This window comes from Macaca mulatta, chromosome 12 (genome assembly GCF_049350105.2).
Source record: "Macaca mulatta isolate MMU2019108-1 chromosome 12, T2T-MMU8v2.0, whole genome shotgun sequence".
NCBI lineage: Eukaryota > Metazoa > Chordata > Mammalia > Primates > Cercopithecidae > Macaca > Macaca mulatta.
The window spans coordinates 87,771,764-87,843,852 of record NC_133417.1 but is presented as its reverse complement, the minus strand read 5'-3'; the positions used below and the strand labels follow the sequence as shown (position 1 = coordinate 87,843,852).

At 38.4% G+C, this 72,089-nt stretch overlaps 1 protein-coding gene across 1 annotated transcript; it reads left to right on the top strand.

Moving 5' to 3' along the window:
* The first annotated feature begins 40,701 nt into the window (after window positions 1–40,701).
* FRZB (frizzled related protein) lies at window positions 40,702–71,586 on the top strand. Its single transcript, NM_001257416.2, is given in 6 exon segments — window positions 40,702–41,276; window positions 48,761–48,808; window positions 63,039–63,104; window positions 66,990–67,194; window positions 67,586–67,649; window positions 70,636–71,586. Coding segments are annotated over 6 exon segments (978 nt in total). The 5' UTR covers window positions 40,702–40,798; the 3' UTR covers window positions 70,753–71,586.
* The last annotated feature ends 503 nt before the right edge of the window (window positions 71,587–72,089 follow it).

Sequence of the window (72,089 nt, the reverse complement as noted above, 5' to 3'; positions counted from 1 at the left end):
ACTTGCTCCCAACATTACACAAAGTGCATCTCTACCAATGGAACTCTGCAGTGTCGGTCTAGCCATCAGGCTTTCCCACCTCTAAGCATATTTTCTGTGGGGATAATTTATTAGAGGGGAATTTGTTCCCTTGCTTTTTACTCTTCAAATTAGTAATAGAACCCCTTATGTCATTCTAAGTGACTTAAGTTTTAAAGGGAATCAGAAAAGGAGAGAATATGCTATTGTGGCACTTCTAAAATGCAGAGTGTCCTCAAAAATGGTTATAGTGGGCAATGGATTCCATATAAATTATATACTAGCGTATCTCCATTTCCTCTTTTAATTGTTTAAATTGGTTATTTTTAAAGCTTGATATGCTAAGAGTTAGTTTTCATTTTAAAACAATGCTTGAGTAGGAAAGTTAAAGAAATATAAATTGCCAGGTTTAAATCTATTCATCCTGGCAGAGGTATGTATTATATCTGTCCAGAGTCCAAAACACCAGCCTCTCCACTTGCCTTCCCCATTTCACATAAACTATAAAAGTTAGAAATAATATATTATGTTATATCCTAGCATCAGTTCAATGAATATAGTTTTAAAAATACCTACTATGTGCGAAATACTGAGGACAGAATGATAAAATACAAAACAAAGCTAACTAAAAACACAGTTTAACTAGTCTTGTCTACAATTACCTGCCCTACCTATAACTTCATTTAAGGGGAGATATTGCTAATGGGAGTTCCTTCTGTGACTGCACACTCTGATCCCAATATGACTTCTCCCTAGCTACAACTGATTAAATGAGGGAAGAAAACTGATCCAAGGGGAGTTAGTCCAATGGCTTGTAAATGGTGGATTCTTACCAGACTTTTCTCACTAAGTTAGAATCAAGAGGCTGAGAGTTGTGATGGCTACTTAAGCAGAAAGTTTCATGGAGTATGGACTATGCACCATTGTGAAGTTTCCTGTATTTCCACAGGCTATGGGGACAGAGCATCAGAGAGTGCTGATCAGGAAAAAAGACTGGGGCAGATGCACACAGAGAAGCAAAGAAGCACGAGAGGATGAGAATTAAGAAACAGACTCTTTTTCATTTTAATTAATTTGACTAGATTATATTTCTTGCAATCAAAAGGGCCCTGTGCAGAGAAGGTCCTTGTCTTTGTTCATTTTCTGTTGCTATAGCTGAATGCCTGAGACTGGGTAATTTATAAAGAAAAGAAATTTATTGCTTACCATTTTAGATGCTGGGAAGTACAAGGTCAAGGGTTCTCATCTAGTGAGGGCCTTCTTGCTAGTGGGGTCTCTGTAGAGTCCTGAGGTAACATGGTGTGGGGGTGGGATTCACCAGAGAGAGCCAAACTGACTTTTATAACAGACTCACTTTTGTGGTAACTAACCCACTCCCTCCATAGCCCATCAATCCATTAATCTAGAAGTAGATTCATTCACTCATGAGGGCAGAGCTCTTGTGAACCAATCACCTCCCAGAAGTCCCACCTCTCAACACTGCTGCACTGGGGACCAAATTTCCAACATATGAACTTTTGGGGGACACATTCAAGCCACAACAGTCCTCAATAAATATTTGTTGAATCAATGAATACACAGGACATAGTGTCCTAAATGCTTGGCATGTACATGAACCAGATTTGGTCCTTGATGTCACAGAGCTTATAATATAGTGGAGGAGACAGACTTTACACATTGGATCTTGACTGTAAAACTAGGGTCACTATTCATCATCTGAGGAAGGAGCCAGACAGTAAAACAAATAATGACTATTCAGCATGGTAATGTCAAAACTGAACAGAGGCTCAAGTGAAAGTTTCAATGATAGTAACCATGGTCAATGGATAGGTGAATGCATTGGAAAATTAGTATGATATCATTAGCAAAAAAAGAAATTGCACTTACGTTCATCTGACCGTATTCCTTCCTTCCTTCCTTCCTTCCTTCCTTCCTTCCTTCCTTCCTTCCTCCCTCCCTCCCTCCCTCCCTCCCTCCCTCCCTCCCTCCCTCCCTCCCTCCTTCCTTCCTTCCTTCCTTCCTTCCTTCCTTCCTTCCTTCCTTCCTTCCTTCCTTCCTTCCTCTGTCTTTCTTTGGTTTTAAGATCTGGCTATAGTATTGTGCTAGTGCACATATTTTAATTTGGTGCAAGGCATGCATAACAAAGTAAGTGAAAAGCAATAAAGGTTAGAACATGTATTTATTTCAATGACTAAGGAGTAATACATCATTTTGTCAGGTTGTACTCTAACATTCAGATTCCATTTTTTTTATGGCTAACTAGCCAAGCATTTGTAATTCTGAACTCCACAGAATGGGGGAAAAGCTGTATTAACTTATAATAGATCATTGAGCTTGTTAAATGTACCTTTCCTAATTCATACTTTTTCCCTTTAGCTAAGAAAAATGCCTTTCTGAATATATAATTTTTACAGGTCATTGGAAAGGAGTACCACACAACAGGATTATTATAATGTGCTAAAAGATGGCACTTGTATCTCATTGCCACGTAGAGAGCTCATGTGAAAACTCTTTGATCTTTGCTGGCTTTTTAGCTGAAAGGATTTGGAAATCTTTTTGGCACTGGCAAAAACAGAACTGTGGTGACTGTTTATAGTTGGTTGATTTTTAGCAATGGGTAAGAAAGTCTTTGTTGAATCCAGTTTATTAATACGTAATGGGCAACATGTTGCCTTAAAGGCAAAAGCATATTTTTCTCATATCAAAAAGCTCCCTAAATTTTTGCCAACATCCAAAGATATTTTAAGATGGTCTTCATTTTCTTTTTCAGTCCTATGCTGAGAAAAAAAAATTACAACCCTCTGAACTTCAGCAGTTTTTTTGAGTAAAAGGAGTTTTTCATGATGTGATTGATATCATAACTACTCAGCTGGACATAAGCTTTCAAGGGCTAAGTCCATTTGCCAATTTGTTTGCATTTCCTACTTCAACTAAAAGAATTCAAAGACATGAAGTGTCTATTGTGGAAAATGCATGAATAATGCAAAAGTCATTCTCAAGTGACCTATCAGAAAGGCCTATCAGAGATGCAGTTACTGCTTTCTAATAAAATCATGAAAAACTTTTTTTTAAAAAAGTATAACCATCTTGAATTTGTTGAGGCAATTATAAGAGAGTATATAAGGGCAAGTTTCTCCTAAAAACCGTTTTGTTTGTTTTGTTTTTTTAAATAATTACCATCAACAGCAATCTGTTTTCTCATTGTAGTAGTATAGGTGTTAACATAAAAGCTCAAACAGCTTGGGAGAACAAAAAGGATGTAGCAAACCTAACTGATGACTTTGCTAGCTTCAAATCAATATGATGGCCATTCATAAAAATATTTAACATTTGAAGTAACAGAATATTGACTTATGTTTTCATGGTTTAAGAGTTCATATTTCAAATTTTTTTCACATAGTGCGTTTATAACTATAAAAAACATGTGTTAGTTATATAAGTTAATAAAGTGACGAACTGATGGCCATTTTTTGGTCTTGTTTATATAGTATAGGCTGTCTTGTGAATTAACCCCCTTCCCATGTGTTTGAATTCTCCACTATGTAAGGCTTGGTGGTATTAGCATGATCTGAGGGTGGGGTTTTCAGCCCTCTGACATCAAAAGGTGAAGCAGGGGACACAAAAACCCTCACTGTGTCCTCCCTAGACTGGCCAGAACCACTCCATGGTCAGTGGACTCCCTTAACAGGAAGGAATGCTGGTCAGTTGTCAAAGAGCAAAAAGGGAGGGGTGGTCATGAGGTTGGTTGTAATCAGAGGTGCAACAGGTCTTTCCAAAGGGCTGGTTTCTGTTTAACTCTTAGGAAAGAACACCTAATGGCAGTTAGTGAGGAGGGGATATAATGAGATGTGCCCAACCTCCCATCCCATCATGGCCAGGAACTCAGTTTTTAAGGTTTCCCTTAAGTCCCCTTGGCCAGGAGAGGGTCTATTCAGTCAGATGGGGGGCTTAGGATTTTATTTTTATTTCCAAGTTATAATGTTGGACCATCAGAGCATGAATACAGGTTCAGTCTTTCCTCTCTAAATACTTAGCAATCACCTTCTTCTCAGTAACTTTCTCTGAAGGTTGCTGACAAGCCAATGTTCTTGATGTCTGCCCACTTACCCCTCAAGATGAGGAGTGAAGAAATTAGATTACATTGCCAGAAATTTCCTAGAAAAAAAGGTTTTGAGGATGCATGACCTGTGAGGGTGCTGAGGACCCCTTTCCACCCAACATGGACTAACTTCAGGGTTGCTCTTTCACACCCATTGTCTCGTTCGATGTACACAGAAGCACAGAGCACAGCCGCAGCCCTCACAGCATCACCTGCCTGGGTTCTGAATCCTGAATGATCTCTCCTAGAGGCTCTCCTACAGCTGAGATTCCCCTTTGCAGGTCCAGTGGAGAAAAGCACTTTCTTTGCCAAGGAAGTGTAACTTCCTTGTTCCCAAGGCTCCAAGTGTTGTGGGCACATATGAGGATACATTAACATTCATGCCCAATGTATAATCACTGTTTTCCCCACATGTGTACTCAGACCTCCAAGCTTCTGAAAAATATTTCCTCTCATCCCTCAAAGAATTTTAGTACATTTGCCTGGATATAGAAACACAAATCATGCTGGCTTTCCTACTCAATCAAAAAACTGTAGCTTGAGTGGGGTGGCAACGGTTGTCCCCCAGCAGGTTTATTTGGACCCCAAAATGATGTAGTTTACTAAGGCAGCTCTTTGAGTTTGAATTCAGAGCCCCTTTGGCTTCCAGGACATCTGCAGGCCTCCAAGATAACAGAAGCTGAACCAGTTAAAGAGCCAGCTACCACAGCTTTGCAGAAACCACTGTTTCTCCTTAACTCCAGGGCTCAGCATTTGAACTCCTTAGAATAAAACTTTCTGTCGGCGACCCTATCATTTCCTTTTGTATTTTGGCCTTCACTGAATTCCTACCCCATCCATTCCAACAGACTTGGTTATACGTGTCTGAACACCAAATGTGACAGAATTTGTGGCTTTGGATCAGGAGGCTATTTGGCCCTTATCTAAACCAGTGGCTGAGAATGGACTCCAGGGAAGGGCTTTTCTTAGGGGTACCCAAGAAACTCATTTTGAACCTCAGCTCGAGTTGGGCATCCTGTTCTATTCTGAGAACTACAAATCAAATTCAGAATGGAGCACAGAAAATTCTCATTTCTAGTTGACTTATTTGTCTTTTGGTGTCCTGTGCCCTAAATATCTTCTCAAGGAAACCTTGGCTTTAAAAGTGATTTTTCACTTAAATAAAACAACATACAAGAAAAGGCAGTAAATCCAAGCATCCATCAACAAATGAATCAATAAACAAATGAGATATATATGTACAGTGGCATATTATTCAGCCTTAAAAAGGAAAGAAATTTTGACACATGAGACAACATGGATAAACCTTGAAGACATGCTGAGTGAAATAAGCCAGCCACAAAAGAACGGATATTGTACAATTCCTCTTAGGTACCTAAAGTAGTGAAATTGATAGAAAGTAGAATGGTGGTTGCTAGGGGCTGGCAAGGAGAGGGAAATGAAGAGAAGGTATATGATAGGAACAGAGTTTCAGTTGGGGAAGATGAAAAATTTCTGAAAGTGGACGATGGTGGTTGTTGCACAGCAATATGAATGTACTTAATGCCACAGAACTGTATGCTTAAAAATGGCTAAAACGGTAAATTTTATATAATGTGTATTGAACCTATTTCCAGATCAAAACACAGAGATCTACTACATTCCTTTTGGTGGTGTCAAAATAAACCATTATCTTGAGATAGCCTAAATGTGTTATGTGTCCTATTGAACAGTCTGATTACATTCTTAAAATACGGTAGTGAACATCTAAATATATATATCTGGGCACTTGGATAAATATATATGCTTGAAAAAGTCTCAGAAATATGGTCTTTAGGTGAAAGAGTGTATGTTTTAATAATATGACATTGTTAAATAGCAGTTGTATCAGTTGACACTCCCATCTGCAATTTATGATCCCTGTGTCCTCATGGTCCAGCAATGGATATTATCCAATTTTTTAAGCTCTGTCAATTGGATGGATGAAAAATATTCTCTAAGGTTGAACACCTTTTTTGTGTGTTTATTGACTTGTAAGAAGTCACATATTAACAAAAATGTACACATATTAATGAAATTGTTTTTGTCTATCATATATTTGGCAAATGTTTTCTAAACTTATCATTTGCCTTTTTTTAGCCATACAGAACTTTTAAATAGTTAGGTAGATGAACGGTATCCAGTTTTTCAAGATTAAAATTCCCCACGTTGGCCGGGTGTGGTGGTTCACGCCTGTAATCTCAGCACTTTGGGAGGCCGAGGCAGGTGGACCACAAGGTCAGGAGATCGAGACCATCCTGGCTATCAAGGTGAAACCCCGTGTCTACTAAAAATACAAAAAATTAGCCGAGCGTGGTGGCGGGTGCCTGTAGTCCCAGCTACTCGGGAGGCTGAGGCAGGAGAATGGCATGAACCCAGGAGGCGGAGCTTGCAGTGAGCTGAGATGGCGCCACTGCACTCCAGCCTGGGCGACAGAGCGAGACTCCATCTCAAAACAAAACAAAACAAAAAATTCTCCATGTCAATTCAACTTTTATGGTTTTACTCTTTTTTTTTTTTTTTTTCCTGAGAAAGGTTCTTTCTCTGTCCCCAGGCTGGAGTGCATGTCATGGTCTTGGCTCACTGCAGCCTTGACTTCTTGGGCTCAAGTGATCTTCCCCCCTCAACCCCCCAAGTAGGCCTTACTATAGGCATACACCACCAACAATTAATTTTTATTTTTTTATTTTTTATTTGTAGAGATGGGGTCTCGCCATGTTGCCTCATCTGGTCTTGTGCTCCTGGGTGCAAGTGATCTGCCCACCTGGGCCTCCCAAAGTGCTGGGATTACAGACATGAGCCACTGCACCAGGCCTAGGTCTTATATTTATATACATGTGTGCGTTTTCCTGGGGAAATAGTTTCTATTGTTTATCAGATTGTCAAATGGAAGAGAAAAGATTAAAAATAATTGCATTGCATGACGTGTAAAATATTTGTTGAATGAATGCTTGCAGGAGACTGTATTTCCTCTTTAAAGATTTCTTTCAATCTCTACATACCATCTCTTCTTGAAAGATTTTTCCATTAGTAACTTCCAATTAACAAAGATTAGAATCTGTTGTTTTATTGTCAGATGTGTGAACATTTTAAAAATTGTTTCTTAGAGCCTCCTGTTCCCTTTTTTTTTTTTTTTTTTTTTTTTTTTTTGAATCTTTCAAGTTTGAGAGACGAAAGTACTCCTCAAGGCTGGAGAAGCTACTTGGTTGGGTTGTGGCCTACTGTGGTGACATTGATTTCCCTAAACATTAAGTCCTTGCTGAGCATCAGCCAAAATCAACATCTGTCATGTCTTCAATTACCTTGGGGCCGAGGCTGCCACGGGGAAACGGGTCACAATCAGCCTTGGTTGGCTCCTTAAGCAGCAGTACTATCTGCAACTAAGCAAGTGACTGGTGCGGTGTGGGAGGAGGGATGCAGTGGTGGAGCTGTGAAAACTTGCAAGTGTCATAACCAAACTTTTAATCAATCTAGAAGGAAGCTTCTTTTTTTTCTCCCTAAGAATTTGAAGTGCTCACTGGTGTCTTTGAGGTTGGGGAATTAACATAACTTCCTTCTCTCACAGTCTTGTCTTCCAGTCTCCCGGTGGGGTTTCTCTTTGAAATAAGAGTTGTGTGTGGAAAGGATTCAGAAACAAGGCTTGGAAGCCAAGAAGAAAGGCAACCGGCCTCCCTCTCCGAAGAGTAACCAAATACAGCTGTAACTTTAGACGAAGGTGCTTGGGAAAAGGATTTTTATTTTTATTTTTTTAAAGTAAGTGTACATTGCTGAGAAAAGAATCTAAAATGTAGCTTAGGAAATCTAGCTTTGATGCTATAGTTCAATATATTATGCAAAATTTAATAAGGTAGCTGATTTTTTTTCCTTGGGTAAAGAAAGCTCACAATTAACAACTGAAAAAAAAAAATCTGAAGGATACAATACCAACTTAGAAATACAAACCAGAGACTCCCAACCATCCAGAAGATACAATATAGCTACAAGCAAAAAGAAAAGAAAAAAACAAAAAAGCAAATTTTTTCAGGTCCAAGCATATTTTTGAAAACCTGTTTCCATTTCCTTCTATATTAGCTAAAGTCAGTTTGAGCAATTATTAAAGGAAGTTAAAATTCTCTTGTGTTTTGTCTACCTGTGGGAACTATAACCAGACCTCAGTGGAAACAGGAAATGTACAATAAATCCCCCCTTTATGACTGTAAGTGAATATATTTTATAGTGTTTGCAAGAGCCTCTTGTGGGAGAAACAAGTAAATTGAATTTTGTTACGTATTTCTAAATAGCCTCTGCTGAATAATAACCTGTTTTGTATATTTAGCACCTCTTCGTAAAAACAGCTTGTGTCTGCACTGTAGGTAGCAGTTAATCAAATGTGATATTGAAATGAAGAGAAAAGCAGCATTTGACACTGAGCATGTGAAAGGTTATATACAATGGGGTTTCCCATTGAGCAAAGTAGACAACAAAGATTTATCGTATTTTATTAGTTTGAAGAGAAAAAAATAGATGGCTCAAAAACTAGATCTTTCAGGAATATGTTTCATTAGCTGAACTTTTTTTTTTTTTTAAAGGCGTCTCTAATTTCTGAGGCTGGAGATTAGGGAGAGATACCCAATGCTCTGAATGATGTGTTTCTTTCAGCTAATTTAAGAGAAATTTGATAGAGTTATTCTTTAATCATTGTTACCAGAAAGCTAACTTTTAAATCAGAAAGCAAAGAAGAAACAATCTATTTTTCCATGCCACAAACCAGATTCAAGAAAATTTAAAAATATGAATCTTCCCCTGTGAGAACTCTGCACTGAACCTTTTAGCATATGTATGTGTCTATTCCATGTGCTCTTTTCTAAAGAGACCCTACTGTAGCTTAAATAAGAACGGAAAGATACTAGTAATTGTTCATTTCTGTATTTTTTTGTGCACAACATCTAGGCCTTCTGTCATGTCTTAGGTTGAATACCAATCTTCTAAAGCCAAAAAAGAAAATTTCCGTATTTATTTCTTTAAAGCATTTTACTTAAGAGCCAGCATTCTACAGAGAGGATATTATACAAGAAATATTTGACTCTAAGGTGATATTCCCTGGTGGAGGTGACCACATTTCCTTCTTTGTTATTAAACTGGGGAGGGAGTCCCAGATGGATAAAACAAGAAGGAGTTGGATGCCAGAATAAATTTTCCTGTTCCTCGTGCTACCCCACTATTACTACTTTGGCTAATAAATTGGATCCCATTTTGTTTGCTATATAAAGGTTCAGTGTGGAATTACTTTCCTCTTTACTTTGAAAATCTGAATATAGTTCCCAAATGAATTTAGAGTACATTCAAGCAACCATTAAATGGCTTATCATGTTTCAGATGATGGGTAACCTAGTGACCTAGAATTTGTGTGAAAATTCAGCTACACCTCAAGAAGCCCTAGATCAAAGCTGCTGGTGCAGTTGTCTCTGAGTAATTTTGAGGCTGTGGCCTGGGATGGTGGCTGTGATGCACTTCCCATATCACCTGGCGATATGGCTCAGGAAAGACAGCTCCTTCCTGCAATAAAGACCACAGGGCAAAAGTTGACATCTGTAGAATCTGACCTTGAAAAGTATGAGTACATAAAAATGTGCGTAATGATTTGCTTGTTTCTTTTCAAGTAAGTATGGTATAGTCTAGTAATTGGTTTATGTTATTTTTTCCTAGTGCCATTCACTTAAATGATTTTTTATGTTATAAAATAGTTCTTCAAAATATTTATTGAAGAAAACTTACATGTTTATTGAAGAAAATCCATGTTTATTCAGAAAAAATAGAGATAAGCAAAAAAAAGTAAAAATCACCCCAAATCTCATACCTTAGAAAGTCTTTATTAACATTTTAGCATCATATTTATATCTATATGTAAAAGTATGCAATATGGAATACTATGCATTAAACCATTGAAATCCATATGTGTATCTATATATGGGTATACATGCATACATATATATGTTCTAGAGCTATATGTATTTCTGTGGCTATATCTGCATCTATATCTACAACTACATCTATCTTTATATATACATCTAGCTCTCTAATTTTCCTTCCTCTCTCAGTATTTATATTATATATACATTTACATGCCATCATGCCATACCCACTGTTTGATAACTTTTAAAAACTTGACATATCATGAATATTTTTCCATGCCATTTTCTTCTTCTATTGTACAGTCTACTAAATCATTCTTAAAGGTTTAGTGTACAGTATTCCACATAGCATAATTTTGTCAATACCCTATTATTTATTAGAATAAATTTGGAGAAGGAGAAGTAGAATTACGAGTCAAAAGGGTTCTGCCGTTCAGTGACACTTTGTCTTCCAGACAGTCTGTTCCTGTTTCTACTTCCACCCATAGGATTTGACAGGGCCTGCTTTCTTGCCTCACACCAAACATTACTTAAGTTTTTCCAGGCAGCTTTTTTAATCTGACCGGCTCAAAGTGCCACACAGACATCCACTTAACAATGTTTTCTATATTAGGCAGGAGAGTGAAAAGGGTTGTTATGCTTGGTGTATTGTAAAATACTAAATATTTGGCTAAAGTAAGAAACTAAGATTGGGTCAAGCAAAGACCAAGAATTGATTCCTGGTCAGCTGATTTTCCAGTTATGTTTATTTTAGCTATATTGCCAAAACTTCCTTTAATTATATAATAAGATAAGTGTCATTTTAGTTAACAGTGGCCTGGTTAGTTTTGTCACGCTGCTCAGAAATTTCTTCAGTTCAGGGTTTCAAACAAATTCTAATCTACTAGAGTTCAGTGCTGCCCGGGCAATTTCCTGTCACCAGGAGAAAATAAGTTTTAAAAGAGACCTGCAAAAAGAAACTGAAATAAATTCCTTGATATCAAAATCTCCTTCAAAATGGAATTGGTAAGTAAAACATACATTAATTTGTAAAATATGGATTAAATTTTCTGATAATACTCATTGACTTCAAGGAATTGTACTGGTTGCAAAATGCATTCTGGTAAACGCAAAACATTGGGAAAAATGGCCTAAAGTTTCTGCCGAGTCTACAATATTCCAGAATTTACTCATCCCCAAGTTTTGCTACATTATCACATAATAATGTCGCTTAATAAAATTACATATTTGATATTTGACCCCAGTTCCTGACACAGAACTCCTAAGTCACTTGGAAGTTCCTGGGTGATGGGGAGCATCTTTTGTTCTAATGAGGCAAGACTTGGTGGGCTCCTCCTGCACGTTCACCAGAAATACCAAGCCGAGATTAGAAGCTCGGAACTTTCAGCCCCGAGCCTCTGGGGAAGGAAGAGGGGCTCCAGATTGAGTTAATAACCATGCCTACATAAGGAAGCCTTCATAAAAGTCCCAAGGCCAGGCGTGGTGGCTCACACCTGTAATCCCAGCACTTTGGGAGGCTGAGGTGGGCGGATCACTTGAGGTCAGGAGTTAGAGACCAGCCTGGCCAATGTGGTGAAACCCCATCTCTACTAAAAATACCAAAAATTAGCCGGATGTAGTGGTGGGCGCCTGTAATCCCAGCTACTCAGGAGGCTGAGGCAGGAGAATCACTTGAACCCAGAAGGCAGAGGTTGCAGTGAGCTGAGATTGTGCCACTGCACTCCAGCCCTGGTGACAGAGTGAGACTCCATCTCAAAAAAAAAAAAAAAAAAGTCCCCAAAGTATGGGGTTTGGAGAGTTTTCAACTCCACATCCATGAGCCAGGAGGGCAGTGTACCCCAACTGCACAGGACAGAAGCTTTTAAAGTATAAGGTTTGGAGATTTTCCAACTCACATCCATGAGCCAGGAAGGTGGTGTACCCCAACTTCATGGGACAGAAGTTCCTGAGCCTGCATCCCTTCCAAATCTCTTCCTATGTATAATACTTCTCCACCTGGCTGCCCATCTGTATTCTTTATTGTATCCTTTATTATGTAATAAGGCAGTAAATGTGTTCCCCTGAGTTCTGTGAGCATACTGAATAGATTCAGTTCCCAAGAAGAAAAGTCTCAAAAAAAAAAAAAAAAAAAAAGGGCAGGCAATCTTTGTGAGATAGTATGGAAGGTTTAATCACTCACTCCAACATAGAAGGGGTGGAAGATGTGAAGATGTGATGCCGGTCAGATGGAGAGACCGCTGTCTGCCCCAGCTGAGCCCACTGGCAGAGGGCCATTCTGGGAATGCCTCACGAAGGTTCAGTTCCCAGCAACCCAAATGCTGGAGACTTGCTGTTGGAGCAGGTAGTCTGGAAGGTGTGCCAGTGTACGCCTGTGTCTGCCTGTGCGAGTGTGTATGAGTGTGTGTCTATCTGCATAGGACGTGCACTTACACAGCAGCAGGAGGCCCTAGGTGTGCTGCAGAGGCAGGGCAGGTGGGGATTGGAGAGGAGGTGATGCTTTCCTTTTTTGTGTCTAGCTGAGCCTAGCCTTTGAGCTTTGGATGCGCTTGGCATTTTAAATAATCTTGTAGGTATCTTACTCGCCTCGGGATCAAAATAGTTTAGGACATTTTATATGAAAGACAACATTTAGGCTGGTCGCGGTGGTTCACACCAGTAGTAATCCCAGCACTTTGGGAGGCCAAGGTGGGTGAATCACCTGAAGTCAGGAGTTCGAGACCAGCCTGGCCAACATGGTGAAACCCTGTCTATACGAAAAATACAAAATTAGTCGGGTATGATGAGGATGCCTCTAATCCCAGCTACTCAGGAGGCTGAGGCAGGAGAATCACTTGAATCCAGGAGGCGGAGGGTGCAGTGAGCTGAGATCATGCCACTGCACTCCAGCCTGGGTGACAGAGTGAGATTCCATCTCAAAAAAAAAAAAAAAAAAGAAAACATTTATATAATCCTTAGCACTCAAAAACCAACCTCCACCATCTGCAAAACCCGTGGCTTTGACTACTCTCCTATTCTGAAACCTATTCTGATTTTCTTGATGTTGTCTGACTACTAAAATCTCCTTGTATTTTACCTTCCTTGAAAGAAAAAACAAAATGACAGGTATTTCTAAATGTAATAAGCTATAACCTATTAGTATTTGTTGAAGACCAGCATTTCTACCATGTAGTAAGGACAGCTCCACCCCTGCTGCTTAAATCCTACGTTAGCAGAGCTCATCAGTTCAGTTATTTAATACTAGAGCTAAGAAAGACTGATTCATTTAGAACTGGTTAGAAAAAAAGTAGATTGAGGGGGCAAATTATTAGGTGGTGTTAGTAAGATAGTAACAGAGTAATAAACAGTACTGAGGAGGAAAGTCAAGGAGAGAAGGTGGAAGGAAGGGAAGAAAGGAAGGAAGGAAGGAGAAAAAAAGATGGGGAAAAAGGAAGGGAGAGAGGTATGCCGTGTGGGAGAGACTAGGCCCTACTAAGAATTTATTCAATATTCACCGTTGAAGGAGTAGGGCCTGAAAATAGGGGGTGAATCACATATCCAGTAACTTTCTTTTTTTGAGACAGAGTCTCTGTCACCAGGCTAGAGTGCAGTGGCACCATCTCGGCTCACTGCAACCTCCACCTCTCAGGTTCAAGCAATTCCCCTGCCTCAGCCTCCCAAGTAGATGGGACTACAGATGCCCACCACCACGCCCGGCTAATTTTTTGTATTTTAGTAGATATGGGGTTTCACCATGTTGGCCAGGATGGTCTCGATCTCTTGACCTTGTGATCTGCCCACCTCAGCCTCCCAAAGTGCTAGGATTACAGGCGTGAACCACTGTGCCTGGCCATATCCAGTAAGTTTCTAATTATGGCATTGATTCATTGCATTCCAAGTACCACAGCATGATTCTCATGTGTGTTCTGTTCATTGCTATAAACCCAAGGCCTAGAACAGAGTAAATACTTTGTAAATATTTGTTGAACAAACAATTGTATTACTTTCACAAAGACGGGTCACATTATCTCTGTTGTCCATGTTTTAAAACAGATGCGGAACTCTCTTCATCTGTCATGGTAACATGTGACTGAAGGCCCACAGCAAGGGTAGAGCTGACCTGGCTTTTCAGGAATCTTGTACTGGGAAGGGTAGCTGAAAGCACCCAGAGCACGGCTCACAGGTCTGCCTACCCTTTGCAATTCAGGAGAAGCAAAGAGTAGACAGTCTTGGAGTGAGAATTTTCAACGTAGCTGTGCAAATTCCTCCACACACTCTTTGTAGAAACCAGGATGATGGTCTCCTTAGTTATGAAGCATGCTGTTGGTCAGACTGTCTCATCCAAAGGCAGAAATGGCCTCATTGACAGTCACCAGAACTATTACTGTGTGAAAAAGATCTGTAGCTAGTTCCCTAGATTTCCAGTGGAGGATGGGCAACTACTAATTACCCATTTCCTTTGATGAGAAAATATAAATAATGAGCTCATATAAGAATGGGGCAGATGAGGGAAATATTGGGTTGTGTCTGGCTGGAGCAGAGGCCCTATACATTGGATGCTATGAAACCTGGCATGCTTGGACAGGCAGCGTACACCCATGTGACAAAGAGATGCAGTACTTTTCTTTAGGGTAGGAAGAGATCCTTGCCAGGACAAATAATAATAATGATAGCTAACACTTACCAGGCTTTACTATGTGCCAGGCACTGTTGTAAGCGTGTACATGTATTAACACATTTAATCTTCACAACAACCTCATGGGGTCTAGTAGAGTTATCACTGTCATTTTATAGGGAAAAAAACTGAGACTGAGAAAGGGTAGACACTTGCTCGAGTCACACACAGAGCTGGTAGCCCTCTCTACTGATGGGGAAGGGAAATGGAACCAATTTATTGAGTACGAGCTCCAGAAAAAAAAATGGAGGTCTAAGATCCTAGCAGGCATCTGCTTCCATTCCAAAAGGAGTCAGAAGCTCACCCCTGGGAGTGTGACTTTGAGCAGTTTGCCAACTTTACAACCTCCCGTGTTGTCTATCCTTATCATTCTTCTCAATTTCCCTGTAAAAATGCTCTTTACCACATTTTAAGTGAAAAGAACTTGGGTGCTTATTTCTGGGGATAGTGAAGAGAATAGAACTTGGGACCAAGAAATAGGTCAGGGATGATGGCTGCGTCCCTAGGGTCCCACAGGGCACAGGTTTGGGTGTACATGGAGGTCTTGCAGATAAGCAGATAATTCCAGGAAAAGCAGACTATTTCAACTGTGGAACAGACCCTAGTCATTACTGAAGGAGGGTGTGGAACATTCTTTTCTGAAGATGTTCAGATTTTGGAAGCTCCTCGGCTACGTTTCCTAGATTTGTGTTTTTATGTTATCACTAAGAAGAAGGTGTGATTTCCTGTCTTGTGACCACAGCACCTCCAGGTCTCTGCCCACCCCTGCGGCCACTCCCAACCTGGGTAGTTTGGCCTAACAGAAGCAGCTGCTTCCCCTCAACTTGCTTCTGAAGTGTTGCTAAGTCTGGGTTTAATGAAAGATAATTTAATTTCTTCTATGATTTTTATGAATAAACATTAGTTGTGCAAAGCTATTGTCCGAAAACTGACAGAAAATAATTATAAAGATCAAAACCCTGCATTTTCTTCTGAAAATTATGGGTGAATTAGAGTGAGATAATTATCAAATAAGTCTGGTATATGTAATTAACTTGATGTAACTGTATGTCTGGTCTGCGCAGGGCTATAAAAACATAATGATCTTTCATTATATTTTCACTAGTCTTATGATGGTTTGAACACAGTGTTGCTTCAAAGCAAGATAATATGTAAGATTACAACCAGTTGATATTCTATTTCCATTATATTATAATTAATTATATAATTATAACATAATTATGTAACATTATAATGTTAATTATATATTGCTGTGTATCTCCAGTCTAAGTCCGTTGGACCTGAGTTCTGCAAGCCAATATTTATGAGCCACCTTCACCACAGCTCACTTTTCTAGGAATCTATGTAATAAGTTCACTTGACAAAAATGTAACAATGAAATGTGTATGAGAACCTATATAAAAGAGAAGTATAAAAATATATATCGTAAAATTCGTCCTTCAGAAATTTTACTATTACTATAAGAAGACAATAAAGGCAATAATAAAAATCTCATTTTAATGAACAAGCATGAAAAGTTGAAGGAGTAAACATAAATGAAATTAATGGAAATTTTATAGACTATTATGTGATAAAATGCTAAATAAGTCAGACAGACAATAAGTTCATAAAGAAATTCAGGAATTGAGTTGACTTATCCTTAAAATTGTATTATTAAAATTACTTGTTTGACATTGTTAAGGCTAGAACTTACCTAAGGTTTGTACTGTTTTCATCTTACCATTTATCGTATTTTACCCTCAAAACAGCCTTTTGATGTAGAATGGGAAAGGACTATTACGTCTCTTTTACAGATGAGGACACCGAGGGTCAGAGATTTACCCAAGGTCAAGATGTTATATATTTGGTGGAGTTTTGAGTAACTTCTAATGTTGCTGTCCCTTTACGTTACAGTGAGTGAAGACTGTATTATGACCTAATTAATGAATGACTCAGCCATTCATTCATTAATTCTTGCAACATATATTTTTTGAATGCCTATAGGGTGCCTGGCTCTTTCATAGGCACAAGAACAAAATGGATATATCACTGTCTTCATTGGAATTTACATTCTAGGGGAAGAAAGTAGACAATAAAATAAATACACGAATTATGTAGAAGGTGATGAGAGTTATGGAGAAAAGTAAATCAGTGGAAGAGAAGGGATAAAGAGGGCCATGGGGACTGGACATTTACCTTTTCAAATAGGGTAGTCAGGGTCGGTTCCATTGAGAAGTTAACATTTAAGTGAAAACATTAAAGAGGTATAGGGATGAGTCACATGGACATCTGGAGAAAGAGCACTGCAGACCGAGGGATCAGCAAGGGAAAAATCAATGACTCAGGAGCATTCTCCTTCCCAATGTGTTCAAAACACAGTCAGCAACATATGTGCTAAGGTGGAATGAATGAGGGGACGGGTAGTGGGGGCGAAGTCAGAGAACAGAGGGAAGAGGTGGATCATGTAGAGTCTTGTGGGCCACTGTAGACTTTGATGTTTGCTTTAAGTGAAAGTAAAGGACATTGAAGGAGTCACATTGATCTAATTCATGTTTTTAAAGTATCAATCTATAAATTACAGATTAGTCTGTAAGGAGCTGAAAATGGAAGCAGGGAGACTAGTTAGAAGACTACTGCAATAATCTAGACTTGAACCACTGGGCTAACATGGAGTACTGAGAGATGGAGAGATGGCCAGATGGCCAGAATTTTACATATTTTGAAGGTAGAGTTAAAAGGAAGAATGACTCCAAGGATTTCAGCCTGAACAACTGAAAGGAAGGAGCTACTGTAACTGAGATTGGAAAGATTGTTAGTGGGCCAGTTTTTAAATTTTTAATTATTTTGTTTTGGGGTGGAAGTGGTGGTGAAAGATCAGGAGCACAATTTAGGGCATGTAAAATTTAAGATGTTTATTAGATATCCAAGTGGAAATGTGGAGTAGAGTTCAGGGGCAAAATCTGGGCAAGAGACATAAATCTGGACGTTAACAGTTTTTAGATACAATATAAAGCTGTGAGATTGGATGAAATCACCAAGGGAGTGAGTATAGAGAAAAGAAGTGTATCAAAGACTGAACTCTGAGGCCTTCCAACATTAAGAAATTATGAAGATGAGGCTCTTGAGGGTCATCTCCTAGGGTATCCAAATGGCCTGCCATCACCACCACCACCATCATCATCACCTCCATGACCACATGACTGTTATGTGATGTTGATTATGTGAACCGGATTTGTTGTAATTGTGTTTTGCAGAGAAAATTTATACTTGACCTCCTTCATATCTATGAGAGTGGTGAATTTTCTGGGTGGAGAAATTACTTAGCTGACTCTTCCGCATAACAAGGAGGCAACCTCTTGTTCTACAACTATCACATATTGTTTCAGAAAGTCTTTGCTCTGAATTTACATGCCTCAAATACAAAAGATACAGAAGGCAGTTCCAGAGGAAAAGAATATATTCTCATTTCGATTACAGATACGAATAATCTACTACGAGAACAACACACTGCAAAGAATAGTGGGACATAAAGAGTTAGGGTATGGCCCTCAACCTTGAAGCACCAGAAGTTAATATATGCATTTACATTAAGGGTTAATATGATTAAGTGACATAGCTGTGACAAGTGAGTTACTGTAGGATGCCAGGGTTGGGGAAGAGTTCATGAAGATCATGCTTATTTATCAGCTTGGCTAGAGCAGAGAATGTGTGTTGTTAAAAGAAAATCTTTAGACAAATTAAATTTAGCAGAGTTTTTTTGAGCAATGATTCATGAATTGGACAGCATTCAGATCCAGGACTGAACCATGAGGCCCTTTGACATTAAGAAATCCTGGGCCAGGAGCAGTGGCTCATGCCTGTAATCCCCGCACTTTGGGAGGCCGAGGCAGGCAGATCACCTGAGATGGGGAGTTCGAGACCAGGCTGACCAACATGGAGAAACCCCGTCTCTACTAAGAATACAAAATTAGCTGGGTGTGGTGGTACATGCCTGTAATCCCAGCTACTTGGGAAGCTGAGGCAGGAGAATTCCTTGAACCCGGGTGGTGGAGGTTGCAGTGAGCTGAGATCATTCTGTTGCACTCCAGCCTGGGCAACAAGAGCAAAACTCCATCCCCCCCCCCCAAAAAAAAAAGTAGAAATCATGGAGATGAGGATTTCCAGGAGGTTCAGAGAGCTCTATCCAGCAATGTGGAACAACGTGGCAGGCAATATTTATAGCTAGAAAAGGGAAATAATGTACAGAAACAGCTTGATTGGTTACAGGTTGGCATTTGCCTTATTTGGGCATGGACTGATTAGTTGGCAGTAATTGGCTGAAGTTTGGCTACTATGATTTGCTAAGATTCAGCTACTTGCTACACAAGTGTTAGCCTGCATTTTGTTTATATGCTGTTATGTTGCAGTTTGCTACAGAGAAATAAAGTAAGGAGGCAGAAACAAAAGTAAGGAGGTGGCCTTGGCCAAATTTAGTTTAATTTAGCAGTATTGAGAAACAGCTGTGTGTTGGCTTGGAGAGAAGAATAGAATGGGTTCTATGGAAGGGGCATACAGTCCAAGAGCAGAAGGACCCTTGGTGTGGTGGTGGTGGTTGGGGAGCATGGGCTAAACAAGGGGAGAATGTTAGGGGTCTGCGGATCCTGAGTCAACTCTCTACAGGGCTTTGTAGAGAGTTAAAACTTCAAAGGATAAGTCTCAGTCCCATTTCTTATGCCTCTTTGAAGAAGCATGAGTTTGGGGAAGGCTAGACACCAAGACTCTGGGTACCTCCTAATGCTGGAGATTGGTTCTGAGCAGCCCCTCTGACCTTCTGGGTCCTCTCTGAAGCGCTATGAAGGGCACAGAGGGTGACTTCCAGGGGCTGCTTTATTTCTTCCCTTTACCTTGGATTTAACCTCACAAGGAAAATGTGTTGTGAAATTAAAATATATATATATTTTTTTATCTCAAAATATTCTGAAAGAACAAAAGTTACTAAACTTAAAAAAAAAAAAAGACACATGTTCTATTTTTTCATTCACTCACTAATTCTCATTCACATTACAATCTACACTTACTGAATATCCATAGTATTTAAGGTACCATACTGAAGAAACAAGACAGATGGAGCTCAGTCTCTCCTTTCTCTGGAGGTCCCTGACTTGTGCTCACATCATGTTATGTTATGGTTGGAACACTTCCTGGTATTACAGGATTCCTTCAGTGCCACTTCACCAGACAGAAATCTCTGCAGCTGCTGTGACCTCTGCTCAGGGCCTCACTCAGCCCCTGGGGCTCCCTCCACCCACTTGGCCCACAGGCTGTGCTCAGCTTGTGCCCCTGCCCAGATCCCACATCCAAACAGGGACTCTGCCCTCAACCCTTAGCTGGACCAGGTGTGCCATGTGTGGCTTTCCAATTGGGTGCCAGAGTCTAGATGAGGGGAATGTGGTGGCATCTGAAAACTCAGAGATGCCAGCAACTGCAGAGCCCCAGTGGGTGTCACACCTCTCGCTCAGGGAGTCTGAGGTCTGAGCCCCCAAGAAACGTGGTTTTGGTAGTTTGGCAAGCCAGCCAGGAGGGAATGGCGCCCAACTGCTTCGCTTCTTTATGCCTCAGCTAGGCAAACAGGGATTTGTTACAGCTCTCTCTGATGCCCACAGCTTGGCAGATGGGGGTGTGTTATAGCTCGTTTGTTCCTGCCACCCACTGCTTGGTGAACGGGGACGTGTGGTGCCCAGTGGTTTTTCCACTCCCTAGCTTGGGGAACAGGAATGCCTGTTACAGCTCTTTTTGCACCACTTACCATTTGGCAGTTCCAGGTTCTTGTCCCACAAACAAGAGGAATGAGGTGTGTGGACACCAGAGAGTGAGCAAGGCAGAGAAGAATTTTATTGAGCAACAGAAAAGCTCTTGACATGAGAGGGCACCTGAAGTGGGTAGCCCTCTGTGTGAGAGGAAACCTGAAAGCAGGTAGCCACCTGTGAGGCTGAGTCTAGGGTTTCTATGGGTTCAGAATGGGGGAGTGCGTGCTGATTGGTCCATGGGCAGGCCTGGAAAAAGACCATTCCACTGGCTAAAAGGCATGGAGGAAGTTCTCACTCTGGTGGTGGATGCCACCCGAAAGTGGCAGCTCAGTTTTCAGGTTTCAGGCTATCTTTAACTTGAATGTTAGATTTCACTGGGAACCTGTCCTTGCCTACCTAAGAATTTGTCTGTCTCCTGTCTCCTTCCTATCACTCAGAGGAAAATAAAAATCATTAGGATATGTGTCCCATCACATTCATTTTTCATAACCTCAAAGAGTGGGTTCAGTTTTATACAGCTACTCTCTGCTCCTGTGTGCCTGAAAGGAGAAAGTAATGACCAAACACTTTGTTAAATACGCCAAATTGTTATTTATTTATTTATTTATTTCGAGACAGAGTCTTACTGTGTCACCCAGGCTGGAGTGCAGTGGCGTGATCTCGGCTCACTGCAACTTCCGCCCCCTGGGTTCAAGTGATTCTTCTGCCTCAGCTTCCTGAGTAGCTGGGATTATAGGCATCTGCCACTGTGCCAGGCTAATTTTTGTATTTTTAGTAGAGACAGGGTTTCACCATCTTGGCCAGCCTGGTCTTGAACTCCTGACCTTGTGATCCACCCACCTCGGCCTCCCAAAGTGCTGGGATTACAGGCATGAGCCACCATGCCCGGCCCAAATTGTTCTTTTTATTGCAGTCAGTTACAGGGCTGAAACTGTCCATGTGCTCATCCTGAAGGATGATGATCTACAGAAAATCCTAGTGTTAAAGTTATTTAATTTTATTCCAATAACAAGTGATGTGTTCCACTGAGCAGGAAAGGAGCATAAGGCATTTGGTGGAATAGGTCGTTTTAAGACTCTTCTAGTCAAAGCATCTGATTTCATTATTAGCAGTGTTAGATTTTCTTCCAAAATCCTTTTTGTGGAAAGATTAAGTTGAACTTCACAACATATCTGAAGTGTCATAATTGCTCTCACAAAACAAAAGATAAACCCTATGACTATTTTCATAAATTTAACATTCACTTCATGTCTTTGCCACCCAACAAAACTAAAAGGAAATGAATGAGCTCCAGAACTTCTGGTATAATTAATCTAAGTTTTTGTTTGTTTGCTTCCTGAGTCTTCAGGGAGATAACCCCTACATTATCCCTTTAGGACTAGGCAAATTCAGCAATACTGACTGGCAAAAAGCTTATTTTTTCAGAGGTTGTAAATTCTGGAACATTTTCAAAACATTACACTAAATAACCTTTAATTGGTAGCAATCAGGTTTTACTTAAGTTTAGCCATTTGATATTTTATGTCTATGTGAAAAAAAACTGCATAATATGCATTGATGCATCCATCAAAGAGCATTCATTCCAAAAATATGCCATGTTAAACAAAACGGCAGTGTAGGAGAATTTTCAAGTCAACGTAATATTTAATGGGTTTTGGGGAAATACTTAATGTAAATAATTTATTACAGAATCTTAAATTTAGATTGGTAAATTAATCATACTGCAATGGGAAGTCTAAGTCTAAAGCTTTTCTTATTAAATTACTTTAAATCAATCAAATAGGTATAAAATTTGTTGCTGGATATCACAGAGTTTGAAGAGTTTTATAAATTAAACATTAAAATCTTTTTCTTTAGAATAGAATGTCTGTCTAAAGAGTTGCTTTGGTCATTTAATTCAATTTTAAGGCTCCTGTCTTCTCTTCCTATCAAGCTGTGCTTCATAAATAAAGGCTACAGGCAGATCTTAGCTATGGTTGATTGCATCATTCACAAGTATAGACTGACTTGCCTTTCCTAGAGGCCATAGTAATGAGACATGGAATCTAATCCTAACCTTATGACGATTAATTTGTCAAATCAGGACCATCTAATCAGAGTTAGAAAGAAGGAAGAAGGTAGTGTTGATAAATAGCTGATGAAACTGGCTGGGAAGGCTCTTTCCTTCTCCCTGTTTCTGCTGCAAACTAATTCCCAATCCCAGACAGTTTCTCTATGTCTCCATGATCTGCTTTTTTTCTCCTTCCTCTTTCAACCCTAAATTATCACCAGTGAAAAAATTAATATATACTTCTGATCAAATAGTGATTTAAGCTACAAAAATATCATCGAGAGTTGGTTTATCATTGAAAATAAATTTTTTAAATCCTGACACCATGTGCAAACAACCAGGTAGGTCAAAATTCAGTTATATTCAGCTTAGCTTTTTGTTAACTAGTCAAATTTCTTTATTAGTATATAGATTCAATCATAGAAATGGGTAAATTGTTTCTGTCTTTTAAGAACTTAAAGTGTAGATATAGTACTGATCTAAAAATAAGTAGAGACCATAGAAAGAACTGAGTATATAGATCTGTGTATATATATGTATGTATAGTGAGATAAAAAGAAGAAAGAGGAGAGAGAGAGAGAGAAACCTTAGGTTTGGTGAGCAAATGGGGTTCGAAGGTCACAAGGGTGGAGGGCTTTTGCAACCTCTGGAACATTTGCAAATGTAAATCATTTCCAGACCATGCCCACTCTCAAGAACAAAGATTCATTTTGAAGTTTTTAGTTTCAATTTTTCTCTACTCTTCTGGTATGTTCTCCTTTATTAGTTTAAGTTATGTGCTCTATTGTTTTTGTGGTGGCTACTTGAGACACATTTTGAAGGACATATTTCGCCTCACACAGTCTAATGTCAATAATTAGACAAGCAGATAATCCTTTCAAACAATGGAGGATTTTAGAATGCCTTAATGCTACTCACCACTCCCTTTGGGATTACATGATTATTGTTATCTAGTAAATACATATTTATGTGTGGACATGCTCTTAAAAAAAAAAGAAATTGGGAGAAATCAGTTAATGATTACCCAGATATAAATCTTCATAAACATTGTAAAATACTAATGAATAATGGAAGTATATAGATATTTTTACCCCAAAACATAACGATTTTGTAACCATTTCATATCACCAGGGAACATATTTATGACTTAAGTCTTGGTTCATAGGCTCATGTGAACGCTCTTGGAATTCATTACTTTTATCAGTGGGGAGTTGCAAATAAAACAAGCAGAAGAGTCTTGGTGACAGTATTACAAACCTGGAAGGACACATGTTGAATTACAAGCAGATTCACTGAAACGCTCAGCCGTTTTCATGGACCTTGCCTCAGGATCTTAGAATATTTTATGGCATTAACCACAGTACATATCAGGTTCCCGACAATACTCATATTATAAAAATGTGTAATACACCTTTGGCCTTATAAAAACATACAGTATGTCAAAAGCAACTTTAGTCCTGGATTTTCTGAGGGATGTAGGGAATGGGGGTTGTTCAGCGCACCATCTGTTCTATCTTATATGTATGTAGTACTTAATCTCGAGGGCATTTTTATTTATAGAAAAGCAAAGAACAGGTAATAGGAGAGGAAAATTGGTTGGGGAGGGGTCATGGCATACATGAGAGAAAAAAAAAATTGTGAGAATTGAAGCCCTAGTAAACAGTATTTTATATTCTATTATTGTGTGACTTACTTGTTCTTTGTGATACTACTTATAAAAATAACCATTAGGGATCCAGCCATTCCACTTCTGGCCGTATATCCAAAGGAACTGAAATCAGTATGTCATAGACAAGTCTGAACTACCATGTTCATTGCAGCATTATTCAGAACAGCCGAGATATGGAAACAACGGAAGTGCTCATCAACAGATGAATGGATTAAAAATGTGATATATATATATATACACAATGAAATACTATTCAGCCTTTTAAAAAAACTGGAAATTCTGTCATTGGCAACAACATGTATGGGCCTACAGGACATTATGTTGAGTGAAATAAGACAGGTACAGAGAGACGAATGCCACATGATCTCACTTATATGTGGAACCTAAAAATGTCGATCTCATCATAGTAGAGAGCCCAATGGTGGTTACCAGAGACTGGGGAGGCGGGCGTAGATGGGAAAGGGGAGCACTTGGTCTAAGGGTACAAAGTTTAGTGAGACAAGAGAAATAGGTTTTCATCTATTTCACAGCATGTGACTATTTCGTCTGTTACACAACATGTGACTATTGTCAATAATAATGCGTTGTATATTTAAAAATTGCCGAAAGAATGCATTTGAAATGTTTTCACCACAAAGAAATGATAAGTATTTGAGGTGATGGATATATTAATTAGCCTGATTTGATCATTCCACAATGTATATCCATATCAAAACATCACATTTTACCCTAAATATATAAAATTATTATTTGTCAATTAAAAATAAAATTCAGGAAAAGTAACCAATATTACTGTAAAGAAAAGAATAGTATTTTAGGATCAAAGCGTCTCTTTGGAATTGTATCCGTTTTGGTGCTGTCTCCCTGAGAGGGTCTGCACAGAGGTCTCATTACCATCCACACTATAGAGGAACTAGACTCTAGGGGTATGCGCGATCCCTGAGGGCTACAGGATGAAATTAGACTCCTGGTAAATCTTGAAGGGGCCCAGTAAGCAAAAATCTCTTTTACCAATCCAAATTAAAAACTAATTGAAACAAAAGTCACAGCAGATTAACTGACTGATGTTATTACTAATATAAAGTTGGTTGGAGAATGTGACTTTAGATACGTGACTAACAGGTTTTGCTAATTTTTGATCCCAGGATTCGTAAGAATTAAGTACCCAGTCATGGGTGTGCTGGACTACTGCAGGGCTCCTCTGCAGGCTGAGCTACCCCTAGAAGTGACCACACAGGGCACCTGAAAAGTGGTGAAGAGTTCCAAAGGAGAGAGGAAAGCCCAGATGTCTTCCTTCGCTCAGATTTACAGGTCTGAAAACACCTCCATTCAGGTTCCTCCCATGTTGTTTTTAGTCCTGGGGAGAAGAGTGGATGTTTCCTCCTCTCTGTGGAAATACATTCTTGTTTCCTCATTAAAGTTAAACTCATCCCTAGCATCCTGCAATCTTGTTTTGCTACACTTCTTTTCATTTCCTTTGTTCTTTCCACATCTGTTTTTCTCTGTTTTGGGGGTTCATACTGTATTGATCATGGGAAGCCATCACACATTTTTCTCTGCCTTTGTCTTAATTTATTTCAATCATATATAGTAACCACAGTGATATAATAGTAATATTGGTTACAACCACCTACCAGAGCAAAGAAAATATGTAATTTATATATTTTTAGATCTATATGTGAAATGAAACAAATCTTCATTCTCCGTATTCAGGAAAGAAAAAGTAAATTTGCATTTAGGTTGAAACATTGAATGTGTGAATACCTAAGGAACATTACATTTATTAAAAAGATAGAATAAATTCGTTTATAAACAGAACCTAGAGCTAGTCAGAGCTAGATAGAAGCAATTGATTTGTAGTCTATTTGCATAATTTTTTCCTTTCTACATGTGATCGAACTCTTTTCTGTGTAAAGCCATTTCTTGACTGCTTTTAGTTCCTTTGTCATAGTCTTACTGTGAATTAAGTGTTATAATTTTACAGCCTTCTGTTTGGTTCTTCTTAAATACTTGAGGGAAAATTTTAGCCTGTTGTTGGCTTTACCCCATTTTTCAGAGAAAAACAAGCTCGAAAACAAAATGCACAGCAGATGTAAAGCACTGTAGAGTTCCCCACTGAACCTTCCACCAGAAATGATGTTTTTAACACTAGGCAGCACCAATTGTTGATGTGGCACCAAGTAACAGAGAGTTCCTTGAAGCCTATACAAACCTGGCAATAGTGGTTTTACAGTTACTTGTAGTTAAAAATTGTTTATACCTAGAAGAGGAAAATGCAATTTTCTGCAAAATGCGTGTTCATGGGTAATGTGAGATGAGAAATACAAATAAAATGAAAATATGGACCTATAACTTGGTGAAATGAAACATCAAATTTGTCACCTGCAGGACAAATAGTTATTTTAAATATACACATTTGGGCTCTTACTAAATGAAAAATGATGAAATAAATATATGCCAACCTTGACATACGTTGGTGAGAGGTAAGCAGTTTTTCAAAAGCAGTTTATAGGCACTATCAAAAATGCCCAATTAATCGTATTCCACCTGCCAGTTCTTTTAAAGCCCTGTCTCCCAACCTCCCTCCTTCCACATTAGGTTTATGGCCTTTCTGAAGAAAACTGATGTACATGGCCTCACTCGCAGGGTGGTGTCGTCTAAACCCTTTGAAGAGAAAAGTATTCTGTCATTCTACATAACTTAATTTTTGAAAAATCAAGTTCAGGAATTTACCAACCTCTACACTAGAACATTCTTCAAATCTGATGTAAATCTTCTCCACTATAACATAAACAACGTCGTAACTTAGTTTTCCCTCAGTTAAGATATAGGACCGACCTGTTTATAGTTCTTTCCATCTTGTAAAGTAAACTTATTAGAGTTTAAGTTTTATGATGGCCCAGACCCTGCTTTGTTTATTGAGTTATCTCAGCAACCTAAAATTGTCTGGTAATTAGAAGGTGAGCAATAAACGTTCAATGAATGAATTGGGTGAATTATCTTTTTCAGAATAACAATATTATTTTAAACCTTCCTCAGAGATTATATTCCACTTCCTTCCCCAAAGAGGCTTCATAGTTTCTTCTGTATCCTGTCCAGTTTGCTCCTACTAGACACAGTATTCTACACCTTAATAGCTGTATTTTCATTGTGTTAATCACCATGATTATCATCATCAGAAACATTAAAATTAAACAGTATAAATGGACTCCAGTGGACGTTCCACTCCAATGCCCTCTTGGGAGACCTTTGAATGTTTTCATTCAAAGCAGATTATATTTTACTTACAAATTAAATTTGTTCTAGTTTCAAATCTGGAATAAAGGAAATCTAAAAAAAGAGATGTGATTTCTTACTCTTGCAAAATATTTAAAGAATTCAAATTGGTTTTGTTTGGCAATTACTAATGATTTGTCAACATCGGAACTTCTATCAAGAGAGATGAAGAATTTATAGAAATTGTGTACTGCAGGCCGGGCGCGGTGGCTCATGCCTGTAATCCCAGCACTTTGGGAAGTGGAGAGAGTGGATCACTTGAGGTCAGGATTTTGAGATCAGCCTGGCCAACATGGTGAAACCCCATCTCTCCTAAAAATACAAAATCAGCTAGACGTGGTGGCATGCACCTGTAATCCCAGTTACTCGGGAGGCTAGGGCAGGAGAATCACTTGAACCTGGGAGGTGGAGGTTGCAGTGAGCCAAGATTGTACCACTGCATTGCAGCCTGGGCGACAAAGTGAGACTCCATCTCAAAAAAAGAAAAAGAGGAAAGGAAGGAAGAAAGGAAGGAAGGAAGGAAGGAAGGAAGGAAGGAAGGAAGGAAGGAAGGAAGGAAGGAAGGAAGGAAGGAAGGAAGGAAGGAAGGGAGGAAGGAAGAAGGGAGGGAGGAAGGAAGGAAGGAAGGAAGGAAGGAAGGAAGGAAGGAAGGAAGGAAGGAAGGAAGGAAGGAAAGAAATTGTGTATGGCCTTCAAAGTGCAAAAGAAATGCAAATCAAAAACACAATTAAATCCCACTTTATACCCACTAGGATGGCTGTAATAAAAAAGACTATCTAAATGTTGTATCTTTAAGTGTTGACAAGGATGTGGAGAAGTTGGAACTTTTATAAGTTGCTGGTAGGACTACAAAATGGCACAGTCACTTTGAAAAAATCTGTGTGGCCTTAACTTATCTTCATGTGGGTGTTATTTTCAAAGCTTTGCCAGGTTCTATCTTTATCAGGCCAAGAGAAAAGATGGCTGATATTCTGTCCCCATCTCTCTTTCCACCTCGGAGAGAATAATTGAGTGATGTCACTCCAGGTAACATTCTTTCCTGATCCTCTCTCTGAGAATCTCTCCCATTATGCTGCCTTTTACATGACATGTTACTGTAGGGGAAGGGGGAAGTTTCTCAGAAGGCCTATGTGCAAAGTCCTATCAAATTCTAAGCCTCATCAAGTCAATTAAAGAATTGTTGAGACTCTCACTTTTTCTTACTGTCTTTATTCTGTCAAACTCAACATTGTAATAATCAGACTGACAGCCAAGATTGAGGATCAAAACAAATATTTATTATAAATTATAGTCATGGATATAATTTTCTAGAGAGCCTTGGAAACTATCTCTTACGAAGGAAATAAGTAAAAGCAGATTTTTATTTAAAGATAGAAGATATAATCCTCCCCTAGATGTATTCCATAACATCATAATGTAGTAATTAAGCAGTTGGACCAGATGTTTTTCCTTTAGGCTCAAGAAATTATTTATTGTTCCATTCAGTTAATAATATTGTATTGATCTCATATCAGTCATATGTTCAAGGTAGAATTTGGAAACTACAACCTCCCTGTCTTTCCTTTCCTGAGAGATTGCTCAAGGGTGACAGGCTTTGCAAGACACATTTACTAAGATCAAACCAATCTTATTGTTAAGGTCTCTACGAAATATCTTCAGATTGAATTAAGATATCTAGGGAATTAATGGAATGAAATCGAAAGTCCAAAAATACGTTCAACTGATTTTTTTTTTTTTTTTTTTTTTTTTTTTGAGACAGGGTCCCTCTCTGTCACCCAGGCTGGAGTGCAGTGGCATGATATTGGCTCATTGCAACCTGCACCTCCTGGGCTCAAGCAATCCTCCAACCTCAGACCTCTAAGTATCTGGGACCTCAGGCATGCATCACCATGCCTGGCTAATTTCTATGTAATTTTTGTAGAGACAGGGTTTCACCATGTTGCCTAGGCTGGTCTTGAACTCCTGGACTCAATTGATCGGCCTGCTTCAGCCTCCCAAAGTGCATGGATTACAGGTGTGAGCCACCATTCCTGGCTTGTAAACTGATTTTTGACAAGGGGGCCAAGACAATGAAATGAGGGAAACAAACAATATTTGAACAAGTAATTGCTGAGACAACTAGATAGTAGCATGTAAAAGAATGAAGTGCAACCACTTCCTTACATCATGCATAAAAACTCACCCAAAATGGATTATAGACCTAAAGATAAGAGATGAAACTATTAAAAATTCTTAGAAGAAAACAAAGGAGCCAATCTTTGTGACCTTGGCTTCTTAGATATGACACTAAAAGTACAAGAGACAAAATAAAAAAAGATAAATTGAACTTCATCAATATTAAAAACTTTTGTGCTTCAAAAGATACCATTAATAAAATGAAAAGACAATCTATAAAATGATAAAATATATTTTCTAATCACATATCTAATAAGGGACTTGTATGTGGAATATATAAAGAACTCTTAAAACTCAAAAACAAGACAAGTAACTCAATTAAAAAGTGGCAAATGTATTAACAGTAACACAGACCAAAAAGAAAAAAAAAAGTGGCAAAGAATTTGAATAGCGATTTCCCCAAGGAAGTTGTACAAATAGCCAATGAGCATTTGAAAAGATATTCAGCATCATCAGTCATTAAGAAACTGCAAATCAAAAGCACAATGAAATGCCACTTTACACCCACTAGGATGACTATAATAAAAAAGACTATATAAATGTTGTATCTGTAAGTGTTGACAAGGATGTGGAGAAATTGGAACTTTTATATTTGCTAGTAGGACTACAAAATGGCACAGTCACCTTGAAAACAGTTTGAGAGTTCCTAAAAATGTTAAAATAGAGTCACCATGTGATCCAGCAATTTCACTCCTAGGTATATACCCAAGAGAAATGAAAGTATGTATGAATGCAAAAACTTGTACACAAGTGTTCATGCCAGCATTATTCATAATAGCCATAAAGGTAAAAACAATCCAAATGTGTATCAATTGATAAATGGATAAGCAAAATGAAATACATCCATTCAGTAGAATCTATTTAGCAGTAGAAAGAAATTAAGTTCTGATACACTCTACAACATAGATCAACCTAAAAGCACTATGTAAAGTGAAAGAAGCTATTTACAAAGACAACAAATTGTATGAGTCTCTTTATATAAATAGGCATATGTATGTCCAGAAAGGCAAGTCCATAGAAATAGATTAATGGCTGTCTAGGGCTGGAGGTATGGGGGAGAAATTGGAGTGACTGCTAATGGGTATGAGGTTTCATTTTGGGGGGTGATAAAAATGTTCTGAAATTGTTTGTGGTGTTGATTACACAACTATATGAATAAAAAAAGAACCACTGAATCATATACTTTAAAAGGGTAAACTTTATGGAAATCAAATTGTGTCTCAATGCAGCTGTTATAAAAAAAAGATATCTGAGGGATTGGCAGCAATTTAGTAGGTGAGGCATTTAAACTAAAACATGCCAGACTTTTTCTAGTGGGCACTGGGTTAAGACTGAAGGAGTAAATTTCCATGCAGAGGGAATGCAGTGCTGTGACGGGAAGCACAGAATCTGCAGCCGGATTGTCTGGATTTTAATCCTGACATGACCTCTTATTAAGTCATGGGATCTTGGGAAAATTATTCTGTGACCTAGTGTCCTCATTCACAAAGTGGGAATAATAATAATGGTACTATGTTTTAGAGTTGTGGTGATTAAATATAAGCTTTAACAGGGCCTGGTACATAAAAAATCATAGTAAATGCTATTAGGTTGGGGCAAAAGTAGTTGCGTTTTTGTTTTTTTTTTTTCTTCATATTACTTTTACTGCAATTACTTTTGCACCAACCTAAATATATAAGTATTTGCTATTATTATACAGGCTACCAAATTCAAAGCATAACCTTCTGGAGCTGACTAAATTTCAACTCTGTTTCCAAATGAGTGAGTAATCATATGAAAAAAGGAGCCAAAATTTTAATAAGGAAAAATGGATTTCTAAGGAGTAGATTTGAAAGAGATAATAAAATACAGAGGAATAATAAAATATTTGTATTTGCCTTCTCATATAGCTACATTTTAAGAATAGTATCTTGTATCTGTGAAATGTGATTAAATATACCCCAAGAAAAAGGCAAGCAGTCTGCATTCACCTTTTGGGACTTATAATTAGGAAATTCTCTAGCTACTAAATTAACTATTGACTTACTAAGGTTAGCATTGCGTGAATCCCACTCTTCTGGCCTGAGTTACGTTATAATAATTCAGTTCCTTGTGATGGAAGAATGGACAGAAATATTGAATGAGTATTAGCCAGAAGTAGAGTTATTACCCAGTGATGGGAAGAGTGAGATAGATAGCTGAGAGCCACCTTGAGGATCAGGGCCTCAATTAGAAAAGATCTTGGAGGAAAAATTTCACAGAATGGTTCATGTTCTTGGGTTAGCAAGAGGAGCAGCAGGTCAGGATTCCCAGGTGGGACCAATTTGTTGACTGGTGATACAGTGGTACTAAACCTATTCCCAGGGAATGTTCTGTGAGCACTAGGAGGATCCATCTTAAGATGTAGGTCCTTTACATTGGCAAATTTATTTTGAAATATCTCACTTTACCCCTAAAAACTTTCAATAGGCACTTCTGACATTCTGATTAGCATTTGTTCTTCAAAACTGAGGACAAAAGTTTAGATTTGAAAAAGTGCATTGGATGTAATGCTTTATGTGGTTACCAAGTTGGCAGGTTAGTTTTCTCATTATTTGTATATCAATGAAAGAGACCGATTCGCCTTCCATATTAAACATAAGGTGTATGACTCACATTTAACAAATCAGAGATGAATGAGGATTAACCTGGTTATTGCTTTTTTGTTTTTAGATGAAGGCTTGGTCTGTTGTCCCAGCTGGAGTGCAGCGGTGCAATCTCAGCTCACTGCAACCTCTGCCTCCTGGGTTCAAGTGATTCTCCTGCCTCAGTCTCCCAAGAAGCTGGGATAACAGGTGCATGCCACCACACCCAGCTAATTTTTGTATTTTTATGGAGACGGGGCTTCACCATGTTGGCCAGGCTGGTCTTGAACTCCTGATCTCAAGTAATCCGCCTGCCTTGGTCTCCCAAAGTGTTGGGATTACTGGCGTGAGCCACTGTGCCCAGCCCTTTTGAGTGTTCTGTTGGATTTATAGTCTTGTTAGGGATCATTTTAAGGCCAGTTTCTAATTTGGCCTTGGTCACAATGAATTATTTAGGTGTCTACATTATAGCTGAGGCATAAAACTCATGTTGGAATGACCTGTATGCTACTTGGTTGCTCCTCTGTTACCATAAGGAGAAATGAGCAATAAAATAAGGCTTTAAAAGATATAATACAAAAGATGTGGCAAAACATGTAGGTCTATTCTAGAGTAAGATGGTAGAAAGGGTGTTTTAGAAATTATCTGCAATTATATTTTGTTAAAGGGAGCTTAGAAAGAAATTCAGGATCATCTGGGTTTCAACTGACATGGGGAGAGCCTATAGTGTGGGCTCTTGGATGTGTTTCCAGACCCTGAAAACCTTTTAGACTGCTTGGAAAGTCTAGATTATTTTAAGGTATTACATAAACTGAATACCATTATGTTAATTATCAGATATATTTCTATAGTCATTTTCTGTTTCCAGGTGTATAAGAAAAACACACACTACCAATAGAGAAGGAGAATGGTGTGAGTAGATCAAACTAGCAAACACTCTTAACTGCTTTAGTCCGTTCTCACATGCTATGAAAAAATACCCAAAGCTGGGAAATTTTTATTTTCTTTTTCTTTTTGTTTTATATGAACTTCATTTTTTAGTAAACATTAAATAAAATGTAAGTGTTTTTTATTATACTTTAAGTTCTGGGATACATGTGCAGAACGTGCAGGTTTGTTACATAGATATACATGTGTCATAGTGGTTTGCTGCACCCATCAACCCGTCATCTACATTAGGTATTTCTCCTAATGCTATCCCTCCCCTAGCCCTCTACCTCCCTCAAAAGGCCCCAGTGTGTGATATTCCCCTCCGTGTCCATGTGTTCCCATTGTTCAACTCCCACTTATGAGTGAGAACATGCGGTGTTTGGTTTTCTGATCCTGTGTTAGTTTGCTGAGAATAATGGTTTCCAGCTTTATCTACGTTCCTGCAAAGGACATGAAGTCATAATTTTTTATGGCTGCATAGTATTCCATGGCGTATATGTGCCACATTTTCTTTATCCAGTCTATCATTGATGGGCGTTTGTGTTGGTTCCAAGTCTTTGCTATTGTAAATAGTGCCTCAATAAACATATGTGTGCTTGTGTCTTCATAGTAGAATGATTTATAATCCTTTGGGTATATACCCAGTAATGGGACTACTGTGTCACATGGTATTTCTGGTTCTAGATCCTTGAGGAATTGCCACATTGTCTTCAACAATGGTTGAACTAATTTACACTCCCACCAACAGTGTAAAAGCATTCCTGTTTCTCCACATCCTCTGCAGCATCTGTTGTTTCCTGACTTTTTAATGATTGCCATTCTAACTGGCATGAGATGGTACCTCATTGTGGTTTTGATTTGCATTTCTCTAATGACCAGTGATGATGAACTTTTCTTCATATGTTTTTTGGCCACATAAATGTCTTCTTTTGAGATGTGTCTGTTCATATTCTTCACCCACTTTTTGATGGAGTTGTTTTTTTCTTGTAAATTTGTTTAAGTTCTTTGTAGATTTGCATATTAGCCCTTTGTCAGATGGATAGATTGCAAAAATTTTCTCCCATTCTGTAGGTTGCTTGTTCACTCTGATGATAGTTTCTTTGGCTGTGCAGAAGTTCTTGAGTTTAATCAGATCCCATTAGTCAATTTTGGCTTCTGTTGCCATTGCTTTTGGTGTTTTAGTCACGAAGTCTTTGCCCATGCCTATGTCCTGGATGGTACTGCCTAGGTTTTCTTCTAGGGTTTTTATGGGTTTAGGTCTTAGGTTTAACTCTTTAATACATCTTGAGTTAATTTTTGTATAAGGTGTAAGGAAGGGGTCCAGTTCCAGTTTTCTGCATATGGCTAGCGAGTTTTCCCAACACCATTTATTAAAGAGGGAATCCTTTACGCATTCCTTGTTTTTGTCAGGTTTGTCAAAGATCAGATGGTTGTAGATGTGTGGCATTATTTCTGAGGCCTCTTTTCTGTTCCATTGGTCTATATCTCTGTTTTGGTACCAGTACCATGTTGTTTTGGTTACTGGAGCCTTATAGTGTAGTTTGAAGTGAGGTAGCGTCATGCCTCCAGCTTTGTTCTTTTTCCTTAGGATTGTCTTAGCTATATGGGCTCTCTTTTGGTTCCATATGAAATTTAGAGTAGTTTTTCTAATTCTGTGAAGAAAGTCAATGGTAGCTTGATGGGGATAGCATTGAATCTATAAATAACTTTGGGCAGTATGGCCATTTTCACGATATTGATTCTTCCTATCCATAAGCATGGAATGTTTTTCCATTTGTTTGTGTCCTCTCTTACTTCCTTGAGCAGTGGTTTGTAGTTCTCCTTGAAGAGGTCCTTCACATCCCTTAAAAGTTGTATTCCTAGGAATTTTATTCTCTCAGTAGCAATTGTGAATGGGAGTTCACTCATGATTTGGCTCTCTGTCTATTATTGGTGTATAGGAATGTTTGTGATTTTGGCACATTAATTTTGTATCCTGAGATTTTGTTGACATTGCTTATAGCTTAAGGAGATTTGGGGCTGAAACGATGGGGTTTTCTAAATATACAATCATGTCATCTGAAAACAGGGACAATTTGACTTCCTCTCTGCCCTTGACACGTGCAGGTTATGAAGATTACAATTCATGGTGAGATTTACTGGGGACAGAGGGGACACAGCCAAACCATATGAGTTGCCGTGTCACGCCAGAACCCTATTGACTTCAGTAAGAATGGTGCCAGGTTCAAGAAGCTGAAGAAGGGACCCAGAGGCAGCAAACGAGACATGGAGTTTATTGAGGGAACTTGCATACAGGGTAGTCCAGTGGCAGTGGGCTGGACAGGAGAACCACTACCATTTGTAGAAAGCACTCTGTTTATATAGAATTTTCACTTGGCACCCTCTCCTTAGGAACCCCTACCTGACAACCTTCATTTAACCCGAAACAAACAGCCTCAATCCCCAGTATGGCCCGCGTTCCATGGGATGGGCTGGGGGTTCATAGGTTCCTCATAAATAATGAATTAATCTCTGGATTGGTCACTTTTGAATTCCTTAGCTCACAACTCCGAACACACCTTGTTTTTAGACCATAGGGTCATTCTCAGGGCATGCTTAAGTTATTGCTGCTGGTAGGTATGTCTGCCATACATGCCATTAACTTCATGATTTTGGGTAAGTGATTTTATCTCGAGTCTTCTCTTCAAATTAAGGTATGGTGGGGAGGGCTAGTAGGTTGCAGAGGTGAAAGAGGTGGGTGGATTAGATTGCTGAGATTCATTCCACCACTAAGATATTAAGGTTCCTTCTGCAACTTCTTTGAAGCTGGATCTATCATTCTTCTTCTGCAATGGGGGTGGAGTGATGCTGTGACCCTTAGGACAGTACATGAAGGCCAGAGGGCCAGTTGATTGTAAGGCCAAGTCTCGCTGGGGCTATTATTATGACCTTTGAGTGGTAGAGGTATCTAGACAAACTTTAGAGAGTCATTTAGCTATTAGGCTGCTTTATTAACATTTTGTTTCCAATTTTCCTATGAGAAAAGATAAAAAGAGATCAAATCATGAAATCTTTATAGCATGAAAAGCATTTACTCGGGGTAAATCAAAGCTTACTATCTAGTTCAAAAGAGTGATTTTAAAGTGTTGTTCCTGGACAGCAGTATTAGGATCACCTGATAACTTATTTGAAATGCAAATTCTTACCTTATCAGAAATTCTGGATGAAGCCCAGCAACCTATGTTTTCAGAAGCCTTCCAGGGGATTCTGCTGCATGATTCAGTTTGAGAATCATTGCCCTAAGGTTGCTGCATCGAACAGCTGGGAAGATTTTATTGGTTTGCGTGGAGATGGGAAAGGGTAAGATCTTCTTCCTAAGACAGAACTCAAGGAATTACTAGGTCTGCAGAATACTTCAGGTACAGGCTATGAGCAAGGAGGTCTCCCCATCTGAAATCCAAAGCCTCTCATTGGGCTTGACATCTTGACATCTTTCTATTCTTTTTTTTTTTTGAGATGGGGTCTCTTTCTGTCACCCAGACTGGAGCACAGTGGCTTGATCTCTGCTCCCTAAAACCTCCACCTCTCGGGTTCAAGCAATTCTCCTGCCTCAGCCTCCTGAGTAGCTGGGATTACAGGCGCGCGCCACCATGCCCGGCTAATTTTTTTTTTTTTTTTTTTTTTTTTTTTTTAGTAGAGACGGGGTTTCAGCATGTTTTTGGTCAGGCTGGTCTTGAACTCCTGACCTCGTGATACACCCGTGTTGGCCTCCCAAAGTGCTGGGATTACAGGCGTGAGCCAGCGCACCCGGCCAACATCTTTCTATTCTTAAGAAGATAGAGCCAATATCTGACAGTTGATGTGGTCAGGGTACAGGCTGAGACCCAGGCTCACAGAGATCCCTGGTTTTTCCCTTTCCCTGGCTCTTTTCTGCGTATGAAGCAGATAATTTGAATTGTTAAAAGAGCATGGATTCAAATCTCACTCTGCCAGGCCCTTATCTATCTGTGATAACTTTGGGAAACTTCATCTTATGGAGCCTTATTTTCTTCATCTTTGGAACTAATACCTTGTGCAGTTTATGTGCTTAAAAAGTGGTTTATGTACCTCACATAAAATACTCGCAAGTACTCAATAAACACTAATTCCTTGCTCCTTGATACCCTGATAGCATCGAATGGGCCTGGCCACAGCCATTCTGACTCGCTGGTGTTCAACTGTACCAGTTGTTAACTATTTTACACATTAGCTCTGCTTGTGAAAATGTAAGAATATTTTCTTTTGCATTTTTTGCAAACATTTTCTTATAGCAAAAATGTGGGTAGACTTATTAACACAAACCTAGGGTAGTTTATTCAAACAGATGAAAAAATAATGTGAATATTTAAATTACTGACAAAAAAAGACATTGCAAAATTGTGGCAGGGAGGGGGAAATTGGCCAACTTTGAATTTTGGTAATATGGCCATATCAAAGTAATATACTCTAGCATGATGTTTTTCTTGACATTGCCACAGGAACACCTACCTGTCAGGAAGTTAAACCAAATGCCAGTGATCATGGTATCATCGCTCATCCTGAGAAGCTTGACTGGCCATCACTGGGTCTGGGCGCACTTCCTAAGCAGTGGTTGAGCCTAGAATTAACCCATAGTCCCAACTAGGTGCTAGGGGGCGCTATGCCGCAGCTCTCAGACAGCCAGGTGTCCTCACCTGGATATGCGTTGTGTGGAGCCCATAAAAAAGAATGAAATAATGTATTTTGCAGCAGTTTGGATGGAGCTGGAGGCCATTATACTAGGTGACATAACTCAGGAATGGAAAACGAAATACTGTATGTTCTCACTTATAAATGAGAACAAAGCTATGGGTACATGAAGGCATACCTTTGAGTGGTATAATAGACTTTGGAGACTCACAAATGGAGAGCTTATGAGTCTACTAGGGAGACTGAGGCAGGAGAATCTCTTGAAGCCGGGAGGTGGAGGTTGCAGTGAGCCAATATAGCGCCACTGCGCTCCAGCCTGGACAACAAGAGCAAAACTCCATCTCAAAAAAAAAAAAAAAAAAAAAAAAAGAAGAATAATTTGTAAAAACAAACACTGTTCAAGGATAACTAACCAGAAAAATGAACACAACTAGACAAGGTACTCAAAAGGGCTTCCTCAAGACAGTGACATTTATTTTGGGCTTTTTAAAAAACAAATTTGGATTAAAGTTGTAAGGAGACCTATTAGACGAAGAGGATAGCTGACTTTTGTGCAGGGGAAGGGAAACAGACTTTGTTTCAAATAGTTGCAGAACCTTTCAAACTATTGGCACCTTTCTTCTTACACTGTAAGACTTTTAAGATGAACAGAAAAATGTATTTAGCAAACAATTTACTACATCTACTCCTGATGTTTTTTCTTCTAAGAAAATCTCAGCTCTATTTTTATGACACAGAATAGCCCCCGAATGTTCTAATGTTGACTGTCTTCTAAAGTTGTTTTTCCTCTAAATTTTACTTGGTAAATCATTTTAAATTCGTTTGTACAATTTTTGAATTTGTTCTCTTACATGACACTAGATAATTGCAGACCAGGGAAAGTTTGTATACTAACTGACTCCCTGTCTACCATCTGGTGTTTCTCGCCCCCGCCACCATAAGTGGAACAAACTTCCTTCCAAAAAAATTTACTGCAGTCACAAACTGCTGTTTATGGTCATTTTAGAGATAAAATTCCATAACTCAAGTTAGCGTTGACATTTTATAGGTGCTGTCAGGTCACTCTAGGGAATGGAAACGAGCATCTCACTACGTGCTCTGAAGTGGGGACATATTTTCTCTGCTTGTTATGGACGGTGAGAGATGGCTAAATTAAAGCAGAGAAATATTTCAGTGATGCAGAGCAAAGGTGACTTCCTGTTTTGCTTCAGGTTTTGTTTCCTTCTCCTCTCAATGAAGGCTGTGTTTTCTGACATTCGGCAATCCTTTTGCTCAGTGATTTCCCATTGAGAGGGCATAGTGTGAAGGCCTCTGCAGGTCATTCCATTTACAATATAAGCTGAAAGGGGAGGGTGGGGCGGGGGTGGGGGAAGGGGGGCTCATTAGTGGAAGGAGCAGACCAGGAGGGGATCTGTTTTCCATTTTCTCCTCCAGATTGAACTCATCTGGATGGAAAGAGTTTGATTGTTGTTATAATCATCATTATTACCTGCGTGATGTCGTTTTCCTACACGTTTTTTTTTTTAAAGTGTCGGGCAAAATTGTTGCTGAGAAGAGTTATTAACAGATAATATCTGCCATATTATTCGTGAGCAAAATCAGAAGAAAAAAAAAGTCCAAGTGCATTAGAGCTGTTAGTTTCCGTATTAATGCTTAAGGAGCAAAACTCAGAAGTTCTAATTCCGCTGGGGGAAACAAATGGAAGAAAAAAAACCCCTGTTCCTTGCTTCTGGTGGCCTATTTGTAATCATGCGCAGCATTTCTTTCCTTCTTTCTTTTTTGAAAGGCAATCCTCCCCCCGCCCCCCCTCCTTCCCCGCAGTTATTGAAAATGGAGAGCTCTGTAGTCACTAGCTCTGGGTTGATAAGGCTCCACCGCTGCTCGCAGGGGTCTGTCTTTTCCGCTACTTGGACAAAGTGACATTGCTTAAGCCTTTCCCCCCACCAGGTATGACTCTCTGCAGAGCCAGTGATTGCAAGGAAAAGCTGCAGTTTGCTTAAGGGAAATACCTCCAGGAAGGAGGGTTTCGGTTGGGATCCCAAGTGGGGAACTAGGGGGACTTTTCCGTAGGGAGTTGGGGTGGGCTCTTGAGTGAGGGGCTAGGGGCTCGTCTCTGGGGTCAAAGACGGGTTCCCTTGTGTGAGGGCGCGGATCGACTGGGCGCTGTCTTGGGGTCTCGCACTCTTACCGCTTCGCACGCCTTCGCGCCCCACCGCCTGCGACCCCCAGGCCTTCTCTCCCCCGGGCGCCTACTCCTTTCTTGGGAAGAGCAGCCGGTGCTGGAGGGCAGAGACTGCCCCACGGGGGGAGCTCCCTCTCGGGCCGGAGGTAGGAAAGTGCAGAGCTGCCGGGGCCGAGGCACAGACCTCCAGGCGAGGCTCCTCCCGAGCGTCCCTCTTGCCAGCCAGGGTCGCAGTCGCAGCGACGGCCGCAGCTCTTAGCCCACAGGATTTGCAAACTCTTACTGCACCCTTCTCTCCCATTAGGAGCTTTTCCTCCCTCTTTCTCCCCAACCCCTCTGTCCTCCTCACTTTGGGGAATTTAATGCTTTCTTTAGCATCTTTTTGTGTGCTTGATCTAGGGGACGTGACACCCCAGAGTTCCAACTATCTCTCAGCTGAATTCTACTTTTGTTTTTATGTCTTCCTCGCCTCCTCTCGTGTCTCTCTTATCTGACTGATCTGCGAAGTCTGATGCTTCTGCCAGAGGGAGAGGAATAAATAGATGCTGCTGCCTCCGAAGGCTTAGAAGTTGGGAAAGAGCAGCCTGGGCGGCAGGGGCGGCGGCTGGAGCTCGGTAAAGCTCGTGGGACCTCATTGGGGGAATTTGATCCAAGGAAGCGGTGATTGCCGGGGGAGGAGAAACTCCCAGATACTTGTGTCCACTTGCAGGGGGGAGGCGGAGACGGCGGAGCGGGCCTCTCGGCGTCCACTGCGCGGCTGCACCCTGCCCCATCCTGCCGGGATCATGGTCTGCGGCAGCCCGGGAGGGATGCTGCTGCTGAGGGCCGGGCTGCTTGCCCTGGCTGCTCTCTGCCTACTCCGGGTGCCCGGGGCTCGGGCTGCAGCCTGTGAGCCCGTCCGCATCCCCCTGTGCAAGTCCTTGCCCTGGAACATGACCAAGATGCCCAACCACCTGCACCACAGCACTCAGGCCAACGCCATCCTGGCCATCGAGCAGTTCGAAGGTCTGCTGGGCACCCACTGCAGCCCCGATCTGCTCTTCTTCCTCTGTGCCATGTACGCGCCCATCTGCACCATTGACTTCCAGCACGAGCCCATCAAGCCCTGTAAGTCTGTGTGCGAGCGGGCCCGGCAGGGCTGCGAGCCCATCCTCATAAAGTACCGCCACTCGTGGCCGGAGAGCCTGGCCTGCGAGGAGCTGCCGGTGTACGACCGGGGCGTGTGCATCTCTCCCGAGGCCATCGTTACTGCGGACGGAACTGGTGAGTTTTGACACGGCCCACCCTTCCCTTACCCTACAGCCTCCTCACTTCTTGGAGTCCTTGTTACTAGCCTTTACTCTAATTCTTTTCTCTTCGGATCACTTATCTTAATCTCTCCCTTAACTGCTCCTCTATCAAACACCCTTCTTCTTCTTTCTTCTTTCTTTTTACAAAAACAAAAAAAGCCCTCACCTTATCACCTTCCACACTGATGCATTCTTGCACTCTGTTCCAATAGGTGATCTTTTTAAAACAATCCATGCATTCCAAACCCATCACACTTATACTCCACAGGAATCCTTCACTCTTTACATGTGGAAGTAGCCACATTTTGTAAAGTGATGCTCGTTTTCTTTTAAAATTTGTTTATAATCATTGGGTTTTCTTTGCTGATTCTCAGGCAATCTCAGTCATCAGGTTTCTGTATCTTTAGTGTCTTAGATGCTTGTTAAGATTGTATGGAGGAAACAGAAAACTGAAGCCCCATTTTCTTCTAATTAAAAATGCCAAGATAATTTCAATAACCTTACTCTAACCGACAGATGTTAGGGGTATGTGTTTGCTCAAGATTCAATTTGAGCAATTACCTTCACCTTAAATTTCCCCCTCCTTTCAATGAGATAAATTGTTCTTCCATTCCAGAATGAAACAACTGTGAAACATTGCTATGCACTGTTAATTAGCTCCTGTGCTTGCCATAGAGCTGGCAGACTGAAACTACTGGGCTCTTTTCATATGCCTACACGCCTTCAAGTCATTTTATAAGTGGCACACAGATGAAAGGAATTACATTTAAGGTGTGTTATCATACACTCACGGAATGTTATTTTAAATCTCACCCCTTATTCCACTCTCATATTTGGGAAAAAAAATTGTCTTTAATACCTTATTTCATGCTCCTTTTCCATGTGTGCACCAACCACAGTCATTTCAGTCTTTCTCTACCATAAAACTTTATTGCAGCTCTAAATTTAATGGAGTCAATCACAAGTTGTTTTCTCACTAGTGTTTAGTCTAATTATGACATTTGTAACTTTAAGACTGCAACTAAACCTACTTCATTATGGTCCATTTAATTCTAACTCAGTATTACTTCTACCAACTAACCCAAACCTCAAATTTTTACCCTTCATATATTTTACAAAGAAGGCAATTTTTTTCACTAGCGGTCCTCTTTCATACCCCGCCCCAACAACTCTGTTCTTAGATGTGTTGACTTGGTTACTTGGTTGCCTCCATCTGTTTATTTCTTGGGCATCAACTTTCCTTCTTCTTTCAACTTGCACAGTCTAGGCACATGTCCCCAGTCCATTTCCAGGTAGTAATTCTTAGTTATCAGGGTACTGATTTGGAAAAAGTACTTTCTGTGCACATTGACTCGTTTAACAAAGTGAGAGAGAAGTAATTGTAAAAATAGCCAAAGGAAAAAAAGCGAACAGAAAAATTTCAAGAACTTTTTAATGGTGACCTCACTTAGTTTATCACTTTTTGAATATACCTATTGTCTTCTTGATTTTAATCAAGAACCAAAAGCTGGTTGTGTAAAATCATCACAGAAATGTATTCCTTATTAATCTTTGCTAAAAGAGCATGCTTGAGGCTTCGTACTCATTGAAGTCACAGACTGCAAAGTCTGTAAGTGCCCAGTGCAGTTGCCGCTCTGGTTTGCCAGGCACTTAGAATCAGTTAAATGCAAGTGCTCCTCTCAGGCCAAGGGCTAGGAATGAGGTGGCAGTGGTTCAGGCTGAAATGCATTCCTCCCCGTAAAGCACAAAACTTGCTCTTAAACCTCCCTTAGAGGTGGACCTAGAGTGAGTGAGGTTTGGCAAGGTTAATGGCTCTCAAAAAGCCATAGTCAATATGGATGGGAAGCAGTTTCATTAAGTGTCCCTGAGTTACCCATCATTGTGGAACAAACATAGAAACAGTTGCCTCACTGAAGCACTCAAATAGGACATGCATGGAAACGATTTGTCAGTTCATGGGACCTGATTTCTAAGCTTCTTTAAAATGCCAGAATATTTGCTTTACTGACAGCATCCTTGCTAGAAAAATAGGTGGTAGTTGGAATCATAGTTAGTGATGGCGTTCCTGCTCCTTTCCATAAGCTTCAGTGTGAACCAGAGGCTGTGGTGGCAGGGGGAGCTGAAAGGTGTGGGGAGGTGGGAATTGAGAATGAAGTGGGTAGATTGTAGCCTGAAGGGTCTCCTGGCTTCCAGGGCCAGCTTGTTGAAAATTACGTTCCCTATGCTGGGTCAAACTGTCAGACACCTGGAATTACTTAGGAACTACCACATGTGGCCAGTGTAATTTACGATGCAATATCCAATATACTCTTTGATTCAGTGGGAAGTGATAGTTCACAAAGCAAGGTTTTTTTCTTGTTCATTTGGGTATAAACAGAATCCCTGTGTCTTTTGACTAGTATCTGTCCAACTAGATACAAAAATGAGGTCTCCCTGAATAAAATAGGACAATATTTCAAATTCTTTCTATGCCAAGAGGATTTTCAAATCCTACCCATTCATGGGGATCTGTTCTCTCATAGTATATCATGACTCCACAAACAATAAAGCTTAGGACCTTTTCCAAAGCAGTCTTATTGAAATGGAGTAATGCTTGAAACTACTTTTTTCCTTTCAAAATACTAAGGGTAAACATAGTTTTGAAAAGAACGGGTTCCATCCTGGCCATTATTATTCATCTTACACATTTTATATTTGCTATAGTGTGACTACACGTACAACTGATTATCTGAAAACTCAGCTCAATTTAGTCATTCAGCAAGTTAGTGATGACATTCAGTCAAATCTTTAATATTGTATGGTGAGTAAAGAGGATAGGCTTGGAGTGGGGCAAACCAGGTGTTGAATGATTCTGCCCCCACATCAACTATTGTTTTAGGAAATTTATATGACCTCTGTAATTCAAAGTTTTCTTATCTGTAAAATCAGGACAAAACTATCTACATCCCAAGGGCATGGTAAAGATGAAATTAAAGCTGGCGCAGTGGCTCACTCCTGTAATCTCAGTACTTTGGGAGGCCAAGGCGTGTGGGTCACTTGAGGTCAGGAGTGGAGACAAGCCTGGCCAACATGGTGAAACCCTGTCTCTACTGAAAATACAAAAATTACCCTGGGATGGTGGTGCACACCTATAGTCCCAGCTACTGCAGGAAGCTGAGGCAGGAGACTCACTTGAACTCGGGAGGCGGACATTGCAGTGACCTGAGATGGCGCCGCTGTACTCCAGATTGAGTGACAGAGCCAGACTCTGTTTCAAAGAAAAGAAAAGAAAAGAAAAGAAATTAAACAGCATATAAAGCATTGCTTTAGTACCTAGTAAGCACTGAAAAAATTGCTGCTGCTGTTTTACTATTATCACTGTTATAACAAATTGACTAACATTTTCTATTTTGTTTTTGAAATGGTTATGTTGGTAAATGCAGATGCAGCCTAGAACTTTTATTAGTTCATCTCTGGGGAAGAACAAAACAAAAAAGCTTTACACTGGGACATAACTGGAAAAACAAATCTTATTTCTTCTAAAAATATAAAGGTAGTATTTCATTTTACACAAATTGACCTAGACCTCAGGCTCAAGAGCAGATCCCTTTGGGAGCGACAGAAAAAAGAATGAGTCTGATGGATGAGTTAATTACAAATAATTTATCTCAGAAACCCAGGAATCAAGCAGTTAAGAAAATTTATGGTATGATATTTCACAGCTATTTCCACAACACCTACAGTTTGCCGTGCCAAGGGCTTCATAATCATTCCTCAGTCAGTGCTGGCTTCTGTGGCAGTGCTAACTTTTCTCCCCAGCTCTTGCTCAACGCGTTTCTGCAGGCCTTCTCTCTCCTGGCAGAGCCGTGCCAACTTTCATATGCAGGAGCTGCCATTTAATCATTTCTCCACTCCCAGAGAAACAGGCAGTCTTTTCTTTAGCCCTGGTCTACAAATATTTGAGGGGCCAAGTACCAAGAAGGAAGAATTATTTAGTGTGATATGAGGAGGAAAATGGAAAGGAGAAATGGAAATTTTAGATTAGAATGAAAGGGAAAACATGCTTCTCAGGATCCTTCATTGTGTAAAATTCTGAAAGGCACTCTGGATGGATTAGGGAAGGGTATCTCAGTGTTATACTAATAGTGTTTAATTTATTTAGAGCAACCCCCATTATCAGGAGTAATCTTATGTCATCTCCAAATCTTATTTTAATAATTTACTTTTTATCTCATTCCCACTAAACCTTCAGATAGTTGTTGCTACAAACTGTGAAACTGATTAGGTTATATTTGGCTCTTCTGGTTCTACTTTGAGTCTAGAATGAGGAGACCAAGAGCCAACAGATAGACATAGTTTTGAATAATTAAGAATTGGCTACATCTCCTCAATTTAGGAAAAACCACACTTTTAGAGTTACAGGCCCTTAGTTGGAATTCTAAATTTGCCATTAATTTTGTACATTGAACTAGTCACTTGACATTGACATTGATTGAGGACTGTGAAGAACAAAAGAAATATTAACATGAAATTACTGATAAACGGTAAAGCACAATATAAATGTTTAACAACATCATTGGGGAGAGGACGTGTCATCCTGAGGACAGGAACCATTAGCATCACAATAAAAGCAACCAACACTTACGTTCTAGGTGCTGTCATGAGTGCATTTTGCACATTCACTTAATTCTCATGACCACATGGTAGGGGCTATTATTCCCATTTTGGAGAAAAGGAAACCAAGGCATGTAGAGAAGCGAAGTGACTGTCCGAGTTAGCAGAGCTAGTAAGAAAAAGAGAATTCAAAGCAGAGCCTGTTCTACACTACACTTCCTCCCTTAAGAAATGTAATTCCTAACTTTCTAGAGAATCTGTTATTCTTTGCCTAGCAGATTGCAGTTAAAGGAACAAAGGTTTTCTCATTGTATTTTGAAGTCAGCTTATATACGGCTTAAAAGAATAAAAGGTGGTTTCTAGACAATGGATTCAAAGAGATAAGAGATTCTGACTTCACTGCAATTTTGAGATAGTAGAGATTATACATTCCAGATTCTCATGTCCCTATTCTCTCTGTCTTGGCATGCCCCAGAGTGAACTCATCATTTCCCCATCATCATACACTTGTTTCTTTCTAGCATTTTCTATATTGTTGAAAGGTACCACCATACCTCAGTAGTCCAGGCCTGGGAGGCAGTCTTTTTTTTTTTTTTTTTTTTTTTGAGACAGAGTCTCACTCTGTCACCCAGGCTCGAGTGCAGTGGCATGATCTCGGCTCACTGCAACCTCTGCCTCCCAGGTTCAAGCAATTCTCCTGCCTCAGCCTCCTGAATAGCTGGGACTCCAGGGGCATGCCACCACGCCCAGCTAATTTTTGTATTTCTGTTAGAGATGGGTTTTCGCCATGTTGACCAGGCTAGTCTCGAACTCCTGACCTCAGGTGATCTGCCCACCTTGGCCTCACAGTGCTGAGATTACAGGTGTGAACCACTGCACCTGGCTGTGGGAAGCAGTCTTGATTCTACCTTTTTCCTCATTCCCCTCACTCAATAGATATCACATGCTGTTGGGTCTACTCTGACTCAAATTCCCTTCCCTCCCTCTCTAATGCTACTTTCTTAGTTTGGACCTCACCATTTCTCACTGGGATTATGGCCATAGGATGATAATGGTCTCTCTTATTTCCAGTGTTTCCCCTCCATATTCCAATAGATATTTTTTCTGAAATGCAAATCTCTTGCTTAAAATCCTTGGGTGTCTTCCTCTGGCCTGCGTGATTTCACCCTTCTGACTCCTCTAGCTTGTTTCTCTCTGCTTAGACTGGTCTCATTTCAGCCACGTTTGCAGGCATCTCACCCCAGTACCTTTGCAATGCTATTCTCTATCTGGAAAGCTCTCCCTACATTTCCTAACTCCTTAGGACTCCTCTGGAAACCTCTGTGACCTCCACTAGAAATCCTGGGGCATAAAACTTACTAATAATATCTATTTTCATTTAAGGTAATTTGTTGTTAGAATTCCTAAGTTTAACTTTCTGATAATATTTTTTCGATCAATTATTAGAAACTTTTTGTTTTCTGTCTTTCAGTTCTAACAGTTGACTTCTAAGCATTTGTAAAAGTGTAGAAACATTTTCCTTTGAAGAATGAAAGAAGTAAAACAGTCTCCTTGGCTTAGCTATTTTGAAGTGATTCCCTTTTACCAAGCAAAGTTTTATTTTTCACTCTTATTTCTACCTTTGAATAATAAACATTTCAAATGTGGGCCAACATAATTTCTTCCTTTGTAAAGACATTATTTTTGTATGCATTTTATCACATGATTATTCAGAAATAGAAAAACCACTGGCATGTTACTGTAATACTTGGGTACATTTATCAGAAATGAATGTTTGAATATAATGAAAGTATTAGTAATTAATAGTTTATGCCCAAGTTGAGGCAAATGTTTCAGAATTAGTGTTTGTTACCTGCTTATCTGTTTGTTTGCTGACTGCTATCTTTTCTTGGATGTTGCTTTTTAAATACTTGCGGATGATTACTAAACCTGGGAAAGTAATTCATTAATTGTAATTGTGGGGGTTATTGTCCTAAAATAGTATTAACCCCTCATTTAATTTATTCCTGGTAGGACTTATAAACAAAAAGGACAAAGGAAGAATACTATTTTCTCTGAGAATAAATAGAGGCATTAAACTAGTTTAGCATAAAGTGTTACTACAAATGTAAAACTCATAAAAGTACTGAATTGGAGTGTCAATAAAGATATATTGCTAGGTCCAGCATCTCTCAGCATGGAGCTCTGCTGATGCACTAAGTGTTATTCATTAGAGGTTGTTTTCTTAATTAGAACACAGAAAACCTTTATCATTACCATTTTCTGGGATTATGGCATCACAGAAAGAATCAATAGCAATTTCTAATTATTGTCACATCTATTAATTGCACTGGCTTGAAGAGTCCCTAAATAGTAGGTTTCTTTTTGACTGAAGAACTATTTAGCCTGCAGTTAAAGGACATGAGAATGATTTCTGAGTGTTTGTTTAGGAACTGAGGATTTAAATATATACCAGTTCAGTGTGATATGTCTATTTATTGAAGATGTGTTTGGTTCTTTTTGTCATCAAGTCATAAGTGTTGGATGAGTGCCTAATATTTGCATAGGTTTGATTGTGATAGGATGCTTATCGTTTATAAATTTTGTGAAATTCAAATAAATTATTAATTCTAAAATTTTATGCACAGTTGATGAGTATTCAGAAGAGTATTTCCTTATAGCCACATGAAAAAGTAGATCTCATCCATACTCAAAGCCCACAAACGATAAGAATGCCAACCTCATGACATTAATAAGAGTCTACTTCCTTCAGACAATTGGATTCTTACCCAAATCAAACTTGGGACTGAGTTAGATTTTTATCTTTAGGAATTCTTGAAATAAAACAAATATGTTATGGTTCTTTGTTCTGTCACTTCCTTTCAGATTTTCCTATGGATTCTAGTAACGGAAACTGTAGAGGGGCAAGCAGTGGTGAGTATATCATTATCTTCCTGGTTTTCATTTGTGGTCAGATTAGTCATTGATGTAATCTAGATACTCAAGTCATTCTTGGGGAAGCTTGCGCCCTATATTTTACAAGTAAACTTTTTGTAAATATAAACTTTTAAAAATTTCCTTATTTATATTAATTTTATTTTTAAAATTAGCATGTAGTAAAATTGACCTTTTCTACTGTTTTATTTTCTGTTTGTGCCCTCTCCTTTTTATTCACATTCCCTTCTTTCTTTTGGATGGAGTCTCTCTCTCTCTCTCTCACACACACACGCATGTATGACAGATACATATATATCCTCATGAGATAATTTTGTATTTTTTCTTTCAACCCTTACTTATCTTTTAAACAACTTGAGAACAGTAGCCTACTGTATTTATATGGATGTTTTAATTTCTATTATTCTTCCTTCTTTTCCAACATTCCATGCTTCCTTCTGGTATTCTTTCTCTTCTGTTCTTCAGACAGAAGTTCTGTCTGAAGAACTTTTCTTGAGTATTTTTTGTACTTGTTTTAAAGCAGTTCTGCTGGCAAAAACTTCTTTTTTCCTTTACCTGAAAATATCCTCATTTCACCTTCATTCCTAAAGGATATTTTCACTGCATACAGAATTCTAGGTTTACAGTACATTTAGCACATAAAAAATATTCCACTTCCTTCTGTCTTCAATGTTTTTCATGAGAAATTGGCAGTCTTGCAAATAATTGTTTCCCTGTAAGTAATACATCAGTTTTCTTTGGTTGCATTTGATATTTTTTTCTGTGTCTTTAGTTTTTAGCACTTTAATTATTACATGTGTGAGCATTGATTCCTTGAGTTTACCCTATTTAGGGTTAACTGAGCTTCTTGAATCCATAAATTTAAATGTTAGCCAAATTTGAGAAGTGCTTAGGAATTATTTCTTCAAATACTTGCTTTTTACACAATAGTCTCTTCTATGATGATATGAATGTTAGATCTTCTGATATTGTTCCACAGACTCTAGAGGCTCTGTTAACTTTTTCTTCTAATCTTTTTTCTCTCTTGTTTAGGTTAGGTAATTTCTACTGGCCTAGCTACAAGTTCATTGACTCTTTCATTGGTCATGTTCAATCTCCTACTGTCTGAAGCACATCCAGTTAGTTTTTTATTTGTTAGTAGCTTTTTCAAAGTTAAAAGTTCCATTTGATTCTTCATTATGCTTTGTATTTCTTTGGTAAGATTTTCTATCTTTCCATTTATTTCAAGGGTATTCACCCTTAATTTGTCAGGGATTTTAATGATAGCTACCGTAAAGTCATCTGTGTCAACTAATTGTCTTGTCCCACTCAAGTCAACTTTTTTTCCCCCTAATTCTTCATGTGTAGAATAATTTTGGATTGAATCCTGGACATTTTGAATATCATGCAATAGAGCTTTGGGTCTTGTTTACTTAAAGTTATATGGAAAATGTTGATTTTGTTGTTTTTTTTCAATTTTAGCAACAGGTAACCTAGTTATGATTAGGCTGCAAATTCTGACTAGTCTTCTGTGGATTATGATTTCAATGTCAGTTCCATTTCCAAAGCCTTTGAAGTACCTTCCATATCTATCCCATGTGTACACCACTCGGTGGCCAGTATGAGGTCAGAGCAATACTTTATTCCACAGTGCAGTTTTTGAATTCTGTGATATACTGTTTTATGTCAGAGTCACACATGCCCAGGGGTGAGTTCAGTAGTTCATAAACAGCTTTACAAAATCCTTTCCCAGGCTCCTTTCTCTCTCTGATCTCCCTGGCACTTTTCAGTTCCTTGGAATTCCCCTGTTTTGGTCCTTTGGCTAGAAAGCTGGAGCTTTATCCCACTCTGTGATTTGCTTCTTGTGACTGCTCCTTCGTATGGGGCCAAGTGGTGGGAGGACAGAGAGAGAGAGAGAGAGAGAGAAAGAGAAAGAGAGAAAGTAATGGGGCTTTGCCCCAGTCTTTTGGAACTACAAGTCCTCCAATCAGATAGTAAGGTTCTCTCCTTCATCAGAGTTTTGGGCTCCTGAGGGTCTCCCTTGTTGCAATTGTTGCTGTTACCACAGTCCCAGGATGCCTTGAGGAATGGAATGCAAGAGGCCAGAATGTTAGAGATCCTTTCCACTTCTTGAGCTAGAACTAGAGGGCTTCTCCTGGAGTGTACTCTGTCTGCACAATGCTCACCTCTAGGTTACAGGCTGTGTTGACACCAGACTGGTGGATACTGGAGGGAAAAAATGATGAGCCCACTATTAGTTTTATGGTGTTATTTTTCCCCCCAGTCTTCCTATTATGCTTGTATTTCCTTTTAGAGTTCTTATGTTGCTGCTTCATGCACTCTGTTCAGGTTTCAGATCTGCTTTCAGTGGGAGAAACAAGATGGAATCTACTTATTCCATCTTACCATAAAATAAACCATTAAAGTATAATGTGCATGCAGAAAAGTGCACAAATCATAAATGTGCATTTTCACAAAGTAAAATATCTCTGCAGCCAAGATATATAACATTACCAGCACTCCAGAAGCCTCCAAGTCACTACCCCCACCCTTCTTTTCAAAGGTAACTACTACCAGGAATTCTAGTACTATAGATTCATTTTGCCTGATCTTGAACTTTATATAAATGGAATTCTACACTATGTATTTTTGTGTATGCATGTGACTTCCTTTGCTTTTCATTAGGCTGTGTATAGCAGTAGTTTTTCACTTTAATTGCTATATTGAATTCTATCATTGAATGTGGTACACTTTATTCATTCTAATGTTCCTGGATATTTGAGTTGTTTTCAGTTTTTGTTATTATGACTAATGCTGCATTTGGTTCTACAATATGATAGCTGCAATGAGTACCATATATTCCATTCCACTTTCCTCTAGTATTTCCCACTGATTTTGGTCAGTAAGTCCAGCCTTATAAGGTGTCTTATCTGTGGAAATGAAACATTTAGTTTATTAAGTTGTAAATATGTTTGAATATCAACTTTCATTACATTGGGACAGTTTTCTCTGTTGACTTCCACTGAATCTTACCAGGGTGGCGTGTTTGATCTGAGGGAATGTCTATCAAAAGTGTCCCAACAAATAATTATCCCATTAAAAACATAAGTAAATTAAAATTATTTTAGAATTGTTTTGTTGCTTTATGTAATTGGTAATGTTTTTCACTATCATCAAATCAGTTGGAAATCATTGGTGTCCAGTAATGTTGCTATTTGAAGGGTCACTCCTTCTATTGTGTTTTCTCAACCCAAACTGAAAAGCTCATTTGTATAAAAATGCAATTGGTGAGTCAAAATTTCTGGTCAAGGATGTGTATATGTTTCCAATTTGTTCCAAAGTTATGGTTAGAGTAATATAGCACTTCAATGTGTGAAAGAAAGGAAACACGTCAACAACACTATCAACAATATACAAAAAAACAGTTCAACATGTAAAACTACCTAGAACCAATGTGGTCTTCTCAGAGTCACTGTTGACTGTTCCTCTTTCAAAAATATTTTCCAGTTCTCTGTATAATGAGAGTGATGAAAACAAATAGGCAAAACCAAAGCTCATTCTGTTTGTGAAAAAAACACTAACATATTCACATGTTCTGAAAAGAAAATATAATTTGTTCACACTAAAAAATGTATGCTTTGGAGAAATATAACAGCTGAGGTTGATCATGATAAAACAGGAAATGAGGAAGGCAGGAAAACACTGTAACCCACATAAGGACCTCTTTCCAAAGTGTCAAGCTGTTTCTGTCTGGAATTTGGAAAAGAAATTCTTTCACTCTAGTTAATTTATTCTTTGCCTCAAAGCTTAACAATTTTTTCTTTTTCTTTTTTTTGAGATAATGACTCTGAACACCATCCAATTGTAGTTTTACTGTTGCAAATCCACTATTGTAATAAGGAATAGATGCTCTTTATTTCCATAGCATGGAATATGGAGGAAAACAATTTTTGTTCTATTTCACCTAGTCACTTGATTTATCAAATCAGCACACGGAAAATTAAGGCAGATATTCAAGTGGTCCAATGTAAAGGGTTTTTTTTTTTAATTAACATAATTCCAAAAAGTAATTCTTCCGATTTTCTGCTTTGTGATGTGACCAATTTATGAACGTTTACGTTTGAAAAACACAAATTTCTCCAGAGTGGAGATAGAGTTGGTAAATTCTGACACTAAATATACAAGTGTGACCAAATTATATCTTGGGGCCTGTTTCCTAATATAAAATCAGATTGTATTGATCTCTGAGTTCCCTTCTGATTTATCTTAAATTAGGGAAAAATTAGTGTAAGTTAGATGCTCTCCCAGAGTTTTCACTAACCTCTTCTTGGCCGTGTTCCAAAGGTGCTCTGGAGAAGCTCCTCTGGGTAGCTGCCTGGTGGCCACTGAGCAACTGGAGATTCCTGGTGACTGCAGCTGCCAGGCCTGCCCAGCCACTCCCTCTTTTGCTGACATGATTTATGCTTAGCTTGGGTGGTATAGACCCATTCCCTCTCTTTCTTTCTCTTAAACTTCTTTCCTCCCTTTTGGCTTACTATCAATTTTGGGAAGGAATTCAGTTTTTTTCTTTGGTACAAATGTTTACTGACTGTAGAGCCAACTTCTACACCTTATTGGAAAAAAAAATATGATAGACAAATAGTATTTTTGTGATTATACAGTAGCTTAAAACTATAGGATTTTTTCCCCATTACTTTTGCAACAACTGATACTTTTGACCAGTTCTCTTTCCTAAGTATTCCTCTCCTTGAGCTATTATCCCAATTGTGCTAGTTCTCCGCCTGTCCCTCAGCTGTAGACAGTCACTGAGGCTCTGTGCTTGGCTTCTGTTCTTCTTTCCTCATAGGGATTCATCTGTTGGAGTTCATCAAGCTACATAGGCTGAATTGTCACTTTTATGACTCCAGTTGTGATTACTCTCTAGAACCACGTTTCCCTCCAGTAACACTTCTACCTGGGTACTCTTTGGGTACTTCAAAAATAATGTATTTAATTACTGAAGTAATTTTTTTTTTTTTTTGAGATGGAGTCTCGCTCTGTTGTTCAGGCTGGAGTGCAATAACACGATCTCAGCTCACTGCAACCTCTGCCTCCTGGGTTCAAGCAATTCTCCTGTCTTAGCCTCCCGAGTAGCTATGATTATAGGCACCTGCCACCACACCTGGCTAATTTTTGTATTTTTAGTGGAGACAGGGTTTCGCCATGTTGGCCAGGCTGGTCTCTAACTCCTGATCTCAGGTGACCCACCTGCCTCAGCCTCCCAGAGTGCTCCCAGGGATTACAGACAGGAGCCACTGGGCCTAGCCCTGAAGTAATCTTTTAATTAAAACTTTCTCTTTTGTAACTTTCTCATTTAAGTATGTGACATCATTGCTTTTCTAAGTCCCTAGTACTGAAACTTTATTTGGTTTTAGTCCATCGATCTCACCATTCATTAGAAATGTAATGACCAGTCCAGCTGAAAAGCTTCTGCACATCAAACAGAACAATCAACAAAGTGAAGAGACAATCCATAGAATGAGGGAAAATATTTGCAAACTATCTGGCAAGAGCTTAATAACCAGAATATATAAGCAACTCAGACAATTCAATAGCAAAAACAAAACAAAAAACAACAAATAATCTAAAAATGGGCAAAAGATCTGAGTAGACATTTCTCAAAAGAAGAGATACAAATGACCAACAGGTATATGAAAAAATTTTCAACATCACTAATTAGATAAATGCAAATCAAAACCACAATGAGATATCTCACCCCAGTTTGAATGGCTTTTGTCAAAAAGATGGAATAATGGATGCTAGCGAGGATGTGGAAAAAGGGGAACTCTAGTATACTGTTGGTGGGAATGTAAATTAGTACAGCCACTATGGAAAACAATAGGGAGTTTTTCAAAATCTAAAAATAGAACTACCATATGATCTAGCAGTTTCATTACTGGGCATATATCCAAAACAAAGGGAATTAATACATTGAAGAATATCTGTACTCCAATGTTTACTGCCACGCTATTCACAATAGCCAAAATGTGGGATCAACCTAAGTGCTTATTAGTGGATGAATGAATAAAGAAAATGCGATATATATATATACACAATGACATATTATTCAGGTATAAAAAAAGTGAAATCGTGTCATTTGAAGGAAAATGGAACTGGAGGTCATTATGTTAAGTGAAATAAGCCAAGCCCAGAAAGACAAATATCACACATTCTCACTCGTATGTGGGAGCTAAAAAAGAAAAGTGAATCTCACGGAGCTAGAGAGTAGATTTGTGGTTACCAGAGGCTGGGAAGGGTAACGTGGAGGAGGGAATGAAGAGAGGATGATTAATGAGGACAAATATACAGTTAGTTAGGAGGAAGACCTAGTGTTTGATAGATCAGTGTGGAGACTATAGTTAACAATAATCTGGCCGGGCGCGGTGGCTCACGCCTGTAATCCCAGCACTTTGGGAGGCCGAGGCGGGCGGATCACAAGGTCAGGAGATCGAGACCACGGTGAAACCCCGTCTCTACTAAAAATACAAAAAATTAGCCGGGCGCGGTGGCGGGCGCCTGTAGTCCCAGCTACTCAGGAGGCTGAGGCAGGAGAATGGCGTAAACCCAGGAGGTGGAGCTTGCAGTGAGCCGAGATCGCGCCACTGCACTCCAGCCTGGGTGACAGAGCGAGACTCCGTCTCAAAAAACAAAACAAAAAAAAAAACAAAAAAAAACACAAAAAAACAAAAAACAAAAAACAAAAACAAAAAAAAAACCAAAAAAAACCCCAATAATCTGTTTGTACATTTCAATATGTACAATAATTCACATGTTCATAACATAAAAAGGAATGTTTAATGTGGTGGATATTACCCTAACTTGATCTTTGCACATTATGTGAATGTACGACAATATCAATGTACCTTGAAAATATGTCCATCTATTATGTTATAATAAAAAATGTAAGGGACACTTACTTGTATCAGGCACAATATGTGCCAAGGACATGGAATGAAAGAGCAAATAGGTGACTGGCACACCCTTTTCTTTCACCTCTTTTCAATGTACTTGGCATTGAGTGGACACATGATCTTCTAAAGGCTGTGAAGCCCCCTTTTCTTTTTGTTAATTGACTTCCTTAGAGTCTATCACAAAACAACACTTCAGAAGTCATGAGGGAAAACAAGCATAATTGTATTGACTCTTTCTATATTTTGGATATTCTGAATAACTCTTGGATCCAGAAAACTTGTGAAAGGCAGTTTATTTGAAATTTTCCGAAGACAAAAAGGAATAAACTGAATTTCCTTTTCTTATTAATACAGTGTTAGTTCTGTTAGTCTTAAGCAATGTCTTTTACAAACTGAAATTACTATGAATTGAGTCCTTTATTACAATATTTGAGGTTTGTTTTTACAGCTAAGTTGAGCAAATGTTACTTTTACTTTTTAGAGCCTTATTATATCACCTAGGTTCACCAGTCAACTCCATCACATTTTCCATATACTGGTGTAATCCAAAATAAAATTTAATATGATATTCTTTGCCCTGTGTATAGGTTTAGGAAATAAATATTGTTTTAAATACGTAATGAATGGTTGCTAAGTCAAGACACATTTTTTTTTATAAAAAAATGAAAGAAATGTCTTATTTTTATGTTAATAGGACTTTATTAAGGAATAATTACAGTAAAATACTACAAATCTTCAGTGTATGCTGCATTTAAATTTTGACAAATGTATACACTTATGTAATCATCATCCAGATCAAGATAAAGAACATTTCTTTAAATTGCCTGGTGTCCAATCATCCATTCTGTCCTGAGGCAAGCACAGTTCTGATTTTCATTGCCATAGATGGGTGTTGTTATTCAGCTTCACGTGAATGGAAGCTTACTGTACACACTCGGGACTGGCCGCTTTGGCATACCATGGCATTTCTGAGACTTTGAGTTCTGTGCGTTATTTTATTTTATTTCTAATTGTGTAAAAGTACACCCTTGTATGAGCATAATACCCATATGACTTCTAAATTCAAACCTCCTTAATATGGTTCCTAGTTTAATATAGTTGATTTCTGAATCTGCAGGAGTTGTGTTGTTGTTGTTCATTTTTTTCCCTTTCATCATTGACATCAGGACTCTAGGGTTCTGGTGTTTTGTTTGTTTGTTAATGTCCTAGGAACAATGAGACCCAGTCGATTTTCCATTAAGTGTCCATTTGATGACTTGCAATTTTGAGAAGAGGGAATGTGTTTCATGGGGTGGAATCTAGGGATGTTTTACCATCGCCTTGTTTCTAGAAGGATAGTGGAATTGACCTTCTGAATGGCCAACTGGTATATTGCCCATCTTCTGTTTAAGGGCTATCTGAACAAGTTCCACAATGGCATCCATTCCTGCTGCTGTTTTGATAGCTGCCATGATAAGGCAGATGATCCATCTAGTGCATTGATTTCTTCACTTTACTAACCTGCTTGTCTGTTCTACCCCAGCCACTCACTTCCATGAGCAGTTCTGGGCCTTGCAGTGCTGCTAGCAGCGGTGCTAGCATTGTAATATTAATTCTAATGCTGCAGGGGTGCTAGCATAGTAATATTAATTCTAAGAATCCCACTCTTTGCCTGCTGCCTCTTTTCATTCCAGATGATTTGTTGCAGTACCATCACTGCTGCCTTTCCCCCCCACCCCACCATGTTGAGATTACCTATCCATCAGCTGCCACTTACTATCTGCTAAGCCTCTGGCCTTCTTGTCTATGTCAGATATCATGGTCTACTGCAATACTGATACCCTTGAAAATACCCTCAACTTCTTTGCTTTCTCTTCCTCTTCCATACTCATCTGGCAAATCCCAGCTCCAGTTATTTGAGAAAATTACTCAACTGAGGTGATTGGTTTCACTTTAAGTTCAAGATAGAAAATTCAAATAGACAATCAAGATTGCCACGCATTCTTACCCACTATAAAAGTTTGCCTTTCTACTTGATGCAATAACTGCTTTATACTTTCTATACTTACATGCCCACATCCTGCTGTTCCTAGCCCCTCATTCCCCATAGCTGATGACTTCGCTTCATTCTTCAATGAGAAGGTAAAAGCCATTGGAAAGAACTCCCTCATTATTCCACCAACCAATTTATAAACTTGTCAATATCAGTACCTTTCTCTCCTTTTCCTTCTTGTGTAATGGATAAAGTCTTCTGGCTTTCAAAATCCTATTCTCTCTTTTGCTCAGGGTTCAGTCATCACCTTGCCAGTTGAATTTAGTGGAACCTTTTCTCTCTGAACTCATTTTGGCTCTGAGGGTCATTTGACACAGAGGACTACCCTGCTTTTGTTTTGGAAGACCCTTTTTCAATTCCACACTCTCCTATATTTCCGTCCACATCACTGGACGCTCCTTCTCAGTCTTCCTTATGGACTTCATGTTCTCTATCTTATATATAAAGATGTAGTTCCTGCCTAGAGAACTACAATGCACCTTTCAGGTTTTAAGCTTTAAATATCATTTTCTAACAGTATATTGGAGACCAGACTAGTTTAGGTCATTAAGTTGCATGTTCTTGTTACACATACACATTGTGTTTTAGTTTCATATCATGTATCACATATGACAAATTATTTTGTGTATAATTTCTTTGTTCAATGTCTTTATCCTCTTCTGGATTGTCTGTAGTGCCCATCATGTGTCCTATGTGCCTATTATAGAGCCTGGAATGTAGCAGATGCCCAATATTTGCAGAATGAATGAATTCATATGTAAGTGACTGAAAGGGTTCAACAAATGTTAGTTCTCTTTCCCTTTCTCATCTCATATTTACAGAAGCATGGATATACCAGAGTTGTGGAGTCAGAGGATACTACTATCATTTCTATAGAAGACAGACAAATTCATGGTATTATGGATGTTACCAGATGTTAAAAACTATGGAACTGTTAAAAATTTTGGAACTGCTCATAGACACCTTGTACAGGCAGTTGGAAATATAGATCTAGAACTCAGCAAAAAAGTCATAGCTAAGGACCTGGATCTTCAAATTATAAAATTTTATGTTTTATATCTTTTAAAATGTGTTGTGTTTTGCCCCTATGTGTTTTAAAATGGAGGAAAAGAGGACAACTGGGTTTCAGGGGTGAAATGCCAGGATATGAGACATAGAGTGCATCTGGTAAAAATTAAAATGATTTAAAGTCTGATCTGATTAGAAAGGGTCAGTCTTGAAAAAGTTATAAAGGAAATTGTAACACAAATACGATTGTATTTTCTTCTCTCCTTCCCCATACTTTTTGACAATAAATCCTGAGCACAGATCTAAGGGTTTTTTCCCTAGAAAAAACAGAAAAATATCCACTCAAACATAGTAGTCCTCCAAAGTCATGGTACGTGAAAGGTTATGAGAGTTTGGGGATCTGATGAAGTTAATTATAGTCTTACAGCTCTGGATAAGACCCAGAAGCATTCAATTTCAAACAAAGGTCAGGGATAGTTAGAAAGTTTTATCACACTTAAGCTTGAACTCAAACAAGGTTGCATTGAACAGTGACGGTCCAGTGAGTATTATATTTCATAGCTGTATCAGGTACTTAGACTTCTTTAGCTCTTCTAAGATCATATCAAAAATACTAGTATCCTTATGTTTTTTTAAAAAATAAATGAGCATATTTGTATGAGCAAAACGGAATAAAGAAGGCTAAGATTCTTGTCTCCTCTGAACTATTTTGATTTTTATAAGAAGCCACAGTGAGGCCGCGAGGCTGTTCACTGCTTGGACACCATGTGTATCATGGGGCATTTCCCTTGCATTGCAGACCAAGTTCTGCAAAGTACTGGGAATGTTAACTTTGCAAACTCAGATTTCTATGAGAGTGATGAACTTACGTTTCTACTAGGTAATAAAAAGTCTCCAGGTTCATTAGCAGATATGTAGGAGATCATTAATATTAGGAGAGTCACTAGAAACATGAAGCAAGAGGAGTGGAGGGAATGTGAGGAAGAACTAAGCTGAAAACAGTTTTCTGTCCTTTCCATGGCTGCTCCTAAGATGTAGCACTGCACTCTGTCCCACAATTGAAGGTATTATATTAATTCCAGGCTTTGAGGTAAATGAATTGCTAATGTTAAAACTGCCTGTGTTTGAAGATCTCTTTGTCACTTCTTAGCCTGTTTTGTCAAAATAAACTCCTTTAACTTTTAAAAAATTTCTTTCCTTAGATAAAGCACCAAGGCAGATTCTAATTCATTTATAAGCTTTTCTTCTCAACAGTGAAATACAGAAAAATCAGTATCTAATGGTTTTTGTGCAAAGCTCAGTAAATAATAGATTTCATTTTTTCATTCTCAAAGCCAAAACTTAAAAAGCTTGTGCCATTAGGTTTTGCCAAAGATTACTAGCAATTAAACTAGAAATGATGGTAATGCTACAGGCCCCCCAAAAAGAGTATCAAGATATCAACTATTGATAATTAAAATAAACGGTTACATCTGATTTACAGTAGCAGGTGCAAGAAAGGTGACAGCTAATGGATGCAACATACCTCTATGATTCTTCACAATTTCGCAGCTCTTGGACTTGTGGGGATGTATATGTTGATGTGTGTAAACATAATTTAGATGAGGATTATGTTTCAGATCTATTGATCTAAGGTACACTTTTCATGAATAACCTAAGATATGAATGTTTGGGTTGAACAAACATAAATGAGAGGAGGTTCTTTCATATTTGAGCTTTGTGGATAGAAACTCAGCTTCTCCTTATTACTGTTATTTTTTCAAGCTACTTGAACTAGACAGATAATTTGCTTATGTCAAGACCTAGGGATTGGGACATATTATCCCATCTAAATATTTAAAATATATATTTAGTATGGCATTGTCACCTTGGAGACCAGCAGAAATAAGATGCATATTGCAGATGAGCAAAATTTAGTCCTGAGAATATTTGCTTAGCTCATTAGCTATTAGGTAATAGTCTAGCTATGTATATGTAGTTGTATGCATAGCTTTGTAAATGCCTACTTGAAATATTACTAAATCATTTTATAATACAATTTTTAAAAATCCCTGCCTGGAAAGTTTTATGGAATCCATTTGTTTATGCTCCAAGCAAAGATATGTAAGTAACAGCATCAAATTAGACTCAATTCAGTCACAGTTGCTATAGTTTTTGCCAATAATTTTTATTTTAACCTATGCATATTTCTGAAGAATTACAAATGTGTAATTTATTGACATGCATTATTTTTGGTGGATATTTATTTTTAATAGAAACATCACAAGTCTATATATAATATGGATGAAGATAATTTATAAACTAATACCATAGAATTTATGTCTTCAGAAATATTCTCATCTAAAGAATATCTCTTTAAAAATACATATAACATTTTAGTGCAGAATAAAATACTGTACAGAAAGCCAAAAACTGGGTAACTTTTTGTTCTCTTCTAAATGAGAATACAATGATTTTGCTAATAAAGTTATTTTTGGAATAGTTTTTGTCAGAATAGCAACAAGCACTAATGTTACTCATTGTTTATTGGCTGAGATGTTCACAGAAATTGTGTGCTAAAAATTATCAGGAGAACAAGGGAAGGAGCTGTGTGTGGTATTGAGGAATTCTCATTTCTGTCATGGGCAAGAGCAACAGTTGCTGTTGCTACCTCTCCCCAGTAAAGATACTTATTTCTCTGGCAGGAAAGGTGATACTCTTTTCGGGACTGCTACTTTAAAGTGTATTATCAACAAGTTCAACTGGAAATAAAATTAATTTTCTTTAGAAAATACCAGTGGTCAACAGAAGCTCCTACCTTTTATTGTTCCCCATGTTAACATAAAACAACTTTTTTTTTTTTGAGACAGGGTCTCACTCTGTCATCCAGTCTGGAGTGCAATGGCGTGATCTTGGCTCACTGCAGCTTTGACTTCCAGGGCTCAAGTGATCCTCCCAGCTCAGTCTCCTGAATAGCTGAAACTACAGGCACGCACCACCACACCCGCTGATTTTTGCATTTTTTTTTTGTAGAGACGGGGTTTTGCCACGTTGTCCAGACTGGTCTTGAACTCCTGGGCTCAAGAGATTTTTCTTTCCCCCAGCTACCGCCCCACCCTGCTGGTCTCCCAAAGTGAGTGCTGGGATTACAGGAGTGAGCCCTCGTGCCCAGCCATAAAATGCCTTTTAAGCGAAACTTTTTTTTGTTGATGTCCTTTCTCGAATTTATGTGTTCTTATTTCCTTTCTGTGTCAAAAGAGAAGCACATACCATTTAATTTTTAATAAAGCTTTCTCAGGGGCATTATTTAAAGAAATCTTCATATTTAATTAAATATTTTAAGATAATTGTGTATTATTTTCTACTTTTATATTGACATTAATTCCTGACAATTTGCCATGGTTATGACGTATATTTCTTAGCTAAGTAATCTTAACTGTGTTGCTCTTCTATAAAAGGCATAACAATCTACTCTCCAAGATGTCAAATGAATCCACCCTATAGATGAAACATTTTGAGATAATTAGAATTGTTATTATTATGATGGCCAAAACCACAACTACTTTTGTACCAACCTAATATATACATAAAATATGCATTCTGGTCACTACTCACCAAATATTTTTAAAACATGAAATTTCTCTTCTCAAAATACATGCATAGTTTCTTCCAACAAGCCCCAAAACACCATTGAGTTTCATGGTAGCTATTTTACCTATAGAAGAGGCTCACTGACCCTCTTAAGAACTTCACCAAGTTCACTGGGTTGTAATAACACTTGCTTATCTCTTTGAATTGCTTTCAGATCTAGGAACTAATAGTAGGAGGAGTGCTGTGTTGCCTGTTAAAAATATATGAACATTAGGTGGTAGTCCACAGGGTAAACCAGCTACCTGAGCATAGGCAGAAAATTGCCTGCCAGTTGGCATTCATAATATTAACATTTCCATAAGCATGAAGCATACCTCTTTCAGGATTAAGGGGTCATGCTCTTCTCATGCATGGGGGTGAATAGCATTTCCTCAGGATTTGGGTGGTTTGTTGAGAATGGAAACTCATTCTCATGAGCATACTGACATTGAATAAGAGGACGTATAGATAGAATAAACATGAATGTAGTTTCAGGAGAAAAAGGCCAGACACACAGAACTGACAAGAACTTTCTCACCACCAAATTGAGATCTAGTCTCAGCAAAAAATGTGAGTAAACAAAAGAAAGCTAATATTGGAAATGTGCTTATAACTAAAATGTGTTTTTCAGAGCGCTGTAAATGTAAGCCTATTAGAGCTACACAGAAGACTTATTTCCGGAACAATTACAACTATGGTAAGGAAAACTTCATGGTTGATGTATAAACTGCTGTGTTAAGAAAGGTGTGTGGGTGCATCCATGAGTATGTGAACACGTAAATGAGTGGAGCCATTTAAGAGTAAGGCTTAAAAACAGAAGGACAACTTTTAGGAGTGTAGTCCCTCCCTCTGCCCCAACCAATTAAAATGTCTCACATGGGCAAAATGTTTAACACTTGGTTGATGCTGAAGCATATCAGGCAGTATTGTCATCCTACAGCCATACACTTAAGTACACAGAGATCAAGATAGACGGGACTCTTCCCTACCTGGAGGCTGAAGGAGGATTTGAGCTCAAGTTGGGTTGCATAGGCCATCAGTTGTGCTTCACTGGGTGAACAGCAGAGCACTTTGATATATAAGGAACTGTTAAAAGACTCAAACTTGATTTCTTCAGTCAGCCTATACCATGAAAAACACTGACAAATTTGGAAAGTAACACTTGTAGAAGTTGTTGGTATTCAGCTAAGGAAATGTGTTGTTATCTAGCTTGACTTAAAATCCGACATTCTAATAAACTAAATATTAATTGAAGAGCCACCAATCCAAATGTAGCTGACAAACGTAACTGAAGGATTAAAAAGCCTGCCATTTTTGTGCCAGGGACTGTGCTAAGTGATTTCCATACATTATCTTTAATTTTCTCAGCTGCCCCATGAGCTATATTACCGTCCCGATTTTATCAATGATTATTGAACCTAAGTTGTCCCTTCTTTGATTGTTCACAATGTACTTTTGGATGCTGGTGTATATTTTAGAGTCATAAATTCATTTATATAGTCATTATATTTAGAAAGAGCTATTAACAGAGCTTTCCGGTTGATACATAAGGGACTGATATTTACTGTATTCCATAGGCATTTTGATTTTTTCTAATATCTATGGTATTAATAAAAGGTATGTTACTATCTCTGCATAAGACTATTGATGTTGAATCAATGAGTAAACATGGAGATTAAACAGAATTTTACAATGAATCTTATTAAAATAAGGGTTTTATTATTGCATTTATGTACACTATTTTTAAGTATATAGGATATATAGAGCAGATTTATTTTTTCTATACTTTTGGGAATTGAAAGGAGAGAAATGAATAACACTGTAAGAGTTCCCTTCAATATCTTTCAAAATGCAGTGTATTAAAAAATATAAAGTTGAAAATTTTTGGTTTAGTTAAATCTCTTTAAAACAAATCTACCTTGTTTCCCAAGTTTTTCTTCAATGGAATTAATTTTTATGTTTTGTTTGCTACTACTCTTAAGAGGAATGTAGCTTTTCTTAGTCAATGATGGATGCTCTTTCTCAGTTTGTAAGGTTATGTTTATGTAAGAAGTCAAATGCCTGGCTGCTTATCTAAGAACCTGCTTCTTTACAGATTGATGTGAAGAACCCTAGGGAAAAGGGAGGCCTTAATTTCTAGGAGATTAGCTTGTTAAGATTGAAAAACGCTATATGAACTTTTATATACTGTAACACTAAGAATAAAAACATATACATTTTATATCAGGGAAATGTAATTATTTATATTTATTTTGTGTATCCTATTATCAAGTTTTATTTTATCTAGCTTCTTTAGTGCTGCAATGGTTGTTGCTGTTATTTTTGTTAAAAGTGGAATGACAAGTCATGGAAAATGAAGAGCGTAGAGAAGGTAGCTGAATGAATATCATAAAATAAAATGGGATATGGATTATAATTAATGGAAAGGAGCAGATAATTTCTTTTTTGTAGCCAAGTAATAGCTAAGTTGATCATAGTTTCAGGATTGTCATTTGTCTGGGCTTTACTTACAGTTTCTTTGGGAAAGGGAGGTACTCAAATGATTAAATAGAAGGAAGACCTCTGAAAAGGAAGTATATTTTACTTCCAAAATATTTTTGTCTTCTGCATGCGTCCATTGAGAAAACAAGTCAAGGTGGGAGCAGTTGGAAATTCAGACAAAACCTCTATTTCATTTAGATTAATTCTGGGAAAAACTCCTTAAGTGTTAACAAAATTACTTGAGTGAAAAAGTAGGTCTTGTAGAAAGATATTTATTTTGGAATGGGTACATGTACTAAAAATTTCTAATGAAAATAGTAGACACTGGGTAAATAAATCATTAGTTTGAGAACATTTGCACAGTTCACTAATCTCTAATAGCTGATGGATGCTATGAAGCACGTTCACTTAAGCCAGGACACACAAAAATGCCTGCTAGCTGGGGTTGAGAATGTCTCATCTGATTCTCCCAAATGGCATTTCAAAAAGGGCAGTCTTATCTTTTGTTAAATACAGAATAGGGAGAACATGAATAGAAAGGGGCTCCACTTGCCAGTCAAACCAAGTGAGGACAGTTGGGTAGTTACAGTTTGTTTGCTACACGTTCTCATATTTGAGGCAACCAATTCTCTGAAGACTGAAATGTGCAGCTTTTAGAATTCATTAGTAATTTAATTTCTGTCGTGTGTGTTGTACTGGTAGAATAAGTTTGTGTGATGAAATTGGAGTATTAATGGGGGGAATGGTTGATCAGCTGGTTTTATATTTTTCACAGATTACTTTCTTCTAATCCTTTATAGTCCAAAACCTCTAAAATATGTGGGAAGGTACTCAGATTAAAGTGGTTTGCAATTATGTGCCTAAGAAGTTTTTGAAACATTGACTCATTTGGATAAACCGTGTTTTCCTCTATATAATGTCCATGGATAGTGAACTGGAGCAATAAGGGCACTGGGAGAAATGCCATTGGCTTTTCACTAATTGACATTTTTACTTCTTTCTTCGTGTTTTAAAACTTCTCTTTTTAAAAGCTCATTTACTAGAAGCAGGAATCTCAAAAACTTGACTCTTTTAAAAGGGAGAGATACAGAAAAGAAGCAGATCTGTACTTTCTAGATTCTGAGTCATATACTTTAACTTTGCAACTGAAGGCAATTTGTTGTTACACTGATAAGTAAAACAACTCTTGTGAGATAAATTGGGTGCCAATATATCCATCAAGAGAGGTAGAATAGTGCTATTGACATTTGAGAATATATTCCATAGCACATGAGGGAAAGGAATGTTGGAGTGCCTGACTTCAAAGTAAATGGAGGAAATAAGATCTAGTGGTGACAATTTTCATTCAAGAAGTAAATATAGCCCCCTTAGAGGAGAATATAAAAGATAATCTGTACTGAGCACAAAGGAAAAAAGGACCTAATATCTGAACAAAGAAGAAAATGTAGCCCACCTAAAGGAGAATATAAAAGATAATCTGTACTGAACACAAAGAAAGAAAGGAGCTAATATCTGAGCAGCGAGCCGAGATGAGGAAGGTGAAAAGATTGGAGAACCAGTTTGGGAACACTATTGAGCAGGACAATTTTATAACACTAAAGAGGCCACCACTTGAGAAAACCTGTTAATAACCTGATAAAAGAATGTCAGCAAGGAATAAAGCGTATTTAAGTACTAGGTCTTTTCATACAGTAAAATTAACATAGTTTAAATTCCTGTTGGCAGGAATTGGAACAGCACATGCATATATACACATCCAAAATGGAATTTTAGAGAAAAATTATATCAGATTATTGACTCAATTTTTGATTCTCTAAATGAATTTCTCAAAAGCACATGCACACACATGCATAAATACATGTGAATATATACATAGCCACAAATTGGAAAGGGAGAAGGGCTGGGCATTAGGAGGTCAGGTGTGTTGTTTTATGTCACACACTACAGTCTAAGGCAAAAATATCTGGCTGACTTTTCTGTTCCATTCATTGAATATCAAGTGGATAAGAATTAACCAAAGAGAAGCCTACTTTGGCTTTTTTTGAATGGGGCACCTATTATGTGTCATATTATTATCAGTTTTTCTTGTCTTTTATCCAAGTCATTCGGGCTAAAGTTAAAGAGATAAAGACTAAGTGCCATGATGTGACTGCAGTAGTGGAAGTGAAGGAGATTCTAAAGTCTTCTCTGGTAAACATTCCACGGGATACTGTTAACCTCTATACCAGCTCTGGCTGCCTCTGCCCTCCACTTAATGTTAATGAGGAATATATCATCATGGGCTATGAAGATGAGGAACGTTCCAGGTAATTCACTCTTTAAGGATACAGAATAACTACTTTGCTCATCCCACCCTCATTGCATTTCTCTCTAGAGATCTTACCCTCGCATTTTTACACTGGGATCTGTCTACCTTCTTGGGGATTACAGATAAGTTTTACTTGGGTTTCTTGATTTCATATATGGAATGGGTGTATGTGTGTAGTTTATAGGTTTACATTTTTCTTGGGAGAGGGACCATGACTTCCTTTGTTTCTTAAAGGGGTCTGTGACTCACAAATGGTTAATAATTACTGTTCTAAATCTTAGCTGTCCTATTCAAGAATAAACATATAAGTCTTTCTTGGCACTGTTTTCTTGTACTTTTCAGTAACAGGTTTTAATTTTTCAAAAATGGTTGCTTCTTTTAAAAATCAGATTACTCTTGGTGGAAGGCTCTATAGCTGAGAAATGGAAGGATCGACTTGGTAAAAAAGTTAAGGTAAGCCTGTATTTTATATTTGAAGTAATACACAGAAAACAAAAGTAGAAAACCAGCCATCTGTCATTGAAGTGAAATAGCTGCCTTCAACCATAGGAGAAATATTAAAATTTAGTATGCATATATTTATATTCTCCAAGAGCTGAATTTGTCTTTCATGTCTATTTTATTTAAGGAATGAGTTCCCTGTCTGTGTATCAGAGATCTAACTACAGTTGCCCTAATGTCTCTTCACAAGGAGTCTAGCTGTAGTCCAGTCCTGGTCAGGTGGTTCCATGGTGTCAGGCTCCTTTCAGCTTATGGCTCTACCATTTTTAAAGGCATCGCTTTCATACTCATGTTCACCCAGAGGTCACAAGATGGCTGCTCTGCCTCTAATCTCATGTCTACATTTCAGGCAGGAAAAAGAGGAGGTAAAAGGGATTTCCAAGAGCCTCATCAAGCAACTTTTACTTAGCTGCAAAACAGGCTAGGAAATGTAGTCCTTTTTAAACCTGGGGATATTGCTTCTTTGAACACACTGCAGTTTGTGAGAAGGGGAGAATAAATGATGGGGAGGAAAATAAACAATGATGTCCAATGAATAAACACCAATTCCTATGTACAAAGTGTAGCTACATTCATCTCTGTATAAAAGATCTGAACAAATTAGGTCCTTAGAGCAGTAATGTAGCCTTATTTTTAAGCCAATAACTCTTAGATTGTGGAGTTGATACATTTTTTAAAATCACATAGTACATTACTGTATTATAGAAGGTTTTGTTTCTTCTTACTGCACTAAGCAAATCTGTTTTAAAGAAAAGAATAGGGTGGGGGAATGCATAGGGGGACAAAAAAATCTCAAAGGCTGTGTGGGTGGGTGGGGGGATGGGAACTGTAGCACACGTAATACATCCTCTTCCTTCTGCAAGTCTGAAGGCTTGGGAAACATTTACATGGTAAGTTAAACACCCCTGGGCGGTTTATCTTCTACATCTGGCACTTGACACGGCAGACACGTTTGGGTTTAAGTGACCTAAGAAAATGCAGAGGGCATTATTCTGTAAGGAGAAGCTACCCTCCAGTAAGTTCTTCCCCCCTTCAGTAGATTTGTCAAAAGTGAGATGCATTTCAAGTTCAGACTTGTGGGCATTCTCTCTGCATCTCTCTTCAATTAGTTTGGTGTTTATTAAAGAAAAAAGTGGCCCTTGTTCAGTATGTTGGAATCTCTTACTGTCTTTTTAATTTGGTTTTCTGCTTGCTAATGCAGAACAGGAATTTGTCCTAAATTCCTGTACCAGTTGGAAGAGCTTTCAGTATCCCTGCTGCAAAGCATGTAACAAGGCTTACTGCTCCTCTTTTGGTACCAAAACAATATCATTGGGTTGTCGACAGGATACATGGCTTGTTTGTCCTGTTTCCCATTGCTTTCTGCAATATTCCCCATTGTTTTCTGCAGGGGACTTGCAGAGTTATTATTGTAAAGTCATTTATATTCTTAGTCTGGATTTAAATATTCTAAAGGAAAGAAACCAATGATTTGAACAATTTTAAATTCATATGCAGATATTGAGGGCTAAAGAGTTTGGGTAGAAAATCTCCTTTGGCCAGAATTATTGAGATTCCTATTTTAGTTTTCCAGTCGATTTGAAGATGTGTAAAAAGAGCTTTATGGAGGGTGTTATTTTTTCAATCAAATCTGCTCTTTGCTGAGTTTTGCTCTCAGTGGATAATTCAAGAATAAGGTTTATGAGAAACCTTATTATTATGTTTTTTTCATGCAAATGGTTGTTTACCTAAGTCTCTTATAGCAGACTATTCAAGATGTTTGGACTTCCTTGGGAAGGTGAGAATCAGGCTGTTTTTAAAAAATGAAGACAAGATTGTGGAGTAAAGTATACTAAAATGAAGAATTACTTTCAATAATGGAAAAACAATAACAAATTTACTATGTGCTAAGCACTTTATATTTTTATCAATCTTCAGATGTATCTTCTACTTATAAGTAGATTCTATTATCAGTTCCAATATATACATGATGAAAATAAGGTCTAGTAAGTTCAAGAACTTCACACAGTAAGTGGTGGAGTTAGAATTTGAACTTGGGCCATCTGACCCAAGGATCTGATGGTCCTTGCTGTTTAAAGTGTAGTCCCAGGACCAGCAACATAGGTATCACCTGGGAGCTTGTAGCAATGAAAATCTTGGGCCCTGTCTCAGACCTACTGAATGAAATTGCAATTTTAACAAATTCCCCATATGATATCTGTGTCTGAAGTTTGGGAAGTGCAGCTATAGTTTGTATTCCCTACCTATCCTCATGTAATATAACTTCCATTTTACTTAAATTACATAAAAACATTATTGACATTAATATGAAATGTCACTAAACTTGATTGTGTTTATTAAAAGCATTGTTAATGCCTGCTTTGTAACACTTAGAATGAGGGCAAGACCTTGTCTGTTTTATTCGTTGTACTTGGTGGATATTACTTAGAAAAATATTTTTGAGACCTCCCCATCCCTCAAAAAAATTTCCATTGTTTTTCAGTGCTCAAATCACATAGATTTTAAAAGGCTATGTTCTTACATGTATTAAGAGAGGATGTTGAAAAATAGCCTTCCCTTCAAATTCTGTGTGTAAATCTTCCATTTGTTGAGTACCTGTGAAGCATCAGCCTCCTGGCTGTTACCTCAGGAAATACCCGGAGATATAGGGAGATATTTCTGTCATCATTTACAGACATGGACATTTTAAGTTTAAGGTTTGATAAGAAAGCATTACTAAATATATTATAGATGGGCAACTTTGCGCTCGTTAAAATAAGAGAATAATGTTCATATTGCATCACTTTTCTTGTTACCCTGGGAGATAGATTTATACTTCTGGAAAACTAGCAAAATGTTTCAGAGATCTGACCTTCAGTCTGACCCAGTTGTTAGAATCATGGCAATGATGACCCTGGTGATATGTGCTTGTGACTATTTTCTATTTTACATTTCACAGCGCTGGGATATGAAGCTTCGTCATCTTGGACTCAGTAAAAGTGATTCTAGCAATAGTGATTCCACTCAGAGTCAGAAGTCTGGCAGGAACTCGAACCCCCGGCAAGCACGCAACTAAATCCCGAAATACAAAAAGTAACATCAGTGGACTTCCTATTAAGACTTACTTGCATTGCTGGACTAGCAAAGGAAAATTGCACTATTGCACATCATATTCTATTGTTTACTACAAAAATCATGTGGTAACTGATTATTACTTCTATTTCTCTTTTGGTTTCTGCTTTTCCCTTCCCCCAACCCCTTTGTAATGGTTTGGGGGCAGACTCTTAAATATATTGTGAGTTTTCTATTTCACTAATCATAAGAAAAACTGTTCTTTTGCAATAATAATAAATTAAACATGCTGATACCAGAGGCTCTTTGCTGGAGTCCCCAGATGTTAATTTACTTTCTGCACCCCACTTGGGAATGCAATATTGGATGCAAAGAGAGGTTTCTGGTATACACAGAAAGCTAGATATGCCGTAAAACATACTCTGTCGATCTAATTACAGCCTTATTTTTGTATGCCTTTTGGCCATTCTCCTCCTGCTTAGGCTTCCAAATGTTTATAAAGGTAAAATGGCAGTTTGAAATCAAATGTGACACAGGCAAAGCAATCAAGCACCAGGAAGCGTTTATGAGGAAACAACACACACAAGATGAATTATTTTTGAGATTGGCAGGAAGCAAAATAAATAGGAGCTTAAGAAAGAACATTTTGCCTGACTGAGAAGCACAACTGAAACCAGTAGCCGCTGGGGTGTTAATGGTAGCATTCTTCTTTTGGCAATACATTTGACTTGTTCATGAATATATTAATCAGCATTAGGGAAACGAATTATAACTAGACATCTGCTGTTATCACCATAGTTTTGTTTAATTTGCTTCCTTTTAAATAAACTCATTGGTGAAAGTCTTTATTTTTTTTCTCGTCTTTTAAAAGAAATCAGAATTGCCGTATTGACCGGGAAAAGATTACATACGCATATGCACCAGGGTGTTAGTTTTTAAAAGTACATAGCTCTATAAAATGCTGTAGATTTAGATGATGAAATGTGCAGGGTTTGGTTTTGTTTTTTTCTGGTGTGTGTGTGTCTGTATTTGTGTACATGTGTGTCCGTGCACTCACACCCAAGGTGGATTAAAATACAGGCCTGCAAACTAGCCTGCACGTTATCATTTGGATTTATGCTGCTTAATGCTCAGTGAAGAATGTCTAGTATGGTTGTCAGGAGAGAGGTTATTTGACTTTTGAACCAATTGCACATTTCCCATTACCCAAGCTGCAGTGAGATCCCAGGGCCCGTGGTGACCAAATGATGCTTTTATACATGGTCCCTAGCTTACAATGATTCAATTTACAATGCTTCAATTTAACAATTTTTTGACTTACAGTGGGTTTATCAGGATGTA